The sequence below is a fragment of the Magnolia sinica genome, chromosome 9, assembly GCF_029962835.1.
Source record: "Magnolia sinica isolate HGM2019 chromosome 9, MsV1, whole genome shotgun sequence".
Lineage (NCBI taxonomy): Eukaryota > Viridiplantae > Streptophyta > Magnoliopsida > Magnoliales > Magnoliaceae > Magnolia > Magnolia sinica.
The window spans coordinates 69,944,086-70,004,761 of record NC_080581.1 but is presented as its reverse complement, the minus strand read 5'-3'; the positions used below and the strand labels follow the sequence as shown (position 1 = coordinate 70,004,761).

The 60,676-nt window shown below is 39.7% G+C and overlaps 1 protein-coding gene and 2 pseudogenes across 1 annotated transcript; 2 read left to right on the top strand and 1 right to left on the bottom strand.

The window, feature by feature from the left end:
- The first annotated feature begins 8,633 nt into the window (after positions 1-8,633).
- LOC131255096 (uncharacterized) lies at positions 8,634-13,404 on the top strand (annotated as a pseudogene).
- A 17,400-nt stretch (positions 13,405-30,804) lies between these two features.
- On the top strand, positions 30,805-33,003 carry LOC131255095 (LRR receptor-like serine/threonine-protein kinase GSO2). The gene has a single exon (XM_058255790.1). The coding sequence runs from the start codon at positions 30,805-30,807 to the stop codon at positions 33,001-33,003; it is 2,199 nt and encodes a 732-aa protein (XP_058111773.1).
- Positions 33,004-41,541: 8,538 nt separating this feature from the next.
- LOC131255610 (proline dehydrogenase 1, mitochondrial-like) lies at positions 41,542-44,935 on the bottom strand (annotated as a pseudogene).
- Positions 44,936-60,676: the final 15,741 nt, after the last annotated feature.

The window sequence follows — 60,676 nt, the reverse complement described above, 5'->3', positions numbered from 1 at the left end:
ACCTGTTCATAAGGACACAAAGACTTGTATTAAGGGAAAACACAAACATTAGCTTCATCCAAAACGTCCGTGGGCCTGAGAACATTTTCAACAGTAATCCCAACTGTTTTCTTTGGGATGGTCCATTTGATCCTTGTAAATACATCGATTTTTTAGATCATGCCCTAAAATGAGCCGGAAAACGGGTGAACAACATGGATAAAACACATACATCACAGTGGGCACCCAATTGCCTTATACCAGGCATCTTTGTGGTGTTTGTTCACCATCCTCGTGTGTGTGAAATGCTCACACACAACTAGTTAGACATTGCATTTTCGTCCAACCAGTTGATGAATTCAAAGACTAATTAATGCTATTTAATAACAATACACATAAAAGTTATTCTAAGAGGAAAAGTAGCTAGCTATGGTGGCCACACCATAGTGTTAATATGAAATCCACCCCAACCATCAGGTGAGTCACCCCATATTAGAACCATGTATAAAAAATCAGCCTCATCCATGGTTCAAGTGGACCTCATGATTAAAAACAGTGTACAAGGAAAACTCACCCTCCAAACTATTTTCATTGGTTCGGCCCACCTGAATCACATATACCCCTGATTTTCGGACATAGGCCATAGATTTTAGTGTCATATTAATGGTTGGAGTGGATTGCATATTCTTGTCATGTTGAGCATGGTAAAAATCAAGGGTGGACGTCTCTCCTTACCGTTTCCATTGCGGTGGCGGAGTTGAATCAAAGGTTAGCATGATTTTTTGGCTCTAGGCCAGGAATGGAATAACACATCTAATGATGGGAGTGAATCTTACTTACACATTACGGTGGGCCCTGTAAAAATATGAGGATGGTTGTCTGCGCGGGCGGCAACACTCGGTTGGAGAGATTAATACCACGAGAGACGAGTAATTTCAGGTCACAAAGGGTTGGATATTCAGATGGGCCCTGCCTCTGGTGTTAATTTGAAATCCATTTCCTCCATCAAGTGGATCACCCAATGTAAGAACAAGGGACTGAAAATCAGCCCCAACATGATTTATTAGTTTTATCCACACTGTTCATACATATTTTCAAATCATTTAGGGGCATGACCCCAAAAATAAAGTAGATCCAATGCTCAAGTGGACCACACCACAAGAAACAGTGGGGATTGAAGGCCTACCTTCAAAAACTTCTTGAATTCACATAGGTTTTGGATCAAGTTGATATTTGTGTTTTCCTTTCTTTATCCATGTCTGTATGACCTCATGAACAGGTTGGATGGCAAATAAACATCATAGTGGGCCCTAGGAAGATGTCAACACATCATTGTTCCCACTGTTTCTTTTGGTGAGATTCACTTGAGCTTTGGATTAGCCTCAGTTTTGGGGCCATGCCTTCAAGTAATATGAGAAAATGGATGGATAGTGTGGATAGAACACATATATCATGGTGAGGCCCACGCATCTTCGCCATCTATACATGCCCGTGCTGTGTGGTACACTACACAATCTAAGTCCGTCCGGAAGACATCAATCTTTTCTTTCGAACTAATCGATCTTTTCTTGGTACCCCGAGTATATTCTAGGAACCAGTGCATGAGTCACGCCAGCAGTGATATTTTACTGGGTCAAACCTTGATGTGCATATGAGATCAACTCGGACCATTATATTTGTAATCCCATGGTAGGCTAGTGACCAAAAAATCAAGATGATCTGTTATTTAATTGAGGCACACCAAGAAATATAGTTAGGAGAGAGATGTCCACCCTCGATTTTTACAGGGCCCACTATAATGTGCATGTAAAATCCATTACACCCATTAGATTCAAAACCAATAGATATCCTTAAAGGCTAAACAATCAAGCTCACATGGGATTCAAGTGGGTCACATTTAAGGTCCTTATTCTTGCTCCAGTGGTAGACCGTAAGGAGTTTCAACACATGGTCAAGGTTCGGTACCCATAGGTGGTGAAATCCCACTAAGGCGTGAGCGTGTGGTGGTGGTGTGTGCGTGTGTTAAAAGTAAAAATTAAAAAAATGGGTCACATTTAGAGAACAGTGTAGATGGTGAGATTTTTCCCCTAAAAAATTTCGAATCGTGTGGCCCAACTGAAACAAAGATAGGCAGATTTTTTGTCCCTGGCTCAAACATGAGGTGATTCACATAATGGTTGCGGGTGGATTTCACTTTAACACCACAGTGAGGCCCACCCAATCTGAGTACTCGTTTAGGCAAGTACCGTGGAGCAGCTTCTTTATGCCCGAGGTGGAGTGTGTGACTGACATGCGTGTGTACTGACAAGCTAACCAAAAAAAAAAAAAAAGCTCCTTCATGCAGGAGAGCATATATTAAGATTAGTTGATATCTAAATTCGGCCATGGATGTCAAGAGAAAATGGGATGACTTAGGAAGCTGCACAGATGTGATGTATTTGTGCGTTGCACTAAATGTATAAGAAATCTGATCCGTTAATTAGATAAGATTTTTTTTTAACATGTGAAGGACATAATTTTTTGTTTTTTAATGATTAATGCTATGATATTTATTTATAAGAAAACAGTGTTATTAGAAATCCATTCTAGCTATATATATTCAACTTATATGTGTGGCTTCAATAATGATTATCTTTTATTAATTTTTAGAAGATAAAATATAATTAGCATACCCTATTTGATGGATAGGCTAGATCTTTGACCTATAATTTATATCATACTTATATAAAACTTGATATTATGAATACTCACATGTGTTATATCACTGGCCGCATAATAAAAAAAAAAAATTGCTATTTAATACACAGCTAGTACTAATTTAATTTGTCCAACTAGTTGCGTGTGAGCATTACTATATATATATATATATAACTGCTACGAACTACGGAACTAGTGTGAACCTTTTTGAGAACTCATCATACATGATGTGTCTTTAAAATCTGAACGGTCCACGTAAAGTAGCACATCATGAAACACCCAACCTAATTAATTTTTAGGTTGATCCAAAACTGTGGTGGGCCATGAAAAATGAAAACAGTTTCCTCTCTTGATTTTCATTTGTCTTTTCTATGGCCCACCAGAATTTTAGATTACGGTGAAAATTTGTACATTGGGGTTTTATGGGTTTTTGCATCACATGGACTATTTAGATTAGATGCCCATGACAAGTGTGCAAAGGTGCGCACGTGCGCAGGTGAGCATCACACACACACACACACACACTCTCTCTCTCTCTCTCTCTCTCTCTCTCTCTCTCTCTCTCTCTCTCTCTCTCTCTCTCTCTCTCTCTCTATATATATATATATATATATATATATATATAACCTACAACATAATTAATACTTCAATTAACCTATTCTTTAAGAACTCATCATACATTATGTGACTCCAAAATCTGAACAGTCCACGTAAAGTAGCACATCATGAAACCCCCCAACCTAATTTTTAGGTTGATCCAAAACTTTGGTGGACCATGAAAAATGAAAACAGTTTCCTCCCTTGATTTTCATTTGTGTTTTCTATGACCCACAAAAATTTTAGATTAGGGTGAAAATTTGCACATTAATTGGGGTTTCATGGGATTCTGCTTCTCATGGACTGTTCAGATTAGATGCCCATGACAAGTATGCAAAGGTGCGCATGTGAGCATGACACACACACACACTCTCTCTCTCTCTCTCTCTCTCTCTCTCTCTCTCTCTCTCTCTCTCTCTCTCTCTCTCTATATATATATATATATATATATATATATATATATATATATATATATATATAGGCATGCTCACCTACACACGTGCGCACATTTGTAATGTGTCACGAGTGTCTAATACGAATGGTCCATGTGATGCAGCATCCAACGAAACTCGAAGGAACCAATTTTTACCCTGATCTAAAACTCTAGTGAGCGTAAAGAGAGATGCAAATCAAGAGAGGAAATTGTTTTCTTTTTCTATGGCCCACCAAAGTTTTAAATCAAAGTAAAAGTTGGACCTGGGGTTTTCTTGGGGTGCTGCAACATGTTGACTCATGCGAACTTTTTTGAGAACTCATCATACTTTATGTGAATGCCCGAATGCTTAGTTGCGCACCGGTTCACATGGACTTGTGCAAGCTTTTTTGAGAACTCATCATATGTGAAGTACTGAGCCCAACTTTTACTTTGATCTAAAATCTGAACGGTTGACGTGAAGCAACACCTCATGAAAGCCCCTAAGCCCAACGTTTACTTTGATCCAAAACTTTGCTGGGCCATGAAAAATGAAAATAGTTTCCTCCCTTGATTTGCATTTCTCTTCGCTATGGTCCACCAAAATTTTTGATCAGGTGAAAATCTATCCCCTTTGGTTTCTTGGGACTCCACATCACATGGACCATTTGGATTAGACACTCATGACATGTGTGCAAATGTGTGCACGTGAGCATGACTCTCTCTCTCTCTCTCTCTCTCTCTCTCTCTCTCTCTCTCTCTCTCTCTATATATATATATATATATATATATATATATATATATATGGAAATGGTACTACGAGGTCCAGCGAATACAACCTCAACGTAAGGTTAAGTCATGTCTTTGCTTGAGCCATTGGACGATAAAATTTCAAAATATTCCGTGGAGATGTTGTCCTGAAAAAAAGGGTGGGGGGGGGAATCTGCCTTATACAATCTTGAGGGTGTGTTCCCGTCCCCAATTCTGTGGGACCCTCCATGATATATGTGTTATATCCACACGGTCTATCCATTTTAACAGATCATTTTAGAGCATGAGCGCAAAACTGAGGCAGATACAAAGTTCAAGTGGACTATAACACAGAAAGTAATGGGGAAAATGATGCCCACCGTTGAAACCTTTCCATGGCCCATCATGATGTTTATTTTCCATCCAACATGTTCGTAATGTCACACGGAACGGGATGAAGGGACCAAACAAATATCATCTTGATCCAAAACTTTTGCGGCCCAAGAAGTTTTCAATGGTAGGCATTTAATCCCTATTACTTTCTGTGTTATGGTCCACTTAAGCTTTAGATCTTAATTTTTGTGCCAATACCCTAAAATGATTTTGCCAAATGGATGGACGGTGTGGATATAATACTTACATCATGGTGGCACACCAGCCACCCCGCTTCACGAGGGAAGGGAGCAGATTAGGTACGGTGGCAGCCCAACCTAAGAGAGCTAGTGCGTCCCTTACCATAGGGCCCACTTGACTTGCATATTGTATAACCGTACTGCCCTTCTGTTTTGGAAGACAATTTTAGTCTTGGTTCCAACAATAAAGAAGATCCGATTCAGGTGACCATACTATTAAAACTAGTGGTGATTGAATACTATACCATTAAAAACTTCCCATTGCTCACTATAAAGTTTACATCATGCTTATTTTCCATCTAACCTGTTAATAAGTTACATGACCCTGGATGAAGTCAGAAAACAAATATAGTATTCATCCAAATTTTAAGTGTTTTTTTTCTTCTTTTTTTTTCTTTTTTTTTTTTTTACACAACCCACTCATGCATGCCGTAGTGGAATTTCACCACCTATGGGTACTCGAACCGTTGACCCAGTGTTGAAATTCCTGAGAGTCTACCACAAAAGTAAGAGTAAGGACCCATTTTAAAAATGATCTATAAAGACAGATGGGCGGCTTGGATATAAAATTCATACTTCAATGTGGGCCTACGATAAGGGCAGCAGCTTCTTGGGTGAGGCCTGAGTTGCACCTGATATATTCCCCACACAGACCGCCTGCAATTGGATTGGGTGGGAATGAAATTTTATCTACACAGATAGGTGGGCCTATTAAAATGCTTGTTAGAAATCCACTCTGTCCATTCGTTTTATCTATTCATGTTAGGACGTGGGAAAAATAACGAGATAGATCTAGAACTCAAGTGGGCCACATGATAAGAAAATGTGAGGAGGGAAATGCCTATCATTGAAACTTTCCTGAGGTCCACTGTTATTCTTATATGCCATCCGTCCCATTCACAAGGTCATTCATACTAGGATGAACTGACGATACAAAAATATTACCTCAATCTAAAACTTCTGTAACCCCACAAATGCTCAACAAGAGGACGTCCAATCCTCAATGTTTCTTACCGTGCAGCCCACATGAGTTTTGTAAATACCCCATTTTTTATCTCATGCCTTAACATGACATGGAAAAACAGATGGACTGTGTGGATTTCTCACAACATGATGGTGGGCCCTATCTTCCTATCATATTGGCTTCTTCCCCGAGAAGCTGTCATTGCTTCCTGTCACTTGCGCACTTGACCTCACAGTACTATTTCCCATACACACGCACACGTGAGGTCGACCTCGTGGGAACTTTGGAGCTCTATGGGCCCCACCGTGATGTGTGTCAAACATCAATACCGTACATTTGATGGGTGCCCTTTTGGTTATAGGATATCCAAAAAATCAGCCATATACGAAACTTTGGTGGGCCATACCATCTAAAATCATGTGAAGACATGCCTAAAATATATAAAAGCACTTGGTGGGGCCTGCATGAGTTTTGGATGCGGCTAAAAGTTGGTCTGAACCCTCATCCAAGTGGGACACACTCAATGGATGGCTGGATTTGTGAACCACATCTCGTTGGGCCCAATAAATGATTATGAATGTTTTATGTGGACCGTCGCAAATCACTAAGAACATAAAAACATCGGCCTGATATACAAACATTTGTGATCATATGAATGTTTCAATGGTGGTCATTCAATCGCAGTCATTCATATGGCCACAGATATCCGTGTATATATATATATATATATATATATATAATGATTTTAGGTCATCCATGACATATAATTATCAAGGTGGAGCCCAGAAAGGCTTCATAGGTAGACTTTCTTTTCTCACTTTTTCCTCTCAGGCAGCCCACTTGAATTTTAGATTGACCGCATTAATTGCTGTATGTCTTAAATTGACACGTAAAAACTGATAAACAGGATACATTTCTTACAATTATCATGGTGGGCTCCACCGCTTGTATATGCAAAAGGCTTTCATAGCAAATCCGCGTAACTCCTGCGTAAGCCGATTGCATGATGTGCAGAACCTTGGTGGTGTGTTGCCAATGAGGTGGGCAGGAGCCGACCCGATTCGACCAAACCTGGCTGTAGGGGTGGAAATGGGCCGGTTTCGAACTAGACCAGGATAGGCCTGGGCCCTGCAGGGGCCAAGTATAGCAGGCCCAAGCCTGACCAGAAAACAAATTTTTTATGCTTGGGCCCAACCTGATTGGACCCAGCCCGACCCAAAATGCACAAAAAAAAAAAAAAAAAAAAAAAAAAAAAAAAAAAAAAAACATTTTAGTGGAATGAAACCAACAATCCATACTAAAGATAGATGGTTGCCTAAGGATTAGAATGGCATATTTGTAGGATATAACACATGTATATAAAAATTTGGGTCGGGCAGCATTGGGTCAGGTTGTGTTAGGTTAAAATGACTTGAGCCTAAACTTGGCCCAAAAATTAATCAGACCATGCATGCAATCTGGTCCATTGCCACCCTTAGTAGTTCCAAGCCCGGTCCAGATCCAGGTCAGTGAGCTACCTGGCCCATTGCCACCCTTGGTTGGGGTTAGTACGGGGTGGGACTTGGTTGGATTCTCATGCTGTCAATCTGAGCCTTTGCCAGCACCAGTTCCAAAATCGGGTAAAAGAGGAAGTTTGATGTTTGGTTGGCAGCTGATTGTAAATTTTGCGAATCTACCATTAAACTGACTCCAAATTACTAGGAGAAATGCTAAGATAGTGATGAAAATGACACGTGCACAGACACACACACACACACACACACACACACACACACACACACAGAGGGAGTGGGTCTAGTGGCTTTGGAGGCAGTGTTTTTGTGCCTCCATGTCATTCTATACATGCAGCCGGGGTGTGGCCCGACTTGACAGAACAACCTTGACTCCAAACTGCCCTTGTTAGTATCATGCCTGAATTTGAGTCCAGGGCCAAGAGTCTAGGCCTGAAGCCACCTGTAATTAGGGGTGTCAATGGGCCGAGCTGGACCATCGGCCTTTCTGGCTTGGCCCACTTGGGGCTGGGCTTGGGCTGAAATACCAGGCTTGAGGGCTGGACCGGCAGTAAAGTTTAAGCCTGTTTGTTAACCAGGATAGGCTTGAGCTGTGTCTAGGATCCTGTCAGTTAGATCTGAATGTGACTTCAAAGTCATTTTTTGTCAAATCATGCACGATTGGGTATACCAAATGAACAACCTGATCTTGCATAAAAGAGGGTATCTGGGGTTGGGCTCAGGCCGTACTCCGACCCAGGCCATGCATAAACATCATGGCCAGGGGTTGGGCTTGTTAGTCTTGACCCGTCACTGGCCTGGGCTGGACTTGGGCCTAGGTTTTGGCTTGCAGGACAGGCTTGGACAGACCTCGCCCTGGTCGGAACCTGGCCTGTTGACTGCCCTACCTGTAATGGGCTGGAGTAGTAGGTAATTTAACAATCATTTGCAAGATTTTTCTCATTTTGAAGTCTTTAAAGTTTTATCCTTTTCTTCCTGAAATTTTACAAAATACCTGATGAAGCTCGTGTGTGAACTTATGTTGGTTCTACCTTTCATTTGCAAAGTTTCAAGGGGTGCCGCATCACGTGGACCATTCAGATTCTGTGCCCATGACACATTTGCAAAGGTGCTCACAGGTGCTCACCTAAGGTGTGCAGGTGAGCATTCCTCTCTCTCTATATATATGTGTGTGTATGTATGTATGTATGTATGTATATGCCAATTCCGTCCATACACTTAGTCTAATTGGGTTGAATTGTCTAACTCAGGATGTTTGCTTAAATTAAAAAATTGTAAATAGTAGAATGAACAGATTAAACATCCAACACACATCTAGCACAATGGATAAATACTTTTGTTATTTTTCACAGATGAAAAATGATAATCCCAGTTGACCCAGTTTCTATTTTGAAACATTGGTTTGGATGAACTATCAATTTGTATTGCAATTGTTAGTTTGATAACGTGGAGTTGATCAGCTTGTAATTCGTTCTGTATCAAATAATTTTGATGTTCTGAGCTCCAAATTGCAGTCCTGTGCAACCGCAATCTGAGGGCTTCTTCCCCAATTATGAAAATTAGGAAATGTCATTAATTGTCTAACTTGTTCCTGACTAAACTGAATGTTTGGAAGTCAATTAACTTGTGCAGCCAAACACAGACTAAAGAATATTTAGATTAGCTTGAAACGATGGTGCTTCTGTGGATTTTATGAAATAATAAACTATTCACTTGAACATTGACTAGATTGAAATTGTTCTTTTTCTTTCGTACGAAATAATAAGAGTTGCCATGTAGTAAAAGGGCTGGAGTTTCTCAAATTTGTGTCAGCTTTCATGTTTTTCAGGTTCCGGCATTTGAACAGATGCATGGTTTGTGGCCATGCATGGTAGCTCCAACCAAGATTATCGCAGGGCTGGGCTTGTCGTTGGGAATCGATATTCTAGAAGCGCCTGGAGCAACTGGAGATTATCGAACACTCTTAACCTCCAAAGCAACAGCTATTGCAAAAGCTCTTTCTGCTCCATTGCAGCCATGCCCTCATGTTTTTGTACCTGGAGGGGAAGATCAGAAATCAGGTCGTACAGATGGATATGATTTTGGTTTCCTTCACATAAAGGTGGTAACTGTTGAGTTATATAATCCCTTTATTGTTCCCTGTTTTCCTAACAACCATGAAAAGGCTTTGTGGTTCAAAATGCAATGAGAAATGTGATGGCTACCTGTAAGAGTAGGGTTGTGAATTCTTCTCTCCTGGAAAGATTCAAGTTGTTCATATGGTGTGCCCCACTGGGGATATGTGCCTTGACCTGAAAATCAGGCTGCTCGGGTCAATCAGGTCTACCGCACATGCATGACCAAAAAAAGAAAAAATAAAAAAGGTATGGACTATACCAGGCTGGCCTTTTGGGCCACATTATATCCACATTGGTGCCCACCTGATGTACCGTGCATAGACTCTACCACATTAGCACATATGGGCAGTGTGGGGTTCAAAAAGAGAGTAGCCATAGCAGGGATGAAATCTATTTCACCTTGAACAGAGTGACGTGGCTATTTTCTGTTTCAGCTGTCTTTTATTTATTACACGTGTTCTTTGTTTTATGCATTTCTCTGTCCCTTCTCTGTTTCCTTCTATGATTTGAGAGTTTGCTTTTTTTGTGTTAGCTGGACAATCCTTCTAACTAGGTGGTCCTCCTGCTTTGAATTACATTTCTGTTTCCTGCTCCAACTTAGAATTGCATTTCAGTCTCATGCTTCCGCTCGTGCTTCCTAATTCTGTATATTTGCTAACATTTTTTTAACAGACAGTTCCCTGCTCTGACACCTGAATTTGTTGTAGCATTGCTTCATGCTTCAGGACCTGCATCATCTTATTGGTATCTTTAATGGTCATCTTTGATGCCTTGTTGGAGTGACCTAGCACATTATGGTAGTGTCCAATATCATCCTTAGCTTTTATATTTTTAATCTTTTCCAATGATTTTTAAACAAATTTCAGTTTTTCTTGTGGGCATTGCACTTCTACTTAAGTGTTTAATCTAATCTTCATCCATAGCCCAACATGCCGCCTCTCTACATGAAGCTCACATGCCGATCTGGTATGTGCTGGACATTTTAGTCTCGCAGAAGGTAGGTCTTACCATGATGATGACCTTGAACAAAAATCAGGCCAGTCCACTCATTTGGCTGGCAACCGCTCAATGAAAGCAATGAATGTTTTGAAGAAACTTGCCGACAGTCCACTCACTACATATGCTTGTTACCCGCCTGCTGAGTGGGTCTAATCTAGTTTTCTTTTGAGTTGGATCATCTGAATGGTGGCTTCCAAGTTTTGCATGGTTCAGATGTCTAACACATGCTAGTTTAGCATGTTGGCTGCATGTGGGGCTAGCAAACCTCGAATAACTTTTCCAATCCCAGAACAAGCAACATTTCTCTTTTTAGGATTTTTCTTCTATGTTTTCATCCTCTTCATTGTGTGGACGGAAGGAAAATGACATTAAAATGACACCCAGATTTGCATTAATCATCTGAAATCTGTTCCACATCCCTATCCATTTACGTCACCAGTTGCACAATTCAACTTTTTGATGTGAGGAATTCTCCAGTGCTCTCAATTCACTGCAAGTTGTATTGCTCCTAGTTGTATCTGTTCGCTTGGACAGTCTAATTGGTCAATCCGAACTATCCATTAACTCCAGAACACATTTTGTGGACTACCATGCAAAAATCACACTAATCAGATGATCCAAACCATCCTTGATTTGGCCTGGCAGTCCTGAAATGTGCATTGGATCTAAGGAAGGGTCTGGATCAACTCATTGGACTGCAGTCAGAGCATGAAAGTATAAGAAATGTGAAAGGAAAAGAAGAGTACTTGAACTGGGATGACTACAAGAAAATGGAGTTTACTCAACATGTAAGTGTAACTTTCTAATCTTTTAAATTAAGGGCTATAGATTAATATATGACTTTATATTGGTTTCTTAAATGGTAGTGATTGGATAGATGGTACACGTGGCCCCAATGTGGATGGATCATATCCTGATGATTTTAACTTATTGAATGATCAGGTGGGCCACACCACAGCCACCTGAGTTTCTTTTGAGTGCCAAGGAGAACATGAAGAGGTCCAAAGGTAGTTAATTAGATTGGATGTCACACACAAATCAAAATGGGCCCACACCTAGAATTGTAGGTCAAACTCAAGCTAAAAAGCTTTGTAGTGGATCAGCCTACTTTTAATGAATGGTGCAAAACACATGCTAGATTAACACTTTTGTTTATTGCTTTTTCTACCTGTCCTTGTTCTTTTTATTATTATTTTTCTCACTTTCTAACCTGTTTCCAATGATGTGTATGATTTTTAATGTTTTTTAATTGAAGGTCATTAATGAAGCTCTCAGATGTGGGAACATGGTCAAGTTTGTGCACCGAAAGGCCCTCAAGGATGTCAATTGTAGCAAGTACCTTGTCAACGATAGAGAAGAATGGTTGCCTTAATCATTTTTTTCAGTTAGACGGGCATAGGTTTCTCAACCAATGGCTCTAGGAAGCTCAAAAGTGTAGTGGTGGCACAAGTGACACTTCTGTGGAAGAATCAATGGTGCAGTGCTAGGAGCACTTGAGAAGCTGCCTCTAGATGAGAGCCTAACTGCTTCAGGAATTGTGGATACTGTCAAACATTTCCTTAGCAACAGGAGCTTGAAAGTCCAAGAGAGGGTAAGAACTTTGTTTGATAGATGGATTTGTTTTTATTTATTTATTTATATTAAAAACCATTTTTAATTTATTGTAATATATATATATATATATATATATATATATATATATATATATATATATATATATATATATATATATATATATATATATATTGTCTAGTAATATAAATTTTGTTTAATATTCAGTTTTATTTGTATGGCATCATTTTTATGTTTCGAATATTTAAAAAATACAGGTTTCGATTGAATTATATATAATAAAAAAAATTAATTTAAAAAAATTACTGGCATGTTAGGGACTCTCAAATATATACAAAAGCTTTTAGCGGCACTTGTGTAGAAATTTTATGGCGTTTTTTCATTAGAAAAAGTGTTCAGAAAACACTTTTAGCGGCGCTCTAATCGATTTGTACCGGCGCTTATTCGCGTCGGGAAAAACTATAGTGAGCGGCGCTCAAACAAGCGCCGCTAAAACTCACCTAGTGCCGCCAATGCTTTTTCCGACAGATCAATTTATCGGCGCTTGATTAACGCCGTTATTATAACAACCGGCGCTCGAAGTCCCAATTGTTGTAGTGACTGTCTACGTGCCCCAAAGCAACTAAGAGCAATATAATTTACAGTGCTCTCTGATATGAAATAGGCCAATATGGTAATATCTCTGATTAACATGACTATAATAGTTTCTCCATGCCTTGCAATCTGCACATGCTATTTGAGCGATCTGAACATATAGGTGGTCTCTATTTCTACAGGCAATAGATGACGCTGGCCATTATAAAGCGAGTGTGTTGAAAGTGGGTTGGAAGCCGTTGACCGAGCAATCGGTCAGATCGCCAGGCTCCTCTGGCAAGCGGAACCGACTGGAAAGTTCCGATACTTACTTTGTGTCACTAGAGATCATTTTACACCGGTCGAGTATGGGGACCAAAGCTTTGAACCTGTCCCGTTTGCGCTGTGCCGGTTAGAAGACTACATGAGTGCAGTGGGTGGGGAGGCTCGTTGGAACGTCCAAACCAAATGGACGGTTCAGATGCTCCAGCGACCTCTGGAATTTTCATGGCATTTGAAATGCCAGCTGTTATGGCTACTGGAATTTCCACAATTTTCACGTGTTGTGGCTGGTGGGTTCCATACGTTAGAAATTGATTAAATGTAGTTAATGGAACGAGGGCATATTAGGTATTTCACATGGTAGCAAGTTACTATATAAACAGGTATGGCACTGTACGTTCAATGCAAGCAAAGTGAAAAAGCAAGTAGAAAAATAATACAAAAGGTGTTCATTTCCATCTTTGTGGTGTACGGTTCTAAGGCTTTGTAAAGCCAACAAAGTGGTATCAGAAATAGACGATCACGTGGGACCAGGTATAGTTTGAAGGTGCAGATCGTGTGTTCAAGGTGTTGCTACTTCTACGTCAAGAAAAAGGCATTGATCCGTGGTGTGAAGAAGTGATGGCGTCCTCGATCCAACCGCAAATTCCAAAGTTATCCAAGGATAACTATGAAAACTGGTACATCCAGATGAAGGCTTTGTTCGGATCCCAAGATCTATGGAATATCGTCAATGATGGGTATGTAGAACCCACAACGGAGCAAGAAGCCTCCTATTCTGCCGAACAAAAGATTGCTCTCAAAGATCAAAGGAAAAATGACAAGAAAGCTTTATTTTTTTATATATCAAGGGTTGGATGACTCCACCTTTGAATGAATCGCCAAAGCTATGACATGCAAGCAATCATGGGAGAGTCTTAGCACCATATTCAAGGGTGTTGATCGTGTCAGGAGGGTTCGACTCCAAACCCTTGAAGCCGAGTTTGAAGTTGCACTTATGAAGGAAGGTGAGTCCATTTCAGACTATTTTTAAAAAATTGCTTGTTATAGTTAACAATTTAAAAAGAAATGGCGAAAATTTTGAAAATATTCGGGTAGTAGAAAAAATACTCCGATATCTCACAACCAAATTCGAGCATGTAGTTGTGGCTCTTGAAAAATCGAAGGACTTGGAAAAGTTGTCCATCGAAGAGTTGATGGGATTGTTGCAAGTGCACGAGCAACGAATGCAGAAAAATAATGTATCGACATTGGAACATGCCTTAGAGTCTAAGTTGACTCTAGATGACCAAAGTAGTGGTCATACAAATCGTGGAGGTCGCGGCACCAACACTAATGCAAGAGGAAGAGAAAGTGGATATCATCTGAACCATCCACAAAATCAACAAAAATTTACCAATTTCCATGGAAGAGGGAATGGTAGAGGCCGATCCATATGTGGTCGAGGAAATATGAGAAATATTCAGTGCCGGAATTGCAACAAATTCGGCCATTATGCCTCGGATTGTTGGAGCAAGCCAGTGGGTCACGATGAACGATCCAACTATGCTGAAACATCGAGTCATGACCAGGAAGACTCTACAGTGCTCCTTGCACAAGAAAAATGTTGTGATCGACCAGATGTATGGTATCTCGACACAAGTGCAAGTAATCACATGTGCAGGAACAGAAGTCTATTTAAAGAACTCACAAAAGGAGTTCATGGTGATGTGACATTCGACGACTTGTCAAAGATACTGGTGAAAGGTAAAGGCAAAATCAAAATCTTTCAGAAGAATGGTGTTCCAAACTACATCTCCAATGTGTACTACGTGCCCAACATGAAAAGTTATATACTGAGTCTCGGACAACTCAAAAGGGTATGTTTTACACATGGAGAATTCTTCTCTTTCCATAAGAGATATGCATGAACATTTGATTACGAAAGTCCACATGGCGAAGAATCGTATATTTTCGCTCTATATAAACATAATGCTCGAGAAGTATTTTTATGGAAAAGTAAAGAATGATTCTTGGACATGGCATCTTCGCTTTGGCCATCTAAATTTCAATGGCCTGAAACTTCTATTGTCATCAAGCATGGTATATGGCTTGCCTACCATTAAAGCTCCAGAACAAGTGTGTGAAGAGTGCACACTTGGGAAACAACAATGGAAATTCTTTCTGAGTGGAGTATCCCAAAGAGCAAGAGAACCATTACATTTGTTCACACTGACATCTATGGACCATTAGAGCCAATCTCTCTTGGAGGTAATAAATACTTTTATTATCTTCATTGACGATTTTAGTAGAAAATTGTGGGTGTATGTAATTAAAGAAAAGTCTGCTACTTTTACTATTTTTAAAAATTTTAAGGCCCTTGTTAAAAAAGAAAGTGGTCTTAAAATTAAAACCCTTCGAGATCTAACAGAGGTGAAAAGTACACCTCAAAAGCTTTTCGAGAGTATTGCAGGGATCAAGGAATCAAGCAACAACACACTACAGCCTACACACTACAGTAGAATGGAATTGTGGAATGAAAAAACCGTACCATTCTCGACATGACAAGGGCCATGCTGAAGGAAAAAAGTCTACCGAAGAATTTCTGGGCAGAGACAGTTGCATGTACTGCCTATCTGCTCAATAGGTATCTGACTAAGAGTGTCAGATTCAAGACACCACAGGAAGCATAGAGTGGATACAAGCCAAGTGTGGCACACCTTAAAATCTTTGGGTGTGTCACCTATGCTCAAGTTCCGGAAGCGAGAATAAAGAAGCTTGATGATCGTGGTGAGAAGTGCATCTTCATTAGCTACAGTGAAGCATTGAAGGCGTACAAGCTCTACAACCCACTAACTAATAAGGTGGTGGTAAGTAGAGATGTGGTGTTCTATGAGGAAGAAGCCTGGAAGTGGAGCCAGGAAGATTCTGCCAAAGGAAATCAGGTCGAGGCCGAAGAATATGAAGAAGATAGGCATGTGAATTAGGAGCAGATACCCACATCACCCCCTTTGGATCGCAGAAGTCTAGGAGTACGTTCCATCTATCCTAGAAGTACTTCATCAAATCAAAATTCAGCCAGCACGTCTTCGTCCAATTCTCCCTCACCCATGGCTCCGATCAAAATGAGAAGCCTCAATGACATATATACAGGAACTGAAGAAGTAAATTTATTCTATCTATATGTTGATCATGAGTCTCTTACATTTAAAGAGGTCCTGAATGAAGAATGTTGGAGAAAGGCTATGGAAGAAGAGATCCATGCTATCGAGAATAATCACACATGGGAGCTGATCTCACTCCCTAAAGGCCAGAGGACCATTGGTCTCAAATGGGTGTACAAGATTAAGCGAAATGCTGATGGTGAGATCGATCGCTACAAGGCAGGCTCGTAGTAAAGGGCTACAAACAGAAGTACGGGGTGGACTATGAAGAAGTCTTCGCTCCTGTTGTTCGCCTTGACATTGTGAGGATGATTATCTCCCTTGCAGCCCATCATAGTTGGATGATCTACCAACCGGATGTGAAATCTATATTCTTGAATGAAATTCTGGAAGAAGAGGTCTATGTTTACTAGCCTGAAGGCTTTGTTATGCAAGGGGAGGAACACAAGGTGTATCGATTGAAGAAAGCCCTCTATGGGTTGAAACAAGCTTCACGTGCTTGGAATGTATGCATCGACAACTATCTTCAAGAGAACGACTTCGCCCAATGTCCATATGAGCATGCAGTTTACAGAAAAAAGAATGCTCATAGTGATATGCTCATAGCATGTCTTTATGTTGATGACTTGCTATTTATAGGAAACAGCCGACCGATGTTTGATGAATTCAAGAAGGTCGTGTTTAAGGAGTTCGAGATGACTGACGGGGGGTCTGATGTCCTTTTTTCTAGGCATTGAAGTGAAGCAACAACATGGTAGCATCTATATATCTCAGAAGAAGTATGCCAATGAATTACTTGAAAAGTTCAAGATGGCCGATTGCAATGCCATAAACATGCCTGTAGCAACAGGCCTTAAGTTGATAAAAGAAGGAGAAGGAAGAAGCATGAACTCGACTCTGTTCAAGAGTCTGATTGGAAACCTAAGGTATCTCACAATCATAAGGCAGGATATCGCCTACAGTATTGGACTTCTAAGCAAGTACATGGAAACGCCAAAAGAATCACACTGGCTAGCCACAAAAAGAATCCTCAGGTATGTCAAAGGAACAATGAAGTTTAGTCTTTTCTATCCATACGAAGATGAAGTAATGTTGTATGGATACTCAGACAGTGATTGGGGAGGTGACCAAGATGAAAGGAAAAGCACCATGGGATATGTTTTATATCTTGGATTGACTGCTTTCACATGGAACTCAAAGAAGTAAAGTGTTGTTGCTTTGTCTACATGTGAAGCAGAGTACGTGGTAGCATCATCCATGGTCTATGAGGCGATTTGGTTGAGAAACCTGTTAAAGGAGCAGAAGCATCCACAAGAAGGATCCACAATTATATATGTGGATAACAAGTCAGCAATTGAGTTTTCAAAAAATTCGGTGCAACATGGAAGGAGCAAGCACATCGATACTCGATACCATTTTTTCAGAGATCAAGTGAAGCAGAAAGTGGTGAGATTGGAGTATTGTCACACCACTGAACAGGTCGTGGACATATTCACTAAGGCATTACCTACTAATACATTTAGACAACTAAGGTCAATGCTTGGAATAAAATTGGTTTTGATTTGAAGGGGAGTGTTGGAACGTCCAAACCAAATGGACGATTCTAATGCTCCAGCAACCTCTGGCATTTTCATGCCATTTGAACCGCCACATGTTATGGTTATTGGAATTTCCATGTGTTGTGGCCAGTGGAATAGGTATTTCACATGGTAGCAAGTTACTATGGAAACAAGTGCGGCACTGTACGTTCAATGTAAGCAAAGTGAAAAAGCAAGAAGAAAACTATTTCAATACAAAAGGTGTTCATTTCTATCTTTGTGGTGTATGGTTCTAAGGCTTTGTAAAGCCAACAAGGTTGTTGTGATGGGAACTCCCCTTGATGCAATCCCACTTCCTTCAGTTGAGGCCGGCGAAGACCTTAGGGAAGATTTTGAGGTGTCAGAGTTGAACCAAAGAGAGAAGAGTAAGGCTTTTGGTGGTGATTCAGTTAGTGAATGTGATGAGATAGCAGCTGCAAGGGGGTGTCTTGGGCGGTTTCCGAGGAGCGAGATGATGGGGATAATAAAGACATTTATTCATACGAAGGTTTGAATATAGTCTTCTGATGCTTAAGAAAAGTCCTAGAGGTTTAAATCATGGGCTTCATCTAATAGTCATTTTCTAACTTAAGGGAAGTTGATGATCATGTATGAGTTTGATGGTTGGAAGTGGGAAGAAAGAGTAAGGTGGTTTGATTAATAAAGGCTTTCAATCAGTTGAATGTATGAGAATGTAATTTATTTATGTTTTTAAATGGAGGGAGTTGCAATTTTACTAGGAAATATGAGGATATTAATAATGTTTTTTTTTTTTTTTTTTTCATTCATGTTTTACTTTATGTTAATCATGGATTTAATTACAAATCTCTCGATCAAGGTTGTCAACTGCAGTAAATATGCCTGTGTGTTAAATGTGGAGGATGCCCAAACTGTGTAAAGTGGGTCCCACCATGATTCCCTGACAAAAAAATCAGGATGGTCTGCTCGTCGGTGGGGTACACTGTATTGTGAGAATAGATGGTTTAAATTGGACGCCCGGGTGGTCTGATTTGGTGTACATGTGTCTCACCTTAAGTGTGGACTAGCCTGATTTTTCTACAAAGTGATCCGCATGATGAGCCCTTCTTTGTTTGGCATGGCCCAAATGCTAGACATGCATGACATGGGGATCTTTGGTTGTCCAAAGTGTCAAAATCAGGTCTGATTCTGGTCCTATGATTTGGAGCTAATCAGCTAGTTTTATCTTTTATTTTAAAGAGAAATGCTTCAATGCTTTTTCAGTGCACGGTAAGTTATAGTGCTCCTAGTTGCATTTGTTCACTTGGACAGGCCACTGATCGATCTGAACTGTCTATTAAACTTGAAACACATTTCAGGGATCACCACACAAAAATTTCACTGATTAGATGGTCCAATCCATTCTTGATTTAGCCTTATTTTCTGTAGCCATCCCTTTTCCAAGGCGTGAATGGATAGTTATGATTTCCAAACAAAAATGATTCTTTGGAATCATATGCAATCCGTGATGGGCCCTAACAAACAGATGAATCAGATTGTTGATTAGACTTATTTTTATGTAAACAATCTTGACTGTCCATATTATGGGCCATTGATTGAATGGTTAATATTTTTTCGGATTGGTGTGATGTTTCCATTGTACTCTATGAAAAGTTTGTTGGATGTAATGAACGGTCTGGATGAGTGGACTGAACTGTCCAAGTATCCAGCACTAGAGTATTTGTCTATTTTAAGTACGGTGACAATTGTGAGAACCTCCTTTTCTAGAGGTTTCATCCAAACGGACTTTTAGTCGGGTTTGGACACATCAAACAAAATTAACGGATGGGATGTCAGTGATTATTCATCTTTACTTAATGAGATGATCATATATTGAGGCTAATGAGACTCTCATCCAGTTGAACATGTGAGATTAGGAGTAGCTTTAACCTTGGAATCAGAAAATACATAATGGCTTTGATCTCAAGGGGGAATGATTACATACCTTCTTGGAACTTATGTGAATTCCAATGCAGTCGAGCTTCTGTAGAGTCCACTGTAATGTGTGCGTAGAGTCCAAACCATGCATTCGGTGCAGGTTGCCTAACGTTCACGGTACCAGGATTTCCATTTACACAAACTTCTGTGGGGTCCACAACAATGTATGTGTGGAATCCAAACAGCCCATTAAGTGTACCACTTCATGTTTACTGTATGGTGTTTGGGCTGGGCCATGTGGGCTTTTGACAAATGACAAGGCCCAGCTTGCTGGACGGTCCAATCATTATGTTGGCCATCCACATTATGCACAAAGGAATTAACGGTCTCTAAATCTTTTACAATTGACTCCAATTCAAGGCACATGTGTAATTTAAAGTCACTCTTAATTACATTTCAGTTATCAAAACCAATCCTTAGCTGGACTCGTCATGGTTAAGAGGAATACCTCTAAAAATTCTTAGATTAGAACATTTTAAATCCTCCACCATTTCACCCCTTTTGTTACAAGGGTTGTTGTGTTGGACCAGGACTAAAAGGGCCACGACCTTTTTAACTTGATTTGAGCTAGGTCCACCCGCTGGAGCTTTGGAGACTAGGGCCAACCCTAGCCTGGCTCATTGCCACCATGTAGTTGTTGTCCATGAGTTTTTGGACTTCAAGGCATACTTGGATTTGGTCATGAGCATGTTGTCGTTGACTAGTGTTCTGTTCATTGTTTGTCAAACACACAAAGATCAAGATACATTGGGAAACATGTGGAGAAATTAAAATGGTTACACACTTATGCTTATGTGTTATTCGACAGGTGTGCTACATTTTTTTACTTCTTAAAAATTGACCATGTTATATATGCACAAGAGGGATGCCTAAACTTAGCATTCAAATACTGATCAGTACATTGAAACATGTCACACATGTGCCTAGAAAAATATGATCATCATATGCACCAAAATTATATAATGTCATCAACAAGTAGGGCTGTCAACTGGCCAAGCCTGGGGTAGGTCTCGAATTTAGAACTGTTTCGAGCCAGGCCGTTTGGCTGGCCTTATTTAAAAATCTGATTTTTCAAACCTGAGCCCAGCCCATTGACACCCCTATGGGCAAGTAGTTCACCTCTCAACTAGGGACACCTAATCCATAGTCAACACAATCACAAATCCTTTTTTTTTTTTTTTTACTCATGCACCCACCACACACCCACTCATGGCCTAGTGGGATTTCACCACCTATGGGTTTCGAACCCAAGACCTCGTGTTGAAACTCCTCGAAGTCTACCACTCGGGCAAGGACTGGAACCCACAATCACAAATCTATTACTCGTTCAAATCTGTATTGGTTCCTAAGCATAAGGGAGTCGACAAACAATAGACACGCATGGCTTTTCATGACTACTAGTTGAGATACAACTTTGCCCAAATCCAAACAATCCCTGGAGACAATTTATTAGCTATCCATAGCACTTTCCTTATATTCACTTTAAAGACTATTACTACATTTTGCTCTTTACTAATTTGCTCGATTTGACATTTAGACAAGCATTTCTTTTGATGATGGCCCTATATCCCATGATATCCTAATTTTCCACACACAAAGTAATTGATACTAATTCTGCAATAGCTTTATATATTCTCGTCTTGATTCTTGTGTCTATTTTCATACTTGATTTTTTTTTTTTTGACAAACAAGTGGTGATGATGTTTAGGTTTCTCTTTTTTACTCTCAATTATATCGACCATGGTGAAGCTATCCGTTGGCTCTTTTTATCACACGCCCTAACATCTATTTCATTTCGCCGATGGAACTTTAGATTATCAAGAGAATTCTTTTTTGTTTGAATCTAAAAAAGTTCCTGGTAATCTTTCTGTGATGGTGGCAATTTTTTCAATTACAACTACCTAGAATTGTTCATCTATCTAAGTTTTGTCAAAATTTTGTGAATGATTCATTGAAGCCTGGGAACTTGTGCAAGGAGGGGTTTATTGTCAACCATTAATTGGAATTTAAACACTTATTGATATCATAATTTTTACACTTCTCTTTGATTCATATTGTTTTCCAAGGACAATTGGTAGGTCATAAGAGGTATGTGATAGTTAAAGTATACATTATATAACTGATTGTTTACTATAGGTTCAGAATATAGGTTTTGCAGAAATAATCATCTTTGGTTTATTTCTCTTAGGAAAAAGTGGACCCATGTTCAAGTTCCTAATTAGGATAAATTAATTAACATATTAGTTTAAATGATGTCAACAAGAAGATTATCTTTTTCTTTAGTAGGCAAGAAAGGAAGCTCCCTTGTTATCAACAAATGGCAATAACCCAACAATAGAAATAATTAAGAGACAAATGGGGCCTCAACACAACAAGGAGAAAAAAAAAAAAAAGAGAAAAAAAGAAAAAGCCTACATCCCAAGCCTAGTCTCCTAAGAATGATTTTGACAAGAATCGAATGAAAGATTTTTCGTACCTATCAATAGTAAGGAGCATAGTATATGCTCATGTATGCACGTGACCAGATATTTCCTATGTAAATGGAATGTTGGCCATGCATTTCTCTAATCCAGGAATGTAACATTGGATGACTGCAAAGGTGTTGTGCTACAAACAAGGGACAAAGAGTGCATACTCACATATTAAAGGTAATGATCATTTAGAATTGGTTGGATACTTAGATAAAGATTATGTTGGATGCGTTCATACAAAGAAGTCCACCTCAAGCTACATGTTCATGATGGTTAGTGGGACTGTATCTTGAAAAAACGTAAAACAAGATGACGACCTCATCCACCATGGAACCTGAGTTCATTGCTTGTCATGGAGTATCAAATTAGACACTATAGTTACAACATTTTTTCTTAGATTTGTGGGTATTGGAGCATATCCTGAAATCATTTAGAATCTTTTGTGATAACTCAACTGCGATTTTCTTCTCTAGTAATAATAAGCATTCATCAAGGTCAAAACCTATCGACATCAAGTATCTTGTTGTGAAGGGAATAGTTTAGAATCATATAATGTCTGTGGAGTTCATCGACACTAAGTAGATAATTGCGAATCCACTCACTAAAGGGCTATCTATTACGCCATTTGAGGATCATGTAACATCCATGAGAATCATTAACCCCACATATTTATTCAGTTAGTGGAAGTTGAGTGTGTTTATTTTTATAGACATTAAAAAGATCTTATTTATAAATTTTGAAGATTCTGATATAAAGTTAGTTTCTGTTTTTTCTTTTTCTTTTTGTATATACGTAAATTATTTTAAGTAAAATTAAAGTCTTATCTCGTTGAAGATATTTGAAAGTTCATAAACTTCTTAAGGATAGACACGTGTGATCACATTACGTGTGTAATCCTCATACCATACTTTCTAGTCCATGATCTATGTTGTGAAGCTTGATGGTATTTGTGACCGTACTTAGTCTCATTTTACCAAAATTAAATATTGTGATGGCTACTGTGATTCAATATTAGTGGTCTTGATGGACCCGATTGTAGAAGCGTTGTTTGTATTATTTAACAAATGCATTGGTTAATTATTTAGATGTTTTCTTTAAAATTAAAATATGTTTTCAAAATTTAATCTTGACATTAATCAATTTGGATCAAGTGAGAGAATATAAGAATTTTATAAGGTGGGCCTAATTGATCAACTATCTAGATATCCTTAAGGTTTGGATAATGTGATCGGGCATATTGGTGGACTCCACTCCAGTTGTGATTAATCTAAAATTGTATAAGGAGCGGTGTGCTACGGATGTGTTGCACGCACAACATTCTAGTTGGATTAAGATTGTTAAATTCGTGTAGAGCCTGAGAGAGGAGTTTCGATGAGTTTTAAATTTCTTAACTCTCACAATTATAAAAATAAGGCTGCGTCCCCAATCTCACACATGTCTAAAGCTTCTATTTCCATCCTAGTGCCTCTAAGGGGATAAGGTGTAGAAGACTATGACATTAGTCTTATAGTGATGGCATCTAAACTAAGGACAGATTTGAGTTCAATTTTCTCGATCCCCATCTGTGAATCACCCTACGGTCCTTTAATTCCACCATTTATAGATTTACATTCTCTCCATCATGTGGGGTTCATGTTCAATTATTGTCCACCATGTGTGGCCCACCTTCAATATTCACTGCCCCTCATGTGGAGCCCACCTTTAATATGGACCATCCATTTGTGTGGGCCCCACCTTCGATGTGGGCCATCTATCATCTGGGCCCTACTTTGGCTGTGGACCATTCATCATTAGGGGCCTCTTTGACATGGACAATCCATTATGTGGGTTTACCTTGATGTGCATCATCCATAATGTGGGGCTCACCTTTGATGTGAACCGTCTATCATTTAAGCCACAACTTTGATGTGGATGGGGCTTCTTTTGATATGAACCACCCATCACATCACATGGAGAGAGATAAATAGAAAAGTTAGAAGTTGAAAAACAAAAGATATAAAAACTTATAAGTAACTTTCATTACATAAGTTAATTTTATAATAGTTCCATGCTAGCTTATAACTTATTAATTTACATAAATTAAAAAACTCCCTTATTGGGTGGCACCCAAAAAGTCCCTTAATCAAACCTATTTTTTTAATTTATTCCTCCTGAGTGCCATTGATTCGTAGCCATCGATGCTTATATAGATTTCAAAGTCCAAGTCACTTTAAGACTCTCTTTCAACGTGTACCTCACGTGATGACTTCTTCCCAACCTTACCAAGACGCACCAGGTACAAAGACTGCAGATTAGTTGCGACCCAGGACCAGACACGTTGGTGTGATCCTGACCGTGGGGCCCACCTTGATGTATTCGTGGTATATCTACAATGTCCACCCATTTTTCTAGCTTATTTTATGGCATGGTCCAAAAACTTAAGCTAATGCAAGTCACAGGTAAACCACACCATAGGAAAGAGTGGTGATTGACCATTAAAAACTTTTTGTGGGCTGCCAAGAGTTTTGGATCAAGTTGATATCTGTGTTTTAAGCTGAAATATTTTTTTTTTCCTTCCAAGTCTATCATAACCTCATCAATACATTGGATCAGATGGCAAATAAGCATTATGGAGGTCTCTAAGAGTTTTAATTGGTAACCGTACAATGAACATTTTTTCCTGTGGTGTAGTCTACCTATGATTTGTATCTGATTCATTTTCTGGACCACATCCCGAATTAAGCCAGAAAAACGGATCCTCAGCTTGGATATAAAATGCATACATCAGGTTGGGCGCCATGGTCAGGGTTGCACCCACCTGGCTGGTTCTAGGTCACGACTAATCCGCGTTCCGGCACCAGATAGTGATAATGGCTTCAAATTTCCACATCAAAATATAGCTGAAAAGGATAGTTTATGCGGATGCTACGTGGGACACACCATGATATTTGTGAGAAATTCACACCGTTTATCCATGGTGAGAGCTCATTTTACGACATGAGACTATAAAATTAAGGTGTATCTAAAAATCAAGTGGGCGTATGAGATGAAAAGTCAAGGAAAGAGTTTCTTACTGTTGAAACCTTTCTGAGATTTACCTTGATGATTATATACCATCCAAATTGTTTATAAGGTCATTCCCCCTAGGATGAAGTTAAAACAACGAAAACTTAGCTTGATATGAAACTGTGGCCATACAAATATTTCAAATGGTTGTCACAGACACAATTATTTCCAATGTGGGTCACTCTGAGCTTTTAAATTCACCCCATTTTTTTGGTCGCCTCTACACAGTACCGAAGTCCATGAAGTCAAGAGTCCAACATAAACAACCCACATGTGCCAGTGACACACCTGTACATCAAAGACCCTACGATGACATCGACATGACCGAAGTCTACTCGTTATTTGAATGTTGAAGCTCGAACTATTTATAAAGGGGATTCGGTCCTTGGACTTAATGATAGGTTTTTGGAGCAACCAGAAGTAAGGTAATCATATAGGCAAATCCCTCACCCTATGCATCTATTCCTATGAGTTTCAAGCAATCTCCCTTGAGATTTTAACTCTAACGAGGATTCCAACCTCACCATTAGAGATGTGTTTGAACTCCTCCATTTCCTAAAGTTTGGACTTGAGCAATCTTGGAATACGATTGTCCTGATATTCTAGGAGCCCATTTAGTTGAATCCCCTAGGAAACCAACTACCCATTAGTTGTAGGAGATTCAACCCACACCTTCACCTTAGGCATCTCATTGGAGCATCAAAAGCAAGGTGATGATCGTGGAGCTGAAGCCGTGGCGAAGCAGCAATAACATGATCAGGGAGCATCGAGAAGATAATTGAAGCACAGGAAAGCAGAGATCAAGTGACCCAAGAGGAGCAGTGAAATGGATTCAATCCGACAAGTAAGGGTCATGTCTAAGAGTCCAAGTTTGTGATTCTTCCTTATGTAGGTTGGAGCTCAAGAGTTTGTGTTCAAACTCGATCATCTAGGTTCTTCCGTAGGGCATAAATCCATGGTTCTTGCATAAGACCAAGGTTGTTGGGTAGCCTAAGGAAAAACTAACAAGAAGTCATCGTGTAGGTCTCCATTGGGAGAATACGCTTCGGGTTCTTGTGTAGGACCTTGACTCTAGGGTGGAGTTTAAATTTTAGGTTCTTGTGTAGGACCTTAACTCTTTTGTAGGGCTTAAATGAGTTGGGTGCTTTGGTAAGATGTGTAGGGGATAAACTTTAGAGTCTTTGTGTATGGTTGTAAAAGTTTGAGGTGAACCTGATTTAAAATATCTAATAGTGAAATTCGGTACACTCATGGGTTGAGTGCGTATTCCGGGAGTGGAGTAGGCACGTAGTCGAACTACTATATATGATCATGTTTGGGATTATCATTTACACAATTGTTTAATTATGATTATGGTTTTGAATGTTTACATTATGCTAGCATGATTAGATAAATGCTTAGTAATTGATAGGTAGTACATCTCACACACTCATATACACCATCCTATATAGGCTAATTGCTTAACTTGCATATCTAATGTAGCCCATGTGATTGGACCCTCTACTGGCTTGGAAGCCTTAAAGTTATATTGCCTTACTTAATTTAATCGCAAATTAGTTTAAGTTAGACAATTAATGTTTTTAATAGGTATAATTTTTAATCGGTCCTAATTACTCCTCTATAGGACTTACCTTACATTCTATAGCTCCACCATATTCTGCACTTAGACGCATTGCAGCCCACCTGATGCAATTTTAATACCTTTATTCATGTTTAGCCAACAGAACAAACGCTTCACATCTTGATACATCTTGGAATACCTCCTAGATGAATGATAAATTTAGTCATGTGTGCTTGCTTCAAATTTTCTTCCTTCAATTCTAGGATATTTGGTATACAAAAATGGTTGGGATATCGAATCCCTTTGTCTTCCCATACTTCCCATTCTGATGCATCCTTACTTTAGTGCTTAGTCACAATTTTCAATAAGTATTCATCACGTTCTTGGGCTTCTATAATTCATTCATTTAACGTTTGTTTCAAGATTAACATAGGCGAACACGTCACTCTTGATACCATAGCTCAACATCGAACTCCATCACATAATCTAGCATTCTCTATCCTTGGACCATTAATCCTGCTAGAAATTGTTGCTTATGCTACTTCCTGCTAAGAGCATCTGATACAATTTGCCTAGGTGATATGACAATTCGAAGTCATAATCCTTTAGGAATTCAACCCATCTTTACTGTCTCATATTCAAATCCTTATAAGAGAATAGATACCTAAGACTCTTATGATTCGTAAAGGGGTCAAAAAATAAGAAATTATAAGTTTAGGTTAAGTTTAGGGTCTAGAGATGTGCTATATTAGTAACTTAGATTAAAAATTCTACTCTAAAACCATGTATGGACTAGTTATTATCTATATACATTAAGAAAACTATGCATGTGCCACTGAGCCATCGGAAAGTTGACATCTTCACCTAAGCTCCAGTATGTTGCTATGATTGGGTAATTGTAGACATTGATGTCCCCCGTAAACATTGCTGAATGTTTTAAGAAGTATTTCTACTAATATTACTGTTTGAGGTACTATAAAATCCAAACCGATATATCCTATAGCCTCAGAAGATAGAAACAACATACATATCTTGAAAATAAAGAAGACAAATTACCTAGTATTTTTTTTATGTGAATTAAGAAAGTCATTAGATATTCTTCCACTATTCCAACTTGGGCTGCATTATTGACACTTCCTGGTACGTTCCAACAGTTGACAAAATGAATAAATCTAAATTAAAAAAATTAAAAAAATATAATATCATGCGAAGTTCCACTATCTTGTTCTCTTGCCAAGTTGACAAGGGGCAGTCAGTTAAAAGAATTTCATGCTCCCAAAAATATCCAGGCCAGCCTGTATGCATGCATTACAAACACAAACAGTACAACATCTTTTGGGGTAGTGGAAGGGTACCTATGAGAACCTGTGTCCACTCTTGAATATCCTATATTTCTCAAATGAAAAAATGAAATCCTTTTTTATACGCTGGCTAAGGGTGATGGACGATGCACAGGCACCTAGAAATATATATTGCAAACATGGCTTGGAGCTATTTAAATTGAAGTGTCCCCAGTTTACATGTATCATGAACCGCAAGCCACACTTAACGGATCACCTGATCACCATCAGATTGGTGGACATATATTAGATGATTAAAATGAAAAATATCCAATGGTCTTATTTCAACAAACAACTTTCCATGAATCATAAGTTTGAATCTTTCAAACAGTACGATTTTGGGAATGTGGCTTAGTAACAGTGTATCCCACAATTTGGTTGGTTTGTATATCATTAATCATATCCCTCGTGTACAATTTCTAAGCGTACGTGTATCAAGCGTAGTATGCAGCCAGAGTATCAAATAGCTTCCTGTTCAATATACGATTTTCAAACGAATCCCACTATGGTCTCTGTTGGCATTCTCACCCAACACTTTCCATACAAGTGGGTCCCACGATCAATGGAGTTGACCGCAAGGAAATTTCTACACCGGTACCTGCTCCCACCAACGAATTTAGATGAAAACTTTGATACTCTGGCAGGGTGCACTGTTCAATAAGCAGGCACTAGAAATTGCACAATCGACGAAACGTTAGCTTAAATTCAACCGTCAAATTACACTTATTGAATTGGACATTTTTAACGAACGGTTTAGATGAAAAATAGAATAGTCCGAATCGACAAAACAAATGCCCACTGATCAGTAGTACGAATGGCGTTCAATCCATCTCAGTTTCGGGTGCTGACATACGTAGCCTGGTTCTGTAATTTGCACGGCTTAGATTCTATGTATGTATGCCACATGCCCAATTTCTCAGTGCCTTTGTATCAACCGTCACAGTCTGCCAGAGTATCAAATAACTCCCAACGTTTAAAAATTAGAAAACCACCTGTCAAATTCAAACAACAAAACAAGAAATCAAAGAACAGAGCAACCACCGACGGCTGTTATCTTCTCAATTATCAAACAAACACAAAATCTCATAGATCAGACCATTTCAAAAGCCATGAACATCAATCTCTCAGCTCTTCTCCTTCTCCTTCTCCTCTGTCAATTCCCACTCCTATTACAAAGCTGCTACCTAGATGAAAGAGCTGCTCTCCTCAGCTTCAAATCCACTCTCACAGACCCGTCTGGTCGCTTGTCTTCGTGGCGAGGCCAAAACTGCTGCAATTGGCATGGAATCGGCTGTTCCTCCTCCTCCCATGTTGTCTCGATCGACCTGCGGAACCCCACACCAGGCAATCTCGCGCGGGCAGTTGATTCAAGGGTCATCCTCGTCTCTGACCCCAAATACAAACCAATCAATGGTACAATCTCTCCTTCCCTCTTCACTCTTCGCCATCTCCAATACCTTGATCTTAGCTTCAACAATTTCCAATTCTCGAAAATACCCCATCAATTCACAAATCTGAAGAACCTTGTATACCTCAACCTCTCGAATTCGATGTTCTCAGACTCCATCAAAACTCAATTTTCCAATCTCTCTTCCTTAAAATCCCTCGACCTTTCGTGTTCTTCTTTGATCTTTGACCTCTCATATTTTTCCTATAACTTGTCTTCTCAAAAGAGTTCCATGAATTCCAAGTTTTCTTACATATCCAATGGCAATATTTCTTGTGGGAATTTGAATTGGCTCCAAGGAATGGTCAATCTCAAGGAGCTTGTATTGAATGGTGTTGATCTATCAGCAGCAACTTCTGCGACGAATTGGGCGGAACCCATTTCACATATTTACTGATGTAGAGCAGGTCGCGTACAGTTACATGGCCAAGATGGATCAGAAAAGGCCCGGTCGACGACAGAAGTGATCCGGACCATCGAACCTTAAATCGGGCGTATCTTGCAATCCGGAATGAGTTATCTGACGTAAAATATATGATTTTGGGGTAGAACGAGCTACTGAAGCCAACCAACCCCGCTACGCCGGGTTGCGCAGCCCTCTGGATCGATGGTCGTTTCCCCATTTTAATTTCGCTTTTACTATAAATAGTAAGTTTTAGTTTGATTATAACTCTTCATCCGTCGGGCTTTAGGAGTTGCGCCCAACGTGAAAAGAGCTTAGAATAATTAGGAGAACGGTTTGGTGAAGCCAAATAGGACACTTACTATTTTTGGCCGAAAACCTTGCGCACTAGTAGACATCACGACCGTCTATAAATAGTAAGTTTACTATTTATAGTAAGTCGCGGATTCTAAGAGTTTGAGTTGTAGTTTGATTCTGATTTCTTTCCCATTGCTTGGTACCCCTATTTAAAGGGTTGTGAACTCGTTTTTATTCATCAATTAATCAATTTCGATTTTATTAGAATTTATTTCTATTTTCTGCTTTCTTTCCTCGTGGATTCGAGAAGTCTCTGTGAGGAGTCCAGAGAAGCTCCGTGGATTCGGAGTAGTTATCCTCATCACGTTCATCCCTGCGTCATTTACAATCTTCAACAGCTTCACCTATCAGATTGTGGAATTTCTGGTCCAATTCCGGTATATCAATTAATCAACCTCACACATCTATCTTCTCTGCATATGGGTTTTAATTTTCTTGTCTCTCCCATCCCAATTCAACTAGCTAATCTCACATCACTTTCCTCACTTGATCTCACTAACTCCCATCTCCATGGTCCCATCACATACTTCCCACAATTACAAGAACTCTATGTCGATGACAACCCCGATGTCTCAGTCAATCTCAGTTCTATTTTTTCTCTCCCAAGGCAACAATTACGAACACTTTCAATTCGATACACCAATGTCATCGGGTTGATCCCACCTTCAATTTCAAATGCCTCTTTGTTGGTCTCTCTCGCCATATCAGGCTGTTCCATTGAAGGGACCATTCCAACTTCCATAACAAATCTTTCTAATTTACACTATCTAGACATTTCTTTCAATAGTCTAACGGGTTACCTTCCATCTTCGTTGTCTAGCCTTAAAAACTTGGAAGTCCTACTCACATCTGAAAACTTGTTAACAGGACCGATCCCGGATTCCATATGTGAAATTGCAGCCCTTCAAAATCTTCATTTGGGAAGGAATGGTTTCAATGGAAGGCTACCCAATTGCATCCATCAGCTTACAGAACTCAAATCCTTTCACATTGGAAACAATTTCATTGAAGGCACTGTCTCTTCATTGTTCTCATTGTTCAGAAATTCCTCCCCCTTTACGATTGACCTCAGCTCGAATGTGGTAACTGTAGAAACAGATCAAAGCCTATTTCAATCCAGCTTCCTGCTGGAGTATCTAGGCTTGCGTTCATGCAATCTGAGAGGGAAAATTCCAGCTTTCATTTCTAATCTATCACAACTAGCATTCCTAGATCTAGCTAACAATAGCCTAACTGGAACAATCCCTTCTTGGTTATCCCAACTCCCCAAACTCTCTTTCTTAGATCTCTCATACAACAACCTCCAAGGCGTTGTCCCTCCCTCCCTTCAACTACATTTCAATCTCCTACCCACAATGTTAAACTTAGCAGGCAACAACCTTCAAGGCCCAATTCCTCTACTGCCCAAGAACGTCGAGGTTCTCGATCTGTCTCGTAACAATTTCAGCGTTGAAATCCCAACCCAAATTGGGGAAAGACTATCAGATGCTAGATATATTTCGTTTTCCAGAAATAAACTCTCTGGTTCAATTCCAAGCTCCCTTTGCCGATCGAACAATGTTCTTTTAAAGCACCTTGATCTTTCCAATAACAGCTTATCAGGGAATGTCCCTTTCAGTTTGGGAAACTGTAAATCTCTCATTTCTCTAAACCTTGCTTCAAACAACCTCTCTGGAAGCCTCCCAATTGAACTTGCGTTTGCAGAAAATCTCAGTTCTTTACAAGTAAATGACAACCATTTTAATGGCCCATTTCCAAATTTCATCCAACACCTCAAAAACTTGGAGATTTTGAACTTGGGAAATAACCAATTTGAAGGAAAGATCCCCTCCTTTATCAGTGAGCTCCAGAATCTTAGAATCCTCGTGCTAAAATCAAATTCTTTCTATGATCTGGTCCCAACAGCGTTAACCCATTTGCAAGAGCTCCAATTCATGGATTTTTCAAACAACCAACTCACAGGTGCGATCCCGAAAAACTTAGGTGGGCTCAAAACATTAACTCACCAACCCAAAGATGGATTCTTGCTTGGTTACATGATTGTGCTTGTGTATGCGGGCATTGAATTGCAGATGATGAGCAAGGGGATGGAGCATGAGCTTGACTCAGTCTTTTCATACCACACTGGAATCGATCTCTCAAGTAATTATTTGGAGGGGAAGATCCCGAGCGAGATTGGTCTTCTACAGGGGCTCTACATGCTCAATCTATCACACAACAGGTTTTCTGGTGAAATCCCCATGAGTTTCGGCAACATGAGAGAGTTGGAGTCATTGGATCTCAGTTTCAACCATTTGGTTGGAGCGATCCCAGGGACACTGACTTCATTGGACTTTCTTGGGTATTTGAATCTTTCTTATAACAATTTAAGTGGAGAGGTTCCAGTAGGATTGCACTTTGATACATTGAGTGGAGATGGGTATACTTACATTGGAAATGCTTTGTTGTGTGGGCCTTCTGTTCAAAGAAGTTGTGAGATTGGAACCAGTGGTGGTGATTTTGAAGAGGAGGAAGAAGGTGAGGATGGGAGAAACAAGTGGTTGTTTTATGGGATTGTAGCCTTGGGTTATGTACTTGGATTTTGGGTGTCTTTTGGGTTCTTGGCCATGAGGAGATAGAAATGGTATGAGAGGAATGCTTTGTTGTTGTCGTTGTTGTTGTTGTTGTTATTGTTGTTGTTCTTCTTTTTTCTGTTTGGAATTAAAAAAATAAGTATGTGAAGTGGTTTTATTGGATTGTAGGCATGGGTTCTAGACATGGATTTTGGGTGTCTTTTGTGTTATTGGCCATGCGGAAATAGAAATGGAATCAGAGGAAAGCCTTTTTTTTTTCTTTTTTTCTTTTTTTCTTTTTCAATCTCCGTTGGGGATTTAAGGAAATAAGAATGCAAATTTGTGATGTAGAGTGGGTCATGGACACTTTCATAACCAAGATGGATAAGAAAAGGCCCGATCAAAGACAAAAGTGATCCGGACTGTCAGAACTTAAAACGGACGTATCTCGCAAACCAGAATGAGCTATTGTACGTACCATATATGATTTTGGGGTAGGACGTATCTGCCATAATGAGCTATCGAACGTACCGTATATGATTTTGGAGTAGGACGAGCTACTTTAGCCACTCAACCCCGCTATGCCGGGTTTCCCATGCTGAATTTGCGAAATACCATCAGATCGACAGTCAAATTCCTGTTTTAATTTGGTTTTTACTATTTACAATAAGTGTTGGTTTGAGTACAACTCTTCATCCGTTGGGCTTTAGGAGTTGCGCACAACATGAAAAGTGCTTAGAATAATTACGAGAACATCATGGTTCTGCTAAATAGGACACATACTATTTTTGGCCGAAAACCATGCGCACTAGTGGAAATCATGACAGTCTATAAATAGTAAGTTTACTATTTATAGTAATTCGTGCTTTCTAAGAGTTTTAGTTGAAGTTTGATTCCAAAACTTCTTCCCTGGCTTAGTATCCAAGGGGTGTAAACTCGTTTATTCATATATCAATTAAATTATAAATTTTATAGAATTTTTTTATATTTTGCGAATTTTTTTCCTAGTGGATTCAAGAAGTCTATGTGAGGAGTCTAGGGAAATTCTATGTATTCGGGAAAAAAGGCAGTGCTTGACCCCATGTCCTTCCCTACGTCAATTCGACAAATATGTGAACTCGCCATATTCATGGATTTGCATTGGATTTGAATTTGTCAAATTCTGAAAGTCAATGTTTAGGAATAAAACTATAAAACTTAGATTTTGCGAGCATTTGATGTTGAAGTATTTGTTGAAAGGAAACACTTAGCAGGAAGGTGTAACGTGCAACTAGTTGTAGATGAAAAATGTACAGCTATCTAGCTGTGTGTGGGGTTCACCTTAGTCTAGGTATGAAATCTAATCCATCCAACAGATTTGCTCCATGAAAATAGGATCACCCAAAAATTATACCCATCCAATTATCACATGGGCCATACGATAGAAAACGATGAACAAGAAACCTTGAAATACACAGTAACCCAGTATTAGCTTGGGTTTTTAGGCAATCCATTTTCATTGAGAGTAGAGCTGTACACGAACCGAGTTAGTTTGGTTAGCTCCCTCAACTCGACTTGAAAAAGCTTGATTGGACTTGGTTCGAAATTGAGTTCGAGCCAAGTCGAGCTGGTTTTTTGAGCTCGAAAAAATTTCAAGCCCCAACTCAAATCGATCCGGATTGGTGACTCGGTTATTTTGATATTGATGTTGCTCAACAATTGTTTGATGAAATGACTCAGCGAAGTGTCAGGTGGTGGTGATAAAGGTATGGATATGAAACAAATACCCTTATATCTTGATTTTTATGTTGCTTATGAGTCTTTGATGAAATACCTGTAGACCGATGCGGTTGCTTTACATTCCATGAGAAAATGAAGGTGCACTCTATATGTTTGAGAAAATGCCACAGAGGCTCGATCTTGGCTCGAACTCAACTCGAACTAGCCCGTGTTGCTGACTGAACCGAGCCGAGCTGGCCAGTCAGGCTTGAGGACCGAGCCGAGACGGGTTCAAGCTGGAGTCAACTAGTGGCCAAGCCTAGGCAAGTTGTGCCAAGGTCGACTCGGTTTGACTCGTGTACACCACTAATTGTGAGGCAACCATGCTATTCCGGTATCCATACACTAGGTGGGCCACCATATCAAGAGGCCAGGAGGGAGGGAGATTGGATTGTGGTAGCGTATCTCATCACCACGCGTATATTCAACGTGTGAAGTCATGTTGAATTGCATGTAACTTCCAATCATAGTTTAAAAGCTCCGAGATATCGGACTCGTATCAACAGTGGGAAGAGCCAAATCAGAAAGATGGTTGCCTTCTCGCTCATGTGCGAATGATTGCATTTTTAGCAATGTGGTTGCGACCCTGACCGTGGGATCTACCTCGATGTATGCGTTGTATATCCATGCCGTCCATCTGTTTTGCCAGATTATTTGAGTGCACAGTCCCAAAGATGAAGTTGATACAGATCTCAGTGGACCACATCACAGGAAATAGGGGTCATTGAATGCCCACCATTAAAAACTTTCTACGGTCCACTGTAATGTATATTTTCCATCAAACACCTGTGGGAAAGATCACACAGGAGTGGATGAAAGGAAAACACAGGTAGCAGCTTGATCCAAACTTTTGTTGCCCCCATGAAGCTTTTAATTGTGAAAATTCAATCCTTATGGCGTGGTCCACCTTAGATTTGTATCTAATTCGTTTTTTGAATAATATGTTCAAATAAGCTGACAAAATTGATGGACGGTGTGGATATACAATGCATATATCAAGGTGGGCCCCAGGGTCTGGGTGGCACCCACCTGGCTGGATCAAGGGTCCAGCTAATCCGCATCCTTTCATTGACGTATCTACTTCGATGGCCCATTAGGTCAAATCCAACTTTTTTTTTTCCACTTCTGGGCAGCAATGACAGCCATCGAACGGTCCAAATCATCCGTACTAGCTCACATGATGAGATCAATGGTCTAATTTTAGTGGTAGGTGATCTTAGGGCCCGTTTGGCCGAGCGGATTGGAAGTTAAATCCTGGGATTGGTCGGGCGTGCCAAACAGACTGGATTGGAAGTTAAATCCCGGGATTGGTCGGGCGTGCCAAACAGACTGGGTGATCAGATCCCGGTATATAGCAATCCCATGGATCTTAAGACAATCCACTAACAACACCATCATTACCTTTAAATCCCATCCAATCCACCCTAATCTGTTCAAATTTGCCTGAGATGTGTTTGGTTCGAGGGATTGGAAGGGATGGGAAGGTTTAATCCCGGGATTGGCCAGGCATGCCAAACAGACTTGATATAGCAATCCCATGGATCTTAAGACAATCTACTGACAACACCATCATTACCTTGAAATCCATGCCATCCACCCTAATACCATTCAATCCCTTCCAATCCACCCGGCCAAACGGGCTCTTAATGGATGGGCATGTTGCTTTCAGGGTACAGATGCTATCACAGACAGTGCAAGCTTAAATTGACATGACATGAAACCTAGTAGTCTGGGAGGGTCATAAAAAGCAACAAAAGTCCACAGCCGCCTAATCAGAGCCAAATTTCCACCTGCCCGAGACATTTCGTGGCATATGATTTGCATGTGAGAGAGCAAAGAAGAGAAGTTGGGAGAAAGCTGGCGCCAAGGGCATGTTAGGATACCACCAATTAAATGACCTCTTCTACTCATAGTGTTGTACCTTTAAAATAAATTTAAAAAAAAAAAAAAAAAAAAAAAAAACCATTTCTCAAATTTTTAATAGAGAAAGGACACATGTCATTGCACATGAATATAGTGTAGAAAATATTTTCAGAGATATATATTTAGAGCATTTTTCATGAAAGTAGAGTTGGCACTATGCTAAATAATACAAAAATGTTCAAGAGATGAAAAGCGCTCAACCTGAAAAAAACAGTTAAAAGGACATTAGGAGCCAAAAAGATCTGAAAGACCGAGGTAGCAACTATTTAGCTTCCGTAACAGCTGAAATAAAGAAGATAAATACCTGAAAAGAAGCTATAACATAGATTTATAAACAACAAAAAGTATAACAATTCAAATCGTCTTATTCCAATCCAACAAACAAATCAAATTATATTTATATTTCTTTATCATAACCTAACTTCATCTTAGGAGTAGCAATAATATTTCTCTCTCTCTCTCTCTCTCTCTCTCTTTTAAAGCAAGTTTATCCAGTTATTTTTAAGAAGTAAAGAAGTTCCAACAAACTTGTTTATCCTTCTATATTCTATTGTTCTTGTGGATGTCTACTTTTGTCCAGTCTTGTCATACCGTCATCAAAATGTCAATGATTTGATAATTGGATTACATCATTTGGCATTGGAGATGGGTAATACAATAAGAGTTCACACAAGTAACACAATTGATCTACATTGTCACAAGTCGGTAAATCAATTCATGCATATATCGTAAATGATCTCTAATCAAGTGAAAGAGCCATAGTGTGAAGGGAAATTGGAGACTGAAGTTGGAGCATGAAAAAACGTAAGGAAAGGTCATCATCAAGGTATTAACCAACAATGGGCGGCCTTCCTTGGTAAAGGCACAAAAGATGGCATTTTTTGATTTGTTGAATGTGATAGTGTCGGGAATTACCGTGAAAGCTAGGAAGTCTTCAATCAATTTGCATGTTAATAACTTCATCAATTGGCTTGGCAAGGTGGAAAATGTGTTTAGTACAAGGAAATCATGGGCGGGGTTTGTTCAATTGTAAAACATTCCTCACATGTAGGTTTATATGTGTATGAATTCTATGCCTTGACATGGTGGGCATGGTTTCATGAGTATGAAGATAATTTTTTCTTGAAAGATATCTTAATATCTTACAATTAGGAATGAAGTGGCTTTCAAAGATGTGTTAAAAGTTCAATGTATACACACTTTCGTGGAATGCAAAGGAGATAATTAACTGCAGACATGCAACATGAAAAAGAGTTGTTTTTTATTTTTTTGAATTCAAAGTAACATGGTTTTTTTTTTTTTTATGGTTAGCTTGGTAGTACACACCCATGTTAGCCACCCCCACTAGGGATCGATACCAAGACTTCAAGTGTTGAAACGAGGTATCTCCACTCAGTCTGCCGGTTGAGCTATGGATCTAGGTGTAAGTAACAGGCTATCATGTTATATTTCAAAGAATTTTATAGGAACCGGCTACTTTTTTTTTTTCAAAAATCTTTTCAATAAGTTACCTCATTAATCTAAGTAATTATCGTTAAAATACCTCCGTTAGATTTCTTAATAGTGGCTCAAGTGGCTGTGCTGGTTGGCACCTCAGGTTGGCCTTATTGATGTTTATGTAAAATCCACCCAGATCTCGGGTGTGTCACCCCCTGTTAGCCCTGGTCTCAAAACTTAGCTTTTTTTTTTTTTTTTTTTAAATGGGGGATCACATGACTGTAAACACTGTGCATGAAAATGCTCACCTTCCTAACTGTTTCCCTTGGTGTGGAATCATGGATGGGCCTTATGTTCGAGACTCATTTAAATTTTGGTGTGTCATCTAATGGTTGGATTGGATTTCATATAATCATCACAGTAAGCTTGTAAAATTCAAGGGTGGATTTCATCTCTCCTAACTGTTTCATTTGGTGTGGCCCATTTGAATTACAAGTCAACCTGATTTTTGGGACCTGAGCCTAATGTAGGATTACACATCTAATGGTTGGAGTGGATCTCATATACACATCATGGTGAGCCGCTGAAAAGGCTAGGGTGGAAGTCCCATGAAACTCATTTTTTTAATATATCAACCGACAAGTCTGTTTTTATTTTTATTAGAACAATGGGGAGAGGGCCGCTACCCATGATTTTTTAGGGGTCCACCATGACATGTATGTGAAATCCACTCCAATCATTAGATGCCACACCAAAATTTAGGCTCGGGACCCAAAAAGTAGGTCCATCCATGATTCATGTTGGCCATACCAGGGAAAATAGTTTGGAGGGTGAGTGTTGCCCTATACATTGTTTCCAATTGTGTGGTTCACTTGAATCACGAATTGAGCTAACCTTTGGGCCCTGGGCCTAACAGGGGTTGGCTCATTGGGTGGTTGGGGTGGATTTCACAGGCATCATAGTGGGGCTCACTCAAACCGCTGACCCCTTCTCTCTCTTTCTATCTATCTATCTATATATATATATATATATCAGAAAATCCATTGTTTTTATTTTGCTATAGAATTTAATCTTTGCTAGTGGTGTATGTGTTTTTGTGTGTTGTTTAAATCTCAAATTACAAAGGGGTACCCAATACCCTAATGGGTATCTCAACAGGCTAGACATTTTAAGCCCATCATAGCATGGGTGTGTCATGTGGCGCTCACTCCACGGCATGGGCGGTGGTGATTGAGAACTCCAAATTCGACAAGTGAATTGAGAAAGGAATGATTGAATTCTCCGGGTGGATGACCCACGAGTGATTCAAGCGACCATCCGACTCAAACTCAAGACCAAGAAAAGGGAATCTACCTTTTCTTTTTTCCATCTTTTCAAAGAGAATAAAATTCATTAATTCATTAAAGAACTAAAAATTACAATGGAAGAAGATGTTGCTAAATGCCTATCCTAATTAATTAAGACCACTCATTTTTTAACTCATTTTTTAAAAATCTTAATAAAACAAACTAATGGAATGTAAAAATATCAAAATACCACTAAATATAAGTAAACAACTAAATAATGTAAATTGGACGTTGGGCATAGGTGGCCTGTAAACAAGTGTGCATGATGTCCACCCTGTTCAAATGTGGTATTTTGCTTGTGTTCCCTAGCAAGTCTGGGACCATGAATAACCCAATCATGGGCCATGCAAATATCAAATGTGGTATTTTTGCTTGAATGTAGGGGTGTACACCGGGTCGAACCGAGTCGAGCTGGCCTCGGCTCGGCTCGGTCCTCAAGCCTTACTGGCCAGCTTGGCTTGGTTCGGTTAGCAGCTCGGGCCAATTCGAGCCGAGTTCCAGCCAAAATCGAGCCTCTGAGGCATTTTCACAAACACCTTACAGGCACTTTCAAATTCTCAGTCTATGTAAAACAGCAGCAGCTGTTTACAAGTATTTCATCAAATACCTTACCGAAAACATCTAAATCAAGGATAATTAGTATTTGTTTCATATACATACCTTCATTGCCACTAGCCGACACTTCGTTGAGTCATTTCATCAAACACTTGGTGAGCAACATCAATATCAAAGTAACCGAGTCACCAATCTAGTTCGATCCGAGACCAAGTCGAGTTCGGGAAATTTTTTTCAAGCTCGAAAAATCAGCTCGACTCGGCTCAAACTCAGCTTCGAACTGAGTCAAATCAAGCTTTTTCGAGTCGAGTCGAGCGAGCTAACCGACCTAACTCGGTTTGTGTACACCCCTACTTGAATGGTTATAAGGGTTGAAGTTGGATGGCTGATTTTTCTTTTTTCTTTTTTTTATTTTTTGTCAACAGTGGATGGGATTGACAGCTCGACGATGGTCTAAAGAGAATTGGGGTAAGGTTACTATGTCTAGACTTTCTTAAAAGATAGGGTAAGGAGAGTTGAAGGGTTCAACTATTAAGGCAAAGGTGATGTGAGATATATGGAATGATGGCTGGATATAGATGGGGCTTTGGCTAAGCTTCATGGATGGCTGGTTGGGATTTGTCATTATTGGATGGTTAGACAAAGATGGCTAGGTGCACCTTAGATGTTTTTACCTACAAACCTTTGAAAGAGAAAACATATATAAATGTTACATCTCCATGCCCTGATCCAATAATTAATTTAAATTTAAATTCTAAATAATTAATTTAAATTATTATTTTTTTCTATTTTTATGAGTTAATAGAGATTTGTTATGTATTTATTTTTCTCGGGAATGAATAGATGGGAGTTGTATTTTGCCATTAATCTTTGTTTTACATGAGGACCCCTTTCCCTTCTTTTACGTGGGCTTGATGGGGCTTGGACCCTATCACAAAAGAATGAATTCTCTCGGTTCCTTTCCTTCTCTTTTCAAATGGTGGTGCGTTGATGGGATTGGAACTGAGCAGTTCGGGTGGTGGGCTGGCTACTAGATCAGAGATAACGAACGCAACGACGTCGAGATGGTTGGCAGCAGCTCGTTGGTGCTAATGCCGGAAGGATGATGACAGCGACAAGATGAATCGACAACAACGGAAGGATGGCATTGATGGAACGGTGATAGTCATAGATGGAAGTGACAGCGGTACGTAATCCAATCCCTACAAATGTTTCAACAGTGGGTGTTCGATCCTCATTGTTTCCCTGTCATGTGATGCACCCGAGTTTTGGGAACTTCCTCATGTTTGGGTTCGTGTACTAACTAGAGCTGGCAAAAAGGATGGGCGGGCGGGTTGGATTTTTTACTAACATCACAGTATCCATAGAGGTTTCTTTCAATAGTTAGTCCCATTGCCAAACGCCATACATGCATTCATTGTCTTTGCAACGGTAATCATCATAAAAAAAACACATCTCCATGGTGGCTACTCAATGAATGGTCAGTCATCTGCAGTCAGGTAGTTGGGTCCAATAGCCAAGCCTTGTGTATGGGTCAATAGCAAATTGGGATAAAGAAAACAGTAGAAAATGTTGAATAAAATAGAAAAAATACATTTTTAGATTGAAATTTATTTTATGTACAATATTCCTGTAAAACACTGTTTGTATAACTGATGGGCCCCATCATAGATGGGTCCTTCCCAAAATATTTTATATTGATCATAACCTTTACATTGTTGGCATCAAATACATGGTTATCCTAAGTCATTATCTTGTCAGCCTCCCTCCCCATGACTGCAACCTTCAATCTTCTCTTTAGCTCTTTGCTGCAAATGCAAAAATAAAAAATGGTGAGACCCATGATTCAATGATCAAGTCCATTGGTCTGATGCGGCCCGCCATGTACAGGCCGTGCCATAAAAGTCTCGAAGATAGAAAGATCCTAGCGACCAAGTGTGGATTGTTGTATGTGCACAGGCCGTTAACTAAAAAGATTAGGACTTTTTTTTTTCTCTTCTAACCAGGAGATTTTTGGGACATGGTCATGGTGGGTCCAATCCATTCAAAGAAATTCTTGGTCATGGACGGGTTCCATCCTGCAACATGCCTAGCTCGAATGATCATGCACATGTGTCACATGTAATGTACACAATCTGGAGTCACAAAAATGTCAAAAGATAATCTTAAAATTAAGATTATACCTCATTAGCTGTCTATCTAATGTGGATGCTGATAGAAGGTCTCTGTTCTCTTCAGCTCTTCTCAGCAAGTAAGGTATGACATTCTCCACTGGCGCAAATGGCAAGTACTTGCTCACATTGAAACCTCCATTCCTCAGCCCAAGTGAAAGCCCATCTGCCATTCCCTTCAGCTGAGCAAATTGCAGCTTCTGATTCCCCTTCCCAATCTTCAGCTCCGCAGCTTTCGCAGCTGCCACTTTCCCTGATCGACGATCCAAATATATCAAAAGCAAAGAGGTGCTGAAAGAGTATGGATTCATTTGAGAAATGAGGGAGAAGGAACTATTAATTATGAAAAGCTGTTCAGTGGAGAAATTGTTCAAAAATAAACTATGTTAGACTAATCTCTATGTATTGATTCAAAACTAAACATTGCAGAGAGAATCTTTAGCTTTTGAATAACAGGAAGATGTTTATGTACGAACCATAAACTGACTTGTGGTTGATAAATCATCGCTAACCATCCCAGTCCGGTTTATGGGCCGCTCAATGATTAAAAGATCACATCCATCTGATGTTCCCAACTATTTGATCAACACCTACTAATGGATGGTTAGCATAAGTTCACACATTGGTCTAACATGCTATCATTTCAACGGCGATTGATGGGGACGTGCACGAATAAATGGCTGATGGGGGTTATACACTGAACTTCAGTGTATAATATATCCTCAAAATCATTTATCCGTAAAGAACATCATGGGTCCTAATATATTCTAATTACAAAACAAGATAATTAAAATTTCTTTTTAACTTGAAATGTAAGTTCTTACTGGATTCAAGATTATGGGTTGCAAGCACAGCCGATCCATTGCCTCCGGCAATCTTCTCGAGCATGAATGACGTACACTCGTTGTAGCAAGCATGTGTCTCTTGGATGCTTGAATGAATTGGAGAGGCAGCACCCAATGCAGAAGCCAGCTCCGTTTCTCTTGTGATATAAGCCCCCCTCACCAATTTAAACCCAATTGAAATTCCTCTCCTTTCAGCAGCTTCGACGGGTTTGGCCAATCTTTCTTTCACATATGTTAAGTACGTCTAAATCGTCCCATAAACAATGGGATTTTCATCTTCATTGAAGCGGATTGCGGCTGAGTATGTGAAGTAATCAATGGCGGGTTGCACCAAAGTGTATTCAGCATCGACAAGTAATGGAAGGTTGGTTTGGTGGCATTTCTCACATAGTTTCGAAAGCCGTTGTTGGGCTAGTTTGAGATCTTCTTCTTCTTTTTCAGTTAGAGGTTCTGGCTTAGATGTTGTGTGGTAAAGAGGGCTGGAATTGCTGAGGAATGGCAATGATTCAATCTTCCATGGAAGATGGAATGAAGGGTCCGTACGTTCCCATCTCAGCAAATCACTAATCCGTTCCAGTAATGAAATTGGGCAGATTGCGGTGATCTTCACGCACGCAAATCTCACCTGTTGCAACAAAAATTCCAGTCACTTCTTTCATTCATTACTGAAAATTTTAGATCTTCATTTACTCATCTGTTTGCTGCTTGTTTGTAGCAAGTGCATACACCGAATCTCGGTGTTTGTTTGTTGGCAGGATCACTGTGTCTAAATTCATGAAGATCCAAAAGAATCTAACTTCTGAATTTCTTAATCAGGCAAGGGAAGATCAGAGTACCATGCAAAGATCACTGATTGGATGATCCTAACCATCCAAAATTTGGCCTTCTTTTTCATAGCCATCAGTTTTACTAGCAGCTACTGCTGGGATCGTTTGGATTGCTTGATCAAAGTGATTCTTCAGAACTGTAAGTAATCCAAGGTGAGAGCCACCTCAAATGTGTGGTTCAAATTGTTGTAACAGGACCTGTTCCTCATAACAATCTTGACCATTCATTTGATACGCTAGTGATCGGATGGTTAGAATCGTCCAATCCGTTTGATCTTTGGTCAATAGCTCATGAAAGCTGCGCTGCGGAAAATGGACAGTCCAGATCACCTGATCGAACCATACAGATGTCCACATGCAGCTAACAACACTTTAACTTAAAGTGCTATTTGGAACACTGAGTGATTTCTATACTCAGAAGAACTTAAAAATCCATATTTTAGAAAACTGAAACAGAATCCAATTTTGCAAAATAGAAACAAAATTCATTCTAAAAATATCAACATAATCTCACCACGGAGAGGATTCTTCTTCTGAATTCATTGAAAAATAGCAAAAATCAAAGAAATTCAAGTTTAAGAAAATTCAGATAATATATATATATATATGAACATACCGAAGATGGCGGAAGCAACGACGTCGTCTCAACGGTCTTCAAGAACTCCTCCAAATTCCGATCGCAACCTTCGTTATCTGACGCATCTTCCAACCCATAATCCAAAATCCCACGCAACCCGTTGTCCCAAAGCCTCTGAAGCGTCCGGCTCGCCTCTTCTAAATCCTCACCAGCGCAGAAATGTTCATAGATCGATCTCTTTATAATCCCCATTAACATGCCTCGAAAGTACTTGTTTTCCATTAGCCTCGACCGCATGACCTGAATTCCAACATCGACGGCCGGTTCAAAGGCTACGAGTTAAAGATTCGTCATTGATTTCACGAGTTGCGAAGTGGGTACCGAAGAGAATAGCTGTTCTCCATTGTCAAAGTTCAAATCGTCGATAGGAGACGTTGGTGGCTTCAGAACGGACCGTTCAGGTTTCCCCACGAAAGCAATTGAAGAAGAGGAATTGAAACATCTGAGATTCTTCCGGAGTTTTGGGGAGAATCTGATTGCCATAAAAAGCTTTTTTTTTTTTTTTTTTTTTTTTAAATAAAATATAGAGAACAGAGAAGTGCTCTGTTTTTGGAAGGGAGAGGGCAATTTGGGGATTTTAAAAGTTTAGTAGATGTATTTTGGATAGGTCGCTGAGCTGGAGTAACCATCAGGAAAAGGAAGGTGCGGGACTCGGGGAGCTTCCAGCAAGTATTTAGCCTCCTTTTGGGAAATTCGGAAATTTTCAGTTATTCATTTTGTATTATCTGATAATCGGAGCCGTACACGTGGAGTTGTCTGAATTGGACTCATATTCAGTACTGACCACGGTTGTGTTTGTATTCCGGCGTCTGTATTGCAACGTGGTCACTTTTTGACAAAAATGCCCCTAACGTGTCTAGCTTGCATGACTTGAACTGTAAGGACATTTTGGTCCAAACAAGAATGCATGAATGCAAAAGGGTACTTCTAGAAGTAACGGGTTGAGTTGACCGTTGACTAAATGGTAACGGAACGTTGAAATGGGAGGCTGCGATGCCGTTACAGGGAGTTCCTGCAACAGAGCTGACGCTGGGATGATATTCGGGAGAAGAAGTAGGGCTGTACATCGAGTCGAACCGAGTGAGCTGGCCTCAGCTCAACTCGGCTCGAACACTAGCTGACCTTAGCTTGACCTTAGCTGGGCCAGTTCAAGCAGAGATCGAGTTGAGTTAGCCATTGCAGCATTTTTACAAATACATTACCTTCAAAATTGTTGTATTTTGTTTCAAAATAAACGTTAAAAATTTGATTTTTAAAATTTTCAGTTTTCCTCCACATTTGAAATTTTTAGTACTTTTGAATTGTGAGTTTTGTTCTATATTAGATTTGACAAAGGAAAATATCTTGTATATAAGACAGACTTTTTGCCTTAGGACTTGAGCTCCATTCAGGGGGCATGTGAATTTAGTCTTATGGGGGGCTATGTCAATAGCTCTAATTTATGCCATTGACCACACGCGTGAGCCGAGTCTGAGTCTGTGTGCGCGACGGGACAGACTGGGGTGGGGTGCAAGCGCGGGCGCGGGTCCAGTGCGAGTGTACTCGCGGACTTTATTTGTGAGAGTATACTCACACTTGCGCCTTTTCGTTTTAAACCAGAGAGATGTGTCCGTTCCGGTTGGTAGCATCTGTTGGGTTTAAACCCAACGGACCTAACATTTTCTAAAAAAAGGGTGCTTATGCACCACTTCGGAGTTTATATAAAGACTTCCGATTCATATTTCAAAAATACGAAAAATCTCTCTTATAAAACTCTCTTTGCTATTTTGGTTTAAGAAATTTTACTGAATTCATTGCTGAGTCAACTCAGCACTTTCGGGTTAAACTGCTAATGGTTTGAGCCCGCGTACAGTGAGTGCACCGCTAGACCGGGTCATAGTCGTTATATCCTGGAGGTCAATTGCTCTATAAACCTGTTGCACTTGGGATGCTGTCCAAGGAAGCAAATTCGATTTCAAGAAGAGTGACTCACGTCACGCCTCGACTCAGTTCAATAAGTCTTTTTTCTTATATTTTATTATTATTATTTTTTTTGTTCTCAATTTTTATATAGTCTATTTAATTCAACATATATTTCAACAATCTTGAAATTGTAATTGTTGAATTACATAGACTATGGCTACCGTAACAGTAAATGCTTTTACTGAGTTAGCCAAAATCGAACCGTTCGCTAGACAATGCTTTAAACAGTGGAAAAATAAACTGATGTTCGCACTGCCCACCCTTAAAGTTTTATACATTCTGTCTGAATCATTTACAATAAATCCAGCAAATCAAACTGAAGTAGCAAATGAAAATAATTGTAAAAATTATATTCTAAATTCTTTGTCCAATGAATTATATGACGTGTATGTTTCTTACGAGTTTGCTAAAGACATATGGACTGCTTTAGAAAAGAAGTATATATTGAAAGATGCAGGCGCTAAGAAACATGCAATCGCTAATTTTCTTTATTATGAAATGATAGACGATAAACCTGTCACAAATAAGATTCATGATTTTCAAAATATAGTTCATGAATTGTCGACTGAAGGAATTAAGTTGGATGAAGCGTTTCTGTTAGGAGCACTAATAGAAAAGCTACCGCCCTCCTAAAAAGAATATAAGAATAGAATGAAATATAAAAAGAACGGTGTTTCTTTAGAAACTACTATAGTATACATACGAATAGAGGAGACCAATAGAATCAGGGACCAAAAAGAAAACGAAAATGAGATAGATTTAAAGGCGAATCTTGTGGAATCAAGTTGGGAAAATGATGTAGAGCAGGTCACGGACAGTTTCATGGCCAAGATGGATCAGAAAAGGCTCGGTCGACGACAGAAGTGATCCGGACAGTCGGACCTTAGATTGGGCGTATCTTACAATCCGGAATGAGTTATTAGGCGTAAAATATATGATTTTGGGGTAGAACGAGCTACTTTAGCCAACCAACCCCGTTACGCCAGGTTGCGCAAGCTGAATTTGTGAAATACCCCTGGATCGACGGTCATTTCCCTATTTTAATTTCATTTTTACTATAAATAGTAAGTTTTAGTTTGATTATAACTTTTCATTTGTCGGGCTTTAGGAGTTGCATCCAACGTGAAAAGAGTTTAGAATAATTAGGAGAACAGTTTAGTGAAGCCAAATAGGACACTTACTATTTTTGGCCAAAAACCTTGCATACTAGTAGACATCACGACCGTCTATAAATAGTAAGTTTACTATTTATAGTAAGTCGCGGATTCTAGGAGTTTTAGTTGTAGTTTGATTCTAATTTCTTTCCCATTGCTTAGTACCCCTATTTAAAGGGTTGTGAACTTGTATTTATTCATTAATTAATCAATTTTGAATTTATTAGAATTTATTTCTATTTTCTTCTTTCTTTCCTCGTAGATTCGAGAAGTCTCTGTGAGGAGTCCAGAGAAGCTCCGTGGATTCGGAGTAGTTATCCTCATAACATTCATCCCTGCGTCAGAAAACAATAAGAAAAATGGCAAATGTCAAACTATGGCAAACCTAGACATTACACAAATGAATGTACGCTCAAAAAGAAGAATGCAGACAATTAATTCAAGAAAAGGGAAAATTGCTACAACTGTGAAAAGCCTGGGCATCACATTATAACGTGCAGGCTTAAGAAAAATAAAGATAAACCGCAGGCTAATCTTACAGAAACAGGTAATGAGTTTGAAATGGTAGTAGTTGTGATTTTAGAAGTCTTCCTTATAAACAACTTAGAGTAGATACTAGACACTAGTGCAACTAGGCACGTGTATAAGGATCGTATCATGTTTACCTCTTACCAAGTATCAGGAGATGATGAACAGGTGTTTATGGGTAATGCTAGAACATCTCCAGTTGTAGAAAAATAGAAAGTACTTTTGAAACTCACTTTTGGAAAGACTCTGATGTTGAATGATGTCCTACATGTGCCTGACATTAGAAGAAACTTAGTCTCTGGTTCGCTCCTCAATATGGCTAGTCTCAAGTTGGTATTTGATTTAGATAAGCCTATAATGACTAAGAATGGAACTTTTGTTAGTAAGGGATACTGTAGTGATAGTCTATTCATTGTAAATATATCTAATGATAATAATAAGAAGACTTCTAGTTCTATTTATATCGTTGAATCATTTTATCTATGGCATAGTATTAGGTCATATGAATGTATTGTCTTTGAAGAAAATGAAGATTATGTTTATTACCTAATATATCTAATAAAAAATTCGATAAATGTGAAATATGCGTATAATCAAAATTCACTAGAAAACCCTTTAAACGAATAAAATGATCCTCTGTTCTATTAATATACAGTGACTTAGGTGATTTTAGAAATTACATGTATAGAGGTGGAAAAATATATTATATAACTTTTGTAGATGACTACTCTAGGTTTACTAGAGTATATCTATTAAGAAACAAAGATGAAGCTTTAGATATTTTTTTTAAGTTTAAAATTGAAGTTGAAAATCAGTTAAATATAAAAATTAAAAGACTTAGAATAGATAGAAGAGGTGAATATGAATCTTCTCAATTTAGGGAATTATGTGAAAACAGTGGAATAGTTTACGAAACTACAACTCCTTATAAACTAGAATAGAATAGAATAGCAGAACGTAAAAATAAAACTCTTAAGGAGATGATGAATGATATATTAAATATTCAAGCTTGCCCTTAAATATGTGGGGAGAAGCAATTCTATCTGCTTGTTATATTCTAAATAGGATTCCTTCTAAATTTTCTAAACAAACACCTTATGAACTTTGGAAGAATCATGTTCCTAGTTATAAATATATTAAAGTGTGGGAGTGTCTTGTTAAAATAGGATTGCCTGAAACTAAGAAAAGAAAGCTAGGCCCTAAAATAAACGAATGTGTATTTGTAGGGTACGTACAAAATAGTGTAGCCTATAGGTTTCTAATTTTAAAAACTAAGGATAATATTCTAGATCCTAATACAAATATAAAAGCTAGGGATGCAGAATTCTTTAGGAACGTATTCCTTATGAAATCTAAATCTATAGGAATAGAGGAAGTTAATGAATCAGATATCGCGTCTACTAGTAAAAGTGCTTGCGAGCAGGTAGTAGAAGAGATACAACCAAGAAAAGGTACAAGGGTTAGAAGAGAAACTAACGTAGGAGATGATTTTTTCACATTCTTAGTAGAAGACGATCCTACAAATTATACAGAAGCGATTAACTCTCAAGATGCAACCTTTTGGAAGGAAGTAATAAATGATCAGTTAGAATCTATAATATATAATAACACTTGAAAACTTGTAAACCTACCACCTGAAAACAAACCAATAGGTTATAAATGGGTGTTTAGAAAGAAACTAAAACCAGATAGGATTATTGATAAGTTTAAGGCTAGGTTGGTAGCGAAAGGTTTCAAACAAAAGGAAGGAATAGATTACTTTGATACACATTCTCATGTAACTAGGATTACAACTATTAGGGTCTTAATAGTGATAGCCTCTATATATAAACTGGTGGTACACCAGATAAACGTTAAGACAACTTTCTTAAATGGAGATTTAGAAGAAGAAATATATATGGAGCAACCTGAGGGTTATAAGATATCAGGTAAAGAAAATAAAGTATGTAAACTAATTAAATCACTACATGGTTTAAAACAGCCTTCTAAACAATGACATAAAAAATTTGATAATGTTTTAAAATCAAATGGTTGTTATATAAATGATGTAGATAGATATGTACATAGTAAAATTTTTGAAAATGATTATATTATTATATGCCTTTATATTGATGACATGCTTATTTTTGGAACTGATATTAAATTAGTTATTGTGACTAAGAAATTCTTATCATCTAAATTTGACATGAAAGACTTAGAAGAGGCTAGTGTAATATTGGGTATTGAAGTAATCAGGAAAGATGATGTTATTGTATTATCACAATTTTATTACGTTAAGAAGTTACTGAGGAAGTTTAACCATTTTGACTATTTACCTGTCGGTACTCCTTATGATTACAGTGTGACTCTCATGAAGAATACGGAAAATAGTATATCTCAATTAGAGTGTTCCAGAATAATTGGTAGCCTTATGTATTTAACAAACAACACTAGACCAGACATAGCTTTTGCAGTAGGAAGGTTACGTAGATATACATATAACATTAGAAAAGAGCATTGGAATGCCTTGTATATGATTTTGGGATACCTAAAAGGCAGTATGGCTTATGATTTATATTATAATGGTTTTCCTGCTGTATACGATTGCAAGTAATGATGTATTGATGATGTTTAATCAATGAATATTTTTTTTCTGCAACTTGTGCGTTTTACGTTTATTCTGTTATGATTTTTTACGAACTTATTTATAAGGGCGAGCAATGATCGCTCTCTAGTCGGATCAGGGGTAGTAGATCTTGAGATGCTCGACGTTCCAAGGATGAGGCAATAGTTGGCCCATCAGATCTTCCAAGTGGTAGGTCCCAAGTCGGACGATACTTGCAATTACGTAGGGGCCTTCCCAGTTTGGTCCCAGCGTACCAGCATTGACCTCTTTGGTATTTTGGAATGTTTTCCAGAAGACTAAGTCCTTCGCTTGAAATTGCCTAATCTTGACTTGGGTATTGTTGAACTGAGACACCTGCTGTTGATAGATGATTGTCCGAAGCCGAGCATGTTCCCTTCGTTCATCTAAAAGGTCGAGGTTGAGTGTTAACAACTCTTCATTGCTTGTTTGTTAAACGAGCTTATTCGGGTGGTTGGCAGGCTGATCGCCATGGGAGTGACCACTTCCGAACCATACGCCAAGGAGAAGGGAGTTTTCCCCGTAGTGGTTCGGGCTATGGTTCAATAGGCCTAAAGGACCTTAGGGAGTTCTTCGGCCCACACTCCCTTGGCTCGGTCCATCTTGGTCCGAAGGTGTTGGTTGATGATTTTGTTGACAGCTTTGACTTACCCATTCACCTGTGGATGATGCGGGGATGAGTATATGTTTCTAATCTCGAGGTTCTTGCACATTTCCTGATATTGCCTGTTGTCGAATTGTTTCTCATTGTCCGAGATGATGGTCCGAGGTATCTCGAATCAGCAGATGATGTTCTTCCAAACAAAATCTGTGATCTGTTGCTCGGTTATGTTAACTAAGGGCTCGGCCTCCGCCTACTTGGTACAGTAATCTACAGCAACGATGGAAATTTTCGTTTGACCTTCCCAGGGGGGAAGGGTTCAATGATGTCAATACCCCATTGAACGAAAGGCTAGGGGCCCGCCATTGGTGTGAGTTCTTCAGGTGGCTGTCGGGGAATAACTGCGAATCCTTGGCACTTGTCGTAGCTTCGGACAAGCTTTTGAGCATCTTGTTGGATGGTCGGCCAGTAATAGCCTTACCGAACAACTTTGTGAGCTAAAGAACGTCATCCGGAGTGATTACCGCAGATGCCTTCATGAATCTCTCGTAGGACGTAGTCGGATTTACTTGGTCGTAGACATCACAAGAGCAGAGTGAAGAACCCTTTCTTGTAGAGGGCTCCGTTAAGCACGGTGTAACGGGCGGCTCAGATCTTCAGTTGTCGAGCTTCAGTGCGATCGTCGGGCAACTTGCTGGTCTCAAGATACTGAATGATATGGTCGATCAAGGTTGGTTCCAAGTCGATGGGGAGCATGGTCGAAGTGTCGGTTTCATCGACGCTTGGCTTAGTCACGTACTCAATAGGGACGGACCTAGGAATATCATCTTCATCGGCCGAGGTAAGTTTTGCCAACAGGCCGACTTTGTTGTTTTCGACCCTCGATATCCAGGTGATAGAGCATTGCTGGAATCCGCCAATCAATTTCTTTGCTTTTTGTAGATAAGCTTTCAATTTTTCCTTTCTGGTTTGGTAGACGTCGGCTATCTGATTGACAACTAGCTGGGAGTCACTATATACATTGAGATAAGTAACCCCCAAGCTGGCTGCTAACCAAGTCCTAAGAGCAGAGCTTCATATTCCACTATGTTACTTGAAATCCGAGTGTCAAGGCATACCGCATAACCACGTGGTCAGGAGTCTCTAGGACGACCCCTGCCCCACTTGCCATGAGTTAGAAGAGTCATCGACATAAATCTTCCAACGGGGCTAGGCGGGAGCGGAATGTTCATTACCCTGCTGAGTGCTAGGCTTCGTTGACTTGTCAGGATCTAACTGTGTGACTTCTACGCCACTTGATCCTTGATTACAACTCTGGGTTTATTTGCCCATTTGGTAAGACATCCAGAGGCTTCTGGCTTTTGTAATATCTGCCATAGCAGTTGATCGGTCATGACAAGAATCGTATGAGCCTAAAAGTAGGGCCACAGGCGTCGTGAGGAGACGACCAAAGCTAAGGCCACTTTTTCCAAAGTGGGATATCTCGTCTCTGCCGAGACAAGAGACTTGCTGATATAATATATGGGGAATTTCTTCCCCTCATGTTCACGAATTAAGGCCGAGCTTATGGCCACGTTGAATACTGCCAAGTATATTAACAATGGTTCACCTGGTTCGGGCTTTGAGAGTAAGGGTGGCGATCCTAGGTATCCTTTGAACTGTTGGAAGGCAGTTTCACGCTCTTCTATCCAGTCTACTATCTGTCGACCTTTTAACTATTTGAAGAAGGGAAGGCATCTGTTAGTAGCTCGGGACACGAAGCAATTGAGTACTGCTATCCTTCCAGTCAGCCTTTAGATGTCCTTGATCGTCTTGGGGGGTTCCATGTCGAGTAAGGCTTTGATCGTTTCGGAATTGGCTTCGATTCCTCTTTGGCTGACTAAGAAACCGAGGAGCTTGCTCGAACCTACGCCGAACGTGCATTTGCTCGGGTTCAATTTCATTTGATATTCCCTGAGGATGAGGAACATTTCTTCAAGGTCGACAATATGGTCGGTCGCCTTAATGCTTTTGACAAGAATGTCGTCGATGTAAACTTCCATTGTCCGCCCTATCTGACGAGCGAACATCCTATTGACCAACCTTTGATAGGTCGTTCTAGCATTTTTCAGGCCAAATGGCATTACTCGGTAGTAATAAAGTCATTTGTCGATGACAAAGGTAGTTTTTTATTTATCAGAATGATGCATTACAATTTGGTTATAACCTGAATAAGCATCCTTAAAGCTGAACAACACATGACCCGCAGTACTATTGACCAACTGATCGATCGTAGGAAGCGAGAAACTATCTTTTGAGCAGACTTTATTTAAGTCGGTATAATTTATACAGACTCGCCACTTCCCATTAGGCTTTTTCACTAGCACGACATTAGCTTCCCACTCTAGATAGTATATCTCTTCAATGAACTTGGCCTTAAGGAGCTTTTCGACTTCTTCCTCGATTACGGTGTACCTTTCAGGACTATGGGTGCGCCGCTTCTGCCATATCGATTTATAAGTCGGGTCGATGTTGAGGCGGTGGGTCATGATTGAAGGATCAATGCCCGGCATGTCCTCATGGGTCCACGTAAAAATATCGGCATATTGGCGTAGTAGGGTTATCAGTTTCTTTATTAATGGTGATGTCAGGAAAGAGCCGACTTGGATGGTTTTGGAAACATTAGAGTCATGGAGCGGGACTTGGATGAGATCCTCTACCGGCCGACCGCGTTCGGTCAATTCGTCACGTGGATCAAGAGTCTCAATCATCGATACCTTTGATGGTGCTCTTAGGGTCGTAGCGTAACATCGTTGAGCATCATGCTAATCTCCCTTAACAATTCCGACCCCATCTTCAGTTGGGAATTTCATGGAGAGATGATAGGTGGAGACGATGGCTCGGAGTAGACAGAGCGAGGGTCGGCTAAGGATCGTATTATAGACTGAAGATTGGTCAACTATAAGGAAGTCGACCATAACCGTGACTTGATTGGGTGCGTCTCCAGCAATGAGGGGTAACTGAATGATTCCCTTGGGGTGGATCTGTCCGCTTGTGAAGCCGATTAACGGAGTCTTTACGAGTCACAGTGCTGTTTGTTCAATACCCATCTTGTTGAATGCCTGAGTAAACAGCACATCCGTAGATGAGCCTATGTTGACAAGGACCCTAAAGACTCAACAATTTGCTATGGCGACAGTGATAACCAAAGCGTCGTCATGCAGGTGGTGGATACCTCGAGCATCTGCCTCAGTGAATGTCACACTATACTTTTCGATCGAGCTTCTTCTCCTTTAAAGGCCGATCTAGAACCATTATCTCGAACTCAGGTCAACTGATGCTTCTCACATGCTTTTTCCTAGCATTATTCGAGTCGCCTCTGCCTTGGTGGCCACCAACAATGGTTTGGATTTCTTCCGTGGGTCGGTTGTCACCCGGGCGTTCTTCTGTGGTCCTGGCTCCTTAGTCCACATGTTCGCCAAGGTGTCTTTCTCGGATGAGCCTCTCAATTTCTTGTTTTAGGGTGTAATAGTCACTTATATTGTGTCTGTGATCACGATGGAATTGACAATATTTGTTCTTATTTCATCGGTTGGGGTTACCACGGAGCTTGTCCGGCCAGTTAACGAATCTTTCACTCCTAATCTCCATCAACACCTACTCTTGTGATTTGTTGAGTGGGGTGTAAGTCGAATACTTGTTGTCAGGTCATTTCCTCGACTTATGCTCGTCTCAAGACTGGTCATCCTCGCTTTTTCCAACTAGCCGAGTCAACTTCTTTCTTAGCCAACCGTTTTGCGGGGGTTTTCGAGTTCTAAGTGGCCTCTTGTAAGATTCGAGTTTCTTCGGCATTGGCGTATTTCTCCACCCGGGCCATGAACTCCTCCAAGGTGGATGGAGGATTCTTATCCAAGGATAAAAAGAACGGCTTGTTTCTTACCCCTTGCATGATGGAGTTAAGGGCTGTCTCATCCGAATGCTTCCAAACCTGGAGTGCTTCAAGATTGAAGCACTTAATATAATCCTTGAGGAGTTCTCCCTCCTTCCAGACTATGTTGTTCAGATGCGTTGTTGCCTTGAGACTCTTCTTTCCTCCGATGAAGTTGGCAATGAAAGCATCGCTGAGCTCGGTGAACGAGCTGATAGACCTCAGTTTCAGCTGTTTGAACCAAAGTCGAACAACGTCAGCCAAGGTTAGAGAGAAGGCTCGACACATCATGGCATTGGAGGCATCATGAGTTCCATATATGTCTGAAAGGATTCTATGTGCTTCGTTGGGTCAGCCTTCCTGGTGTATGGCATGATCCGAGGAAGGTGAAATCGTTCGGGTAGACGTGCTTGCATTATTGCGTCTATGAACGAAGACTCCTTTTCCTCGAGTCCTGTCTGACTAGAAGGGAGATTATGTTTCATATCTACAATTTGCTTCCACAGATCTTAAATCTCGACCTTCCATGGTTCTTGACTATAGGTTGTTCGTTCGACCGGGGGTCGGTCACGCCTTCTTCGATCTATTTCATGTTGTAGATCAGAGGCTGATAAAGGAACTGCCACAAAAATATGAGAGGGAGCAGGCTCAGCCAGGTCTTGATGATGAGTTGGATGAGGAGTGGCTTGCGGGGGGGACAGTTGAGGATCGGCAGCTTGCCGGGCAACATTTGACCGACCATCCCCTCAGCTAGGTACTTGCACCCACTGGGGCTGCAATTGCTCTAACATTCACTTCATGTAGTTCATATCGATTCTGATATCTTGAATCTCTCTTTATAGTGGTCTGTTTCCTCGGTTTCGCTGACTATGCTTGGTCGTGCTAGAGGTCGCCTGATGAGCTGTGGAGCCCTGACGATTCTCCTATCGTTCTGGCTGCCTTTGGGTCCCATTCTTCGCTTGGGGGCTGGTAACTGGAACTTCATCGGGTTCGGTTTGAGCATTCTTTCTTGTTCTAGCCATGGCAGATTATTTAGTGTTTTTGATAGAGCAGGGATAACGACTTTTTTTTTTGTTTCTCACAGACGGCGTCAAACTGTTGATGTAGTTTTTGGCTCGTCCCCTTTAATAACAGTCGAGGATCTGCACAAGGAAGAAATAAAGGTGACCCTGGCTTGACCAGGGGACCCTTCGATGCTAAAGTCAGAATTTGGATCTAAGAGTAATAAAGTTGGGGCGAGAATGTGTGTGTACCTTTCTCTCATCGACATCTTCATTTATAGAGGTGAGGTGCTCTGAAGAGCTTTCCTAACTAGAGTAGATGTCTATCTCATGTGATTCCGCAATCTATGATATCCCTAGATCCTCGGGGATTCTAATTTCTCCTGAAAATCTCGGATGGAGATGTGGAGTTTCAATAGGTAACTTCCAACAGGGAATCAACGATGCTGGGTCGATCCTTACCCTCAGTCTATCCTTACCCATTGCTCACTGCCGTATTGGGGTAGGTCATACAATGAATCTCCATCCGCTCTTTTGACCGACCTAAGTTATGGGTCGAACTAGGGCTTTGATGGAACTGGGGCTCGACCAACTGGGTGGGTCGGCTTTATCTTTCCTCTGAAGGATCCTCGCAGGGACCTAGAGGTATATCCCCCTCTCAAAGGTTTCGCTTTGTGGCTCAGGACATGTAAGCTACGGTCAGGCTCAGCGCCTCGCGATCTGAGCTATGTCTCTCCATCTAGCATTCAGGGGCATGGGCTTTATTCAGACTCGGTGCCCAAAGAGTCTGAGCCATTGCTTCATGGCTCAGTTTGTTTCCCTACTCAATCCGACCTTCAAACTGACTTAAGGGCTTGTGATTTTTTTCCCCTAATAAGAACTAAGACCCTTACATAAAAGGGCAATCGTGAACCGAGACCCTAAGTGAAATATTGAAGGTGCGAACTACAAACTGAGATCCTTATAATACTCTTCAAAGCGAGAACTGAGACCCACGAGGGACAAGTGAGAACCGTGAACCGCGACCTATAAGTCAAGTCTTATTTATTTTATTCATTATAAATATCTCTTAATACATATATATATATATATATATATATATATATATATATTGATATTATGAATTTTTCTTTCATGTTTTGTAGTGTCAAAAGTTTTAGAAAAGGCTTCCTACCTACACTACAAGAATGTTAGATGTACAGCGAAGTGCACAAATCAGTTTGTAAAGCATGTGAGAGAAGATTTTAACAATTATAGTAATAAAAAAGATATGTTTAGGAGTACTTACTTTAGTTATTTGTTGGATTTTAAATGGGAGAAATTTCAATCTGAAGGTCAAGTGATATACAGTCTATTACAGATGGCGCACATGGGTGACCTTCGATATACTTTGCAGGGACAATTATATCTTTTTTATTGAAATAGACTTTGCATTGATTATGAGAATTAAGTTTGGAGAAGGTAACCCTGTGAAAAAATAGGAAGGGAAAAGGGGTGTGAATTGGTGAGAAGTATTTATGGAAGGAGGAATTATTAAGAATGATATATTTGCTACAAGCTTTTCTTTCACTTGTAGGGACATATCAACATGAGGATGTAGTGAAATTAGGACTCCTCATGCGCGTTGAAATGCTTCTCATAAGATTTTCTTCTAAGAATTTATGTGTGGCAGAATATATAAAGTTAGTAAATTTTTGAGAGATTTTAATAGGCATTCATGGGAGAATATGGATTACAAGTATTTGTAAGACAGAGCTAAAATGATAATAAAACTAACCTTCTCGAACAATACAACATTTGCGAGTGTACCTTTGCCCTAATGGAATATGCCCTTCTCTCATATGACTTTTATTTTATAATTTTTAGTTAATATCGGTTAAGGGAAATCTTCTTAAATGCAGTTACAAATATATATTATGCATTTTCAAAAACAAATATGGGCACTTGAGAGGATCCTTAAACAACGTACCTAGTAGCTTAGCAAAGAGAAAGGGATCCTCCTGATTTTAATGAATTATTAACCGAACAAACTTCAAAGTTGCATAAAAGATGTGTTGTGTAAGGTCTTCGGTAAAAAGCCGGTAAGTAACATTCTCATATTAATCTATTATTGAGGTTAGTAAAAGTGATGGATGTACATGACTCAATCATACATGCTCTTGTAAATGAATATTTGGGATGATCTTAGTCCCACTCCGAAGGAGCTAAAGATAGATATATTGGTGAGTTAGTTTTTACTTGCAATATATATATATATATATATATATATATATATATATGAGAGGAATATCAATATATATGACTTTAACCTCATATTCTTTATAAGGTACTGGTAGTGGAGGATGAAGGAATGTCGAGAAGAAATCCATGGGGAAGAACATGGGGAAGGAGAAAGAGACAAGTACAAATAAGAAAGAGAAGGGTACAAGGAAGCGGAAGGAGGAAGGGAAGAATGAGGAAGGAAAGGAATTAGAGAAGGAGGAGGATAGATATGAAGGAGATAAGGTTATTAAAATAGAACCTCCTAGGGAAGCATATTTCAGGAGATAATGTAGGGGGATTGATAGAGATGTAGCTGCCGTCATAAACTTGTAAAGATTGTTGTAACGCCCTGAAAATCGGCACCCAAGTACAAATACCTCGATCCCGAGTTCCCGGGTGTTAACCTAATGAGAATGTTAATGTGATCTCATTCAGATTCACATTCTTTCCTTATACGGATAATCAGAGTAACGCAATTTACTTAACAAATCCAAAGCGAGGGAGAGATAATAAAAGATTAAGAAATATAGGGCTAAGAGTCAAAAATATAATTTCAATCGTGATCATCGCCCAAAATGGGATTATATAAGCCACAATCCACAATCCACAATATACATACCTAAGACGGTTAAAGTGTAAAACTTTCAATTTACACCTAATTCTATAAAACATAACGGCGTTGGCACAACCTGATATAAGCCTACTTCTCTGATGTCACACTAGTACCTGCATCAATAATATGCCTGTTTAGTGTTTTAAAACACTGTCCCAGGTGGGAGTGAGTAGCTACTCAATGGTTCCATTAGTTCTAAATTATACATGTTATCAACCTAATCAGCACAGTTAATGATAAAACAAGAAATCAAACATTTTCTAAATACTCTTGTTAAATGCGCATATAAAGATATAACATGATGCATGCTCTAACCATTCGACACTCCCTTAACACGCGACTCCGACCACCTGGTTCACAAATGACAAAACTTCCTAAACATGCGACTTCAACGCATATTTCACAACATTCTAAACTAATGTGATGAGATGAATGATCATGTTAGTAAAGTAATTATTAAGTTCAATTCATCCAGCATATTGGCGAATCTAGGATACTGACGTTATATCATGAGTCCTTATCTGGATTATATGGCTCGTTACCGCACGTAACGACTCCTTACCAGTGTCCCTTGATCTAAATTTAGGTGTCACCCATTTGTCTCATAAATTAACAATTTTAAAGGTACGGATGATACCTAAATGTATGAGGATCAACCCGATATGGGTCGTCACCAAAACCAAGTATGATCACTCAGTTTCGAGGTTGTAACAGCCCACAACACGTTGCCCCGACCGAATGGAGTACTATTTTCGAAGGGGGTCCGGATCAAACGGCTCACCTTAACCCACAGGTGGACCACAACCGAGATGAATAGTGGCTGGGGCATTACAAAGGTGAGGGCTTATCACATAAAACCAAATCACTACAAGGAAAGGGCTCGTCACCCAATCCCATTCACGCCCGAGTCGTTCGAACGGTACTTTGACACGTAACCATCGACAGGGTAATTTGATGGGGGTCATTTGAACAATGATTTATCACCTCCATCAGTGTTCACTGGTCACTATGGGGAGACTCGTCACCCCAGCATAGGCTGACAGCTTAAACACAGTGTCCTACACTACTATGCCTAACTCATCAGTCTTAGTTGCTCACTGGTCACTACGGGGAGGCTCGTCACCCCAGCGTAGCCGACAGCTCAGACACGGTGTCCCATACCACCATGCCCAACTCATGACTTTTAGGGGGATCGTTCGCACTAATGGTTATGAATGAACTCATCCACTGGGAACGGAGTATCCTTGATTCAATTTGGTCATGCCATACATTGTGAACATACATAAACAGTTGGCTGGTGGACCAATTTGATTGACCTAGGAGAACCTCGGTGTAACTGGCATGGGTGCAAGCATCCCGTGTAGTCTAGCTAATGTTAGTTGTCCGTGTTCAGCCCGGGTCGATCGAAAACGCCTAGAGTGGCCACCTTAACTTGGGCCACTCCTTTAGTTCGGGCGGTTAGCCAACTGACCCAACATCATAGAAATCCTAAGTATCGCTATGGACTAAATATTACACAATAATAGCATGGGTTCTACTACACAACCACTCAAGCATTTCATCGAACATGTAAACATCGATAGAAGCAA

Coding starts and splice junctions, on each gene's coding strand:
- LOC131255095 (XM_058255790.1), top strand. CDS start 30,805: ATGGGTTTTAATTTTCTTGTCTCTCCCATCCCAATTCAACTAGCTAAT.